Source organism: Columba livia, chromosome 18 (assembly GCF_036013475.1).
Source record: "Columba livia isolate bColLiv1 breed racing homer chromosome 18, bColLiv1.pat.W.v2, whole genome shotgun sequence".
Lineage (NCBI taxonomy): Eukaryota > Metazoa > Chordata > Aves > Columbiformes > Columbidae > Columba > Columba livia.
In genome coordinates, this window is record NC_088619.1 from 1,704,585 (window position 1) to 1,774,292 (window position 69,708).

The 69,708-nt window shown below is 55.8% G+C and overlaps 1 protein-coding gene and 1 long non-coding RNA gene across 3 annotated transcripts; one reads left to right on the forward strand and one right to left on the reverse strand.

Annotated features, from left to right (window-relative positions):
• Positions 1-7,199: 7,199 nt before the first annotated feature.
• On the reverse strand, positions 7,200-26,233 carry LOC135575719 (cilia- and flagella-associated protein 52-like). 2 transcript variants are annotated; one of them, XM_065034418.1, is made up of 14 exons: positions 25,982-26,195; positions 25,163-25,362; positions 23,495-23,631; positions 22,844-22,972; positions 21,843-21,942; positions 21,271-21,387; positions 14,405-14,505; positions 13,286-13,456; positions 11,578-11,726; positions 10,766-10,911; positions 9,436-9,587; positions 8,710-8,812; positions 8,436-8,547; positions 7,200-7,768 (listed from the first exon to the last, which is right to left on the reverse strand). In XM_065034418.1, exons 1-14 carry the CDS (start codon positions 26,046-26,048, stop codon positions 7,593-7,595), a joined length of 1,860 nt encoding a protein of 619 aa, XP_064890490.1. In that variant the 5' UTR covers positions 26,049-26,195; the 3' UTR covers positions 7,200-7,592. The 2 variants fall into 2 exon arrangements, with proteins under 2 accessions (XP_064890490.1, XP_064890489.1); XM_065034417.1 differs by lacking the exon at positions 9,436-9,587 and having other exon boundaries at positions 25,982-26,233.
• A 16,674-nt stretch (positions 26,234-42,907) lies between these two features.
• Positions 42,908-43,529, forward strand: LOC135575682 (uncharacterized). The gene is made up of 2 exons (XR_010466912.1): positions 42,908-43,042; positions 43,327-43,529. It is a non-coding gene; the product is annotated as an uncharacterized LOC135575682 (long non-coding RNA).
• Positions 43,530-69,708: the final 26,179 nt, after the last annotated feature.

The window sequence follows — 69,708 nt, forward strand, 5'->3', positions numbered from 1 at the left end:
CAGAGAGGCCGCGGGCAGAGGGCTGTGTGCTGCTGCTGGGGCCAGGCGTGATCTCAGACAAAACCCATCATGGCCTGGCCATGCCGAGCAGATGGAGGGGGCTCAGCTGCCCGCGGATCCTCCAGGGACGGCTCTGCCGCGGGTGCCCAGGGTGCCGGCAGCTCCAGAGCTGCTGAGCCAGGGAGGAGAGAGGCCTGAGCCCAGCTGCAGTTTTTCTCCCCACCGCAGCGAGCCCTGCTGGGTACGGGATGTCCCCTGAGAGCCTGGTGCTGGTGGGGGACACCCCTTGCCCCCCTGCCAGGCCTCCCGGGGGAGCAGCCCCCTTCTGGGAGCCATTCAGCCTGGGCTCTTGGACTTTTCTCTCCCTCCAGTGAGATGGAATGAAGGTGGGAAGCAGCCCTGCCTGCTGGGAGAGTCTTCGGACCTTGGGGAGCAGCTCCTGGGCTCAGCAGCACTCGGGCTGGGCAGGATGGTGGGATGTGACGCGGTGACTCTGTGCAGGATCTGGCCCCAGAGAACCCCCTGCACTGCGCCGGGCTGGCTGGACGCTGCCGGCACCGCGGGAGGGACTCGCTGGCTCGGGCAGTCGGGGAACAGCGTCAAAGCTGAGCTGAAACTCTGGCCACAAACCTCTCCAACTCAGAGGTTTCACTCTCAAACTGGCTCTGCACCCACAGTTAAAGCTCATTTCTCAGCAGCCTCCTGAGCGGACAGCTGGGAAGTCCATCCTTACAAAGCCAATACATAAAATGTTCCTCTTGGAAAAGTGTCTTTAACATTAGGTTCCCTTCTCCCGTGCTAATGTCACCATCCATAAATCAACGTGCCAAGATCTCCTGGCTCTGCCGGCAGCTCCAGGCTCTGCTGACAGCACCGTGCTGCTGCAGCCCCTGCAGCAGGGGATGGACACTGGCATCCCCCGCAGCATTTGCATCAGGATAGAGGCATTTTTTCTCTCTGAATTATTTGACAAAGGCAGGTTGTGCTTCACACACCGTGGGAAGAATGAGGTTTACCCAATCTAGAAAGCTCTGGCTCACTGAAAATAGCAGTGCCTGTTGTTTCTCTCCAGCTGGTTTTCGCTGGACACTGGAGCCCGGCAGCATCCCACCCGAGCCAAAACAGCGCTGGTGGGAGCGAGAGAGGGAACCTGAGCGGGGCTTAGTGCTGGATTGAGTGGAACCAGAAATCCAAAGCAGCTTGACAATGAAAGCAGGAAAAGCCTAAAGAAAAAGCAAGGGGAGCCGGACAGTGAAAGATGCAGGAGCCAGACTGAGAGATCAGAAACCAGCATTTGTTGGAAGGAGGTTGGTAGAAAGCAAGACCTGATGGACACATGAAAGGGAAATAGTCTAAAATGCGACAGTGAAACAGGCACGTCCCAAAACTCCAAACCTGCCTGAATTGGGAAGTGTTAGATAACGCCAGTGGCTCTGCCGGGTCCCCAGCAATGTGCCACAAAGTGCAGCAGGTAACAGCAGCGAGAGCCTCTGAACGCCCTGCCACGCTGATGCGGGGAAGAAAACCAGCTCCCATCAGCCAAGGACCTAAAACCCTGCTGGGGTTCTTCTTGAGCAGCATCTTTCCAAGCGCCGGGGCGCAGGCAGCGATTCCTTTCTGACAGGTACCGCCAGTCCATTCCAGTCCAAAGCGTTTGCAGGTTGGAGCGGGCGCCAGGAATGCTCGCTATGCTGATCTGCCTTTCAACAATATCGTGTGTGCGACCTTCCCCCTTCAAACCGTTCTGAACGCGATGCCTTCCTGTTCAGGCTGAATCCAACATCCATCGGCGCTGCAGCATGCTGCAGACTTGGGAGCAAATTTGGGGTGGGGAAAATGAAAACGTCCAATGCAAGCAGGGGGGGGAAATGCTTGCTCGCTATTCTGGAAAATTCCGTGTTGTTATGGCACAAACTGTCCCGGTGCCTCGGGCACCAGACAGCTGGGATGGATATTAAAGACACAGAGAGTTTTGGTTTGATCAGGGAGACACAGTGACAGGACAGTGTTGGAAACGTCTCCTCTGCCTGGGCAAGAGTCTCTGCCCCAGGGAGGCACTTGGGTGTCAGGATAAGCTCAAGAAAAAAGCCTGAGCAGGTCTGAGCTGAGCTGTTCCAGGCCCGGCAGAAATCCATCGTCATGCTGCCAATCACAATAACAATAAAAACAAAGGGAAAACGTGGTCCCCACTGTCTGGGCTTTGCCATCGGACAATGTTTTCTGTATTGGAGCCGCTCCCGTCCCTTGGCACAGGCTGGAACACCCGTGCGGCCGAGGGGAAATGCGCTTTCAGACACCCCGTCCCACTGCCGCGGGTTGTACCGGGGCTGAGCTGGGGAGAACCGGTGGGGCTGGGAGACTGGGCACAGTCCAGCTCTGCCTGTGCGCTGCCTGTGCTCTGCCTGTGCGCTGCCTGTGCTCTGCCTGTGCTCTGCCTGTGCGCTGCCTGTGCGCTGCCTGTGCTCTGCCTGTGCACTGCCCGTGCGCTGCCTGTGCGCTGCCTGTGCTCTGCCTGTGCTCTGCCTGTGCTCTGCCTGTGCGCTGCCTGTGCTCTGCCTGTGCACTGCCCGTGCGCTGCCCGTGCGCTGCCTGTGCTCTGCCTGTGCTCTGCCTGTGCTCTGCCTGTGCGCTGCCTGTGCTCTGCCTGTGCTCTGCCTGTGCACTGCCCGTGCTCTGCCTGTGCGCTGCCTGTGCTCTGCCTGTGCGCTGCCTGTGCGCTGCCTGTGCGCTGCCTGTGCTCTGCCTGTGCGCTGCCTGTGCGCTGCCTGTGCTCTGCCTGTGCTCTGCCTGTGTGCTGCCTCTGCTCTGCCTGTGCTCTGCCTGTGCGTTGCCCATGCTCTGCTTGTGCTCTGCCTGTGCTCTGCCTGTGCTCTGCCTGTGCGCTGCTTGTGCTCTGCCTGTGCGCTGCCTGTGCGCTGCCTGTGTGCTGTCTGCACCGCTGCCTGTGCGCTGCCTGTGTGCTGCCTACACCGCTGCCTGTGTGCTGCCTGTGCACTGCCTGCACTGCTGCCTGCACTGCTGCCTGCACCGCTGCCTGCACCAGCTGGATCGGGCAGCGATGTTGTCTCCAGGGCTCTCCAGACTCATGCAACAAGTGCTTTCTGGGTGCAAGTGAGATCGAAGCCTGTGGTGATTTTTAGGAGATTGGTCAATGCCCAAGGAAATCAGTAATGCTGGTCTGCTGGCAAAACGCGGCTGAGAATGTGACCGCATCGTTATTGGGGGTGATTATACAATCGCTAGCAACCCCCCACCCACCGGTGACCTCTGATTTTATGGCTCAAGGCAGAAGGAGAAAGCTTCCCCCTGCAGAAGACGCCTCCTTATTCACCCACTGCAACTTCAATTAAATTATAGATGGCAAGCTAAGTTATTCAGCACCCCCATTAAAGATGCATGGGCCTGCCTGCTCTTGGAGTGTGTTGGAGGAGGAACAGCATCGAGAAGGCAAACGCTGCTTTCCTGAGGATCCCGCATTGTGCTGATGAATAGCGGTGAACATGCTCCGTCAGTTCGGAACACGAGGGCCGTCAGAAAACCCTGAGCTGCGGGAACTACTGCACTTTGTTTGCAGCAATTTTGCTCTGGTTTTAATGCATATGTCTGGTCCCTGGCTGCCTCGCTGAGCAGGTATCTCTGGGCTATTTTTGCCCATTATCCCCTGTGAATGAAGCAGATGTGATCTCTGCAGCAGGCACTGAAACTGGGGGTGGGAAGGGAGAGCCCGATACAGCAGCAGTGAGCGGGGTTTGTGCTGTGCAAACCGCCCGGGGCTCCGCTGGGCGTCACGGCCGGACGGGGGGAGTGTGGTGGCAACAGCCCCACAGCTTGGGTGTCTCCAGGATCAACAACACCAGCTCGCGGAGCTACATGTGCTCCACTCCATGTTTGCTCAGGCAGGAACCTCGTTGTTTTGCTGGGGCACTGGGAAGGCAGCGGCTGAGCGCTGGGGCAGGACCCCTCTGCTCATCGTGTCCCTGCAGCTCACGGCCCCAGGGATGGGGCAGCCCAGCGTCATGCAACGGGGGGTTCTGTGAGGGAGGATGGGGAGCTGCTTTGGGTCTGGCTTTAAATGGGGCTTCTGGGGAAGGTACGTCCAGGTGGACGAGGAGGCTGTAGCTGCTTGAGGTTAGAATCACGGAATCGTTTTGGTTGGAAAAGACCCTCAAGATCATCGGAGGGCCCTTCCCAGCTCCCCCAGTGCCCCCCTGCCATGAGCAGGGACATCTTCACCAGCTCAGGTTGCTCAGAGCCCCGTCCAGCCTGGCCTGGGATGTCTCCAGGGATGGTTCATCCACCACCTCTCTGGCCAACCTGGGCCAGGCTCTCACCACCCTCAGGGCAACAATTCCTTCCTCATGTCCGGCCTGAATCTCCCTCCTTTAGTTTAAAACCATCACCCCTTGTCCTATCCCAACAGGCCCTGCTCAAAAGCCTGTCCCCATCTTTCTTATCAGCCCCTTTTAAGTCCAGAAAGGCCACAATAAGGTCTCCCTGGAGCTCCTCCAGCTGAACACCCCAGGTCTCTCAGCCTGAGTGCGGCTGATTCCCTGTACTGGTGCTGCAGATCTCCATTACTGACAGGGCTGTTCCTCATGACTAATGACAGCGTAATGAGTACATTCGCGCTGCAAAGTACAACGTGCCCACCATCAGGCAAATGCATAATGGAGACATTGGAGAGTGCAGCTTGTGTTATCCAAACACGAGCTGCCTTGTGGCAGAAGAGCAGCACAGGTTGCTCTGCTCGTCTGCCTCTCGGTGTTATTCATGTAGGTCACATCCATTTGTAAAGCTGCGGGGGCTCCCTGGCCCCGCTGTGCTGGTGAGGAGCGTGTGTGGCTCCCAGCGCTGGGCGGCTGTGCGGGAGGGGACGCTGTGCGGGGCAGAAGCTGCCCAGCTGCAATGGACCAGCCGCCCCGGGCAGGGACCTGCAGCAGCTGGCTGTGCTGGAGCAAGTGAGTTCACAGGGTCACACAATCATTTTGCTTGGAAAAGACACTCAGGATCATGTAGGCCAACCCTAACCCACCCCTGGCACTGCCTTGTGTCCTGAGAACCTCATGTCCGTCTGTCCAGCCCTCCAGGGATGGAGACTCCAGCACTGCCCTGGGCAGCCTGTTCCAATGCCCCACAGCCCTTTGGGGAACAAATTGTTCCCCAGATCCAACCTCAGCCTCCCCTGGCGCAACTTGAGGCCGTTTCCTCTGCTCCTGGCGCTTGTTCCTGGGGAGCAGAGCCCGACCCCCCTGGCTCCAAGCTCCTTTCAGGCAGTTCAGAGATCAGAAGGTCTCCCCTCAGCTCCTGTTCTCCAGCTGAACCCCCAGGTCCCTCAGCCGCTCCATCACACTTGTGCTCCAGCCCCTCACCAGCTCCGTTCCCTTCTCTCCACTCGCTCCAGCACCTCAAGGCCTTTCTTAGTGTGAGGGGCCCAAATTGCCCCCAGGATTCGCGGTTTGGCCTCCCCAGTGGGACGGTCGCTGCCCTGGGCCTGCTGGCCACACCAGTGCTGGTACCAGCCAGAATGCTGGTGGCCTCATGGCCACCTGGGCACACAGTTCAGCCTGTGCCCATGAAATTTGGGCTGGTTTTGATAAAGTGATGCCGCTTCCTACTGAAAAGAAAGCTGGGCAGGACGGGCCATCTCCGCAGGCTCTGCTCCCCATTTTCAGAGCTGCCAGGTGACAGAGCTGGGGCCCGAGCCCCTGCCTGGCTGTCACAAACCCTGGGGCTCAGCAGCCTTTGCTCTCACCGTGCCAGCTCCTCCGGGCTGTGAAGAACCAGCCGGTGCAGGAGGAGCACACGGGGCTTTGGTCCTTACAGCCCAGAACAGCCACACTGAAACACGACGTGCGATCCCCCATGGTACGTGGATTCTCCTTCTGCCTGTAATGACAGGTCTGGTGGGATCTGGTGGGGATGGAATGCTTTCCAAGACTCTGTCAAATGCCGAAGCACAAATTTTTATGCTAACGCAATAAACAAACTTATTTCTTGTTGGCAAAAATGTGTTGATTGTAATGGTTCCTATACTGATTAATAAAGACGTATTTGAGCCTAGTTAGAATGAAGTTCATGGTGCAAAACCGCCATTACTTTTGCAGCGAGCGAACGCTTTGCTGGCACGGGGGATCAGCATCTCCAGCCCGGAGCTGGTGCTGACACGGCTCTGCAGGGCTGCTCAGCTCTCACAGGCTCCTCTGCTGCTTTCCCCCCTGCACAAGCACAAACGTTGTGTCTGTCCCACATTCCAGGGTTTGCTCCTGCCTTCCAAACCACAGCCAGCGCTGCTGCAGAGCTTGTGAAACCTGCCCGAGCGCTCAGCGCCCACAGCATCGAGTCTGGACGGCAGAGACAGAGAACAGAATGACTTGATTCCTTTGCTCCAGACTCCGTTAATAACAGCAAAGATCTTTCAGTCAGAAGGAATGTGACTTGCTTAGTGCTTGGTGGACAGCGTATGTGCACAGATACTGTTCGAGCCGATCCAAAAGGATCCACCCCTACTGTGCTACGAGCAGTAAATATTTTTAGTGGCATATAAGGAATAAAATCCAATCACACCTTTAAATTGCCATCCCCTGTTGCCTACCAGAACAGCTGATACTATCAAGACAGTACGGCCCTGTCTAGCTGACGCTGCCTTTAAATCACCATCTTAGTTCACTAAAATGTCTATGAGCCCTCACACTAAGGAATGCCACATTTGCTACCATTTGAATTTGTGACCGAATTCCCACAGCCCTTCAATGCCCGCAAAAGCAATATTTACTGCACTCGCATCACTTCACAGGCCGGCTGCCTACACTGATCTTGGAACAAACAGTATCTGCAGAGCGGTTTGTTTGAACAGCAGATACAATACTGGGTGCTCATTCTCAGACAGAATATGTATTTCATGCCAATCTGGAGCCTGTTTGAAAAATGAGGCCAATGACCAGGAGTTCGAGTGTGTCTGGCTGGAAACATCCAGGCATGTTCAGAAACGAGTGGACTCTCACTCGTGAAAACCAAGCTCCCCAAGAGAGCTGTAAATTGGACACCGCAACTGAAGCAGCCCTGACGTCCCTGTATTCCTCTGAGAACACTGAGTTAAAAGTTGGACTCACAAGAGCTTCCCCATTAAACGCCTGAGTTGGAGCTGAGAGCTTTTTCCTTCATTAGGACCAGACAAATTAAAATGAACACAGCAGACTGAATTTAAACAACAAGTTACTCGTTAAATAAGAGACAGAAGAGTGCAGAGAAGAGAGAGACCATGTGAAAGCAAGAGAGAGCCCACAAATGAGTAGACGTACAAGGCAGATGATGCTGAGACGGGCAGGAAAGGCGGCAGTAACAACGCAAACTGTTACAACTGCCAAGGTGATTTTCGGAAGTGATGAATCCAAAACAAACAGCAAATTCTTAGCTCCCCTGAAAAAAATTGAGCTAGAAAGGGCATCTAAGGACCTGGTAAATGCATACCAGGGAGTAGAAATATACTGTTTACTCTAAGAGAACAAACGATTTACAACAAACTGAGCAGTAAGAAAAGAGCATTTCCAGGGCCGGCCGGGGAAGCAGCAGCCCAGCAGCTCTGGCACCGGCTGTCAGCCCGAGCTGGGGTATTTCCAGATGAGGACGGCACCGTCCGCGCTCACGCTCACGATGTACTTGTTCGCGGGGCAGATCTTGAGGCGGGTGATGTTGCCGCTGTGGCCCACTCCCATGTGAGTCACCGTGCCCTCCTTATAGTCCCACAGCTTCACCAGATGGTCGTCACCACCTGCGTCAGGCACAGAGGAAGAACAAACGATTACAATGACAGGACAAGGGGTAATGGGATCAAGCTGGAACACAAGAGGTTCCCCTTAAATTTGAGAAAAAACTTCTTCTCAGTAAGGGTGACAGAGCCTGGCCCAGGCTGCCCAGGGGGGTGTGGAGTCTCCTTCTCTGGAGACATTCAAAACCCGCCTGGACGTGTTCCTGTGCGACCTCACCTGGGCGTTCCTGATCCAGCAGGTGGATTGGACTGGATGATCTTTTGAGGTCCCTTCCAATCCCTAACATTGATACTGTGATACTGTGATACACCGAGTTCTGCTGCTATTTGTTCCCCGCTCCCAGGCAGGGGAACGCTTCGGTGTTCCTAGGAAGAGCAGGATATGTTTTCTTGGGCATTATGGCAAAAACTGCTTCTGTTCTGCTGGGGTCAGTGTCCAGTGAAGGGCTCCGGACCTTCACCAGCAGATCCCAGTGAGCTACAGCAGCGTCTTCCCAGTCTGAACTACAGCCTGAACCACAGTATTTTTCTTCGGTGATTCATGTTCTTTTCCCCTTTAGCTGACCCCTTTTTTCAGCTTTTTCGCACTGTACTGAGATCCTTGGTTCACTGCCTTGCTTTTCCTGGTCTTAATACGACCTCCTTTCTCCAGCTCCAACCACGCACTCACCTGTGACAAAGGACGCCCCGTCCGATGTGATGTCCATCCCGTTGATGGAGCTCGACAGAGAGCCTTGCACTTCTCTGATTGCGGAGCCATCGAGCACTTCCCAGTACACAATCTAGAGAGCAGAGCAGAGCGGGGCGCTCAGCTGGCCGTGAGCAGCACACGGGTTTCAGCACCGCCCTGGGACACAACCTGCTGTGCAGGGACAGGAGTTTCACCCCAGAACCAGCGCCAGACCGTGTGTTGTGCACTGCAGAGTTCCTGCAGCTTTGCTCACCTTTCTGTCTGTTCCACTGGTGATTATCTGGTACTCTCCGGGATGGTAACACACACATTTGAACAATGTGTTGTCTAGGATCATTTGTTTTCTCACGTAACGCCTGCAAAACACCCCAAAATGAGACAGAGCAACAGCGTCAAAACCCAAACTTTGCCTGCCTGGAATGTCTCTGCCTGTGCTGTACATCAGATCTCTCTCCTTGGATATTCTCAGGCACTGCTCTGAGTTCAGGGTTCCATGAAGCCCGTTAGGCTATCAGTTCTGTTTCCATCACAGCTGCCCTATAGGACTCTTGATCTGCTGTCGTACGAAATGAAATGTTTAAACCCAGAATGCTTTCCAGGTGCTGTTCCCTATGCCAAGGTGTCCTCGGCCTTACCCCAGTGCAGAAAGTCTGCAGATCCGCAAGAGCTCGACACGAGTCACAAAGTTCTGGAAAACAGAGCTAGTGGGAAACTTGGGAACTCACCTGCTCCACCGTGGCCAAGCAGGATCCCGCACAGGAAAACAACCGCAGACAAAGGTTTGTCTGAGCTTTTCTGAAAAGTTTCTCGAATTGGAGGTTCTACATTCCCTGACCTCATTGTTCTTTCTAGAAGTTTTTATCTCTTAATGCTCTTTTTCCCCTCCTCCTCGCTATGTGGTGTCCCAAACCGGGCACAGTGACCCTACAGATATTACCAGCACTCCAAGTGCCTTGGCAATACTAATCTGTCGCCTTACACAAGATCCCAGATGACGCACGTTCCATCCAGGCTGGCTGTGACACCCTCTTTGTCGTTCTTATTAATCTTGATGCAGGACACGGCACCTCTGTGCTCCTTCAGAACTTCCCTCAGCTTCTGGGTTTTCTCACCAATATTCCAGATCCTCACCTGAAAATCAGCAACACACATCTGCTCTGGTACCAGCTGGTCCTGCCGGAGCTCAGGAGGAGCTTTCCTGAACTTTGCCTTTCTCTGCCAACACGTACAGCAGCTCAGTCCCAACCATCTCCGTTGGCCTGTGGGTTATTGGTGCAGCTGACCTGTGAAGCTCAACTGAGTTCTCCACAGTGTAATCCACTTGCTTCAGGAATTCGTGGCCATCAACCCCAGGCCTTGGTTTTGCCAAGTGCCCGCTCTCCCATGCTTCATTTTACACAGCTCTTGATCAGGAAAAACCACCCAGGCCACGATCTATTGCCAGTGGTGCTTTCAAGATCAAAGCACAAAGCTGCTGCAATGGAATAGAAAGGAGCTACCCGCTATTTGTCCTACAGAGAACGCCAGGAAGGAAATACAAACCAGCTCTTTAAAGCTTTGATGTGAAACACGTGCCTGAAAGCACCTCTTTTCCCTGTGCTGGTAACAGCAAAAATCTTTCTGCTTTGAGGCCTTGATCCTTCACACCTTGCACGTCCTGTCCCACTAGTGCCAAACATTGCAATGTCTGTTCACCTCGACATTCCACTAAGGCCAAATCCCAGTGAAAATTTAGACATTTAGACACGGGCATCAAAGGCAGAGAAGAGCTGACCTTCCACGCTTTCGAGGCTGATGCCGAGTTCCCGAAGGGATCTGGATGTCCAGTTGCCACTTGCTCAAAGCTCAGAGCATCCCGATCCCTTCAGCAACCCTGAAGTCACAGCTTCCTGAGGACTGATTCTGACAGAACCATTAGCATCGCAGAGCAGCTTTTTTGTGTTCCGAACGAGTACTGCAAGTGCGCCCCTGTGGTTCTCCTTTCTGCTTAACCAACCTTTAGTTGTAATTCTGTCTCAGCTGCACATATCAGCCAAATAGAGGGGAGAGACAAATGAACAAAAAGGATTAAGAGCATATTCTGCATTAGAAGGATTTCCAAAACTGCCATGCCAGAAGAAATCGGGGCATTGTTTTACATGATGCCCTCTGAGAACAACAGCACATCTCAAAAGCTGATATCTTTGAACTCAGTCCTTGGCTCAAGCGGCAGCTCAGAACAGCTCCCGTTCTGACTGAGCACTTCCAGGCAATTCGCAGGCCCTGTGATGAGCGCACGAAGCTGCTCCAGGTTTTTAAGCACAAATTACCTGCCCGTCACCTCCTCCGCTAATGATCTGTTTGCAGTCGCTGGTCGCAGCAATTGCCGTCACTCCCAGGTTATGGGCGTTGTTGATCTCGTACATGGGCTCTCCCGTAGCGGGCACGAAGGCGCGGATTTTCCCGTCATTCCAAGCTGATGAACAGAAAGAAACAGACTGCCCGGGCGCACAGACTTTCCTCACACTGTTGTCGCTCTTTCCTTTCCAAACCAACCCCTTTTTATAAATAAGCTCCCACATAAGGCCCACGCTGTTAGATCACCAGCATACCCGTGAAAACCACTGTACTGCAGATGAGCCCACAGAGCTACGGTCCCAAACACACTGTTGAAATGTAATTGCTTTTGGATTCTGGCTGTGGACAAAGTGGTTTGGTAACCATGGGGAGGCTGCACGGCTGCTCTAGGACTGCAGGAGTCCCTGTGTCAGCAACTTGCACATGGCGATGGACGGCGGCTTTATGCAAATGTGCTCTACATACATCACAGGTGAAGCTGCTGCACACAACAAGGTTGATATTTTAGAATTAGGTAATTTAAATAAGACTGAACCGCATTCTGGATTGCCGGAATTCACTGATCCAAAGCAAGGTCTCCAGCCCTTGCCTTCTACCCTCACCGCAACTGCAGCACCAGGACAGCGGGGCTGCCAGCAAAGTCCATCGGACCAGCTGCATGCAAAGAGGCCTTTGGGTGTCGCCATGAACTCCATTTAAACGCTTTCCCAATTTAATCTTCTCTTCATTTTAACATACTGATGTTTATTAAGTTGAGCAACCACGGCTCTGGGCTGACCATTACCTGAAATGATGACCATGCCGTCCCTCGTCACCTCGACCGCGTGGCAGGTGACGTTGGGGACGGTGATTCGCAGCCGCTCCAGACGTTCCGGCGTGTACCACACTCGAATGTCGTTTGTGGAGCAGGTAACGAACAAGTCCGAATGTCCCCTGGAGAGTTCAGAGAGGAGAGGTAACGAGGAGGGGCACACAGAAACGCTCCTTGCTCTGTCACAGCTCAAATCGTCCTCCAAAGCTCGGCTTTGCTAACCTGCAGCTGGGATCTGCCCCACAGGGATCCCCACGGCTAAGACAAAGGCCTTTTTTGGAGGATCACCTTTCTCACATGAAATTCCCCTGGTTTGGGTTCTCTTCAAAGATTCATTTTAAGGAACAGTTAAAGGGAAACTAAAATAATTCTTTCTGCTGAAGTTGAGACATTTATTTCCCATATTCAGTCTCTAATTCATGCGTTATATAGAATAGACACAAAAGTGGGTGTAAAAGTGCTGACTGCCCAGGTTTAACATCAGCCACTAACAGCAGCCTCACATTGTAAAGATGTCATTTTTTATCTTGCTTACTGGATGATTCCCATTCAACAGCGCTGAAGGCAATAGAAATGATGGCAAAGTCTGTTCCTAATATACTTGTTATAAATGTTGGAATGAAACAAGACCTGCAGCATTTCAAAAGCCATGGGACACAGTGCTTTGAAATAAGCTCTAAGCCACTCGTCCTAGGGATGCAACAGAAAGTGACATCTAGAAAGGTACCGCGAGCTTTTGTTCAACAGCACCATCAGTGCCCAGAAAGATGAACCAGGACAGAGAAAACCGGCACAACAAAAGTGTGGCCTCTTTCAAGCCCAGCTTGCACGGGTGCTTTATCAACCAGGATAACATCAGCAAGTGAAGGATTCTGAAATAAGCCAGAACAGGGAAATTAAGCCCGTATTTCCCCATCAGCAATAGGCTTTGTTCAAGAGCAGGCAACAGATAAGAAGTTCAAACATCTACGCAAGGATGTAGTCCTGTAGTCCTTACAGTCAGCACTAATGGCTGTGACACAGGCGTGTCAATCAGCGGTATCAGCAGCACATCACCCTAAAGCTCCACCTGATTTTCTCATTAAATGAGAAGATGTGGGTTTGAGGCTGGCGGCAGGCGGGGAGGAGCGCTTCCTGCTCCCTGCACTCACTGCACCTCGGTGACATCTGACCCTTTGTGCTGGGCCGAGAAGCGAAGCAATAAAAATACGCCAAAAATGTTCATTTGGATCAAAATCCCATTTTCCATCTGGAGAGACGATCCATTGTGGGTTTAAAAAAACAAAATAAAGAGTCACGATGCTACTACCCAGGAAGGGAACATTTGCTGTGCGTTCACAAGACAAATGCAGAGCGACCCTGGGACAAAAGGGGGAGGCTGCCATCCCTGCCGGTGCCCAAACATCAATAATTCAGGTCTTTTTACTTATCATCCTTTCCGCAGATCAGTGATTTTTCCAGTGCTCCAACTGAACTGCTGCCTTCTGCTTTGAGGCAGCTGCTCACCGTCACCCCGGCGTTTTTTGGGCAGGTGACAGCATCGCCCGTATCAATCATCCCAACAGATGGTACCAGGCTCTGGGTTCCTGTGGTAAAAGCTGCGCACACAGGCACCCTGACCTCAGCAGCAGCTCCTCAAGCTTCTGCACCAGCCAAATACAGCCCAGCCCGTTATACTCACTCAGGAAAAACAACGTCGTTGACGGCTTCGGTGTGACAGACGGCGACCAGCTCCTCTTTAAATGTAGCGTAGGCACTGCGGTACATCTGGCATTTATTTGTCCCTATAAAGAACTGGTCGTCCCGACCTCTACACGTCAGGGAAGTGACAGCACCTTCAACTCGCATTCTCCTGTGCAAAGAAAGCAAAGGTTTGGCCCGACATTGACCTCGAGGAACTTTCATTTTCCAGCTTCTCGAGAATTCGACTTTTGCTGTTTCCCCAAAAAGCTCCGCACTAGGCTGTGATATCAAGATGCAAGAGCATGGGCAGGACTAACATTCCATTCCCAGCCACGTTTACTACTTCCCATGATCTTGCCCGTCCCACCTGCTGCTCTGCCAGGGCTGGCACAGGCAGCACTTTGGAGACTTGATTTCCTGCACCAGGGCCTAAGGTAACAACAGCTTTGTTGATATTCTTGCTCAAGTGCACTTCAATATCCCACTTTCAAGGATGTTTCCAGACAGTTTAGACCTTCTGGGAATAGTTTCAGTCGTACAAAGCTAAGCTTGCAGAACTGTACACTTGAAGGGGATATTCAAGCAATGCCAAATGAGTAGGTGTGAGCCCAATTTTCAAATCACGTATGGGGAAATGACGCCTGCAGCTTTCTATCTGGTATGCAGAAAAAAGCCTTGCAAAACTCCAGCACTTCCAGACACGTGCCTATAAAATTAGCAGAGCCCCGCTTTACAATCCCATGACCCCCAACAAACCCTTTTGGAGATGGCAACTACTACTCTTTCTCACCCGGCGTAAATAAGCATCATTCTATTGACTTCAACAAATCTGTCTGGCTTTGCATCAGTTTAGGATCTGACTCCTACTGCTCCAAAGGAAACAACAGTCATTTACAAGGAAGGATCAGAGGGCACTTCCCTGCAAACGCACGCAGTAATTTTCAGTTTGCTCCAACCTCGTGACGCTGGAACCAGACCGTGTATTGTGTCTGCAGGACTGAAAAACTGAGACTGACTTGGATTATGCCTTTCCATAGAAATGATTGGTTCTTATACCGTGACCCTTTTGGAGGAATTGTCACCTCTCCCCTCCTGATTCTTCCATCTACAAACTCACTTCTTTACTTGGAAGTCTGAGCCTGCACAGAGAGCTACAGTCCCTTCTCCGGTGCCGACTATTAAACCTCCTGTCTTCGGCAAAAGCAAAGCTGTGACTCCCTAGGAGAAAACAGGATGAAAACGCAATCGGATGGGAGCAGAGGCTCCTTGCTGCTGCAGCCACGCTGAACAGCACAACGGAGTCTCTACCGGGCTCCCGACGGCGGGGCTTATCTCACTCCAATATGGCTTTGTCAGCATTTTGTCACTGACCTGGGCTAAAGAGTGGCTCTCTAGAGGGAGAAGGGAGAAAAGAGTTATTAATTGCAGGTCTATATGAACTAATACAGTACGAGGAGCGAGCAAACAGCATTATCTTGGATTCTTCAGAGCAGCTGGGACCACGTACAGAGCCTGACCTCATCGCAGCAAGCGATACCCACATCGTGGAGCGGCACTCGCGCTTTTCCCTCCGCGTGTCCTTCATCCAACAGCCACGAAAACAACAGAGGACACAACTCAGCTTAAATGGTCTTTCCTACAGCTCTTTTTAGGATGATCCTCTGCGTCTCAGGCCTCTCTCTCTGTCTGAAAGATGCAATCCCATCTCCCACCTATTAGTAATCAAATACGTTTGTCACAGGAAAGCTTTGGAAATGAGTCAGCCCATGGTCATCCCGGGTTTCTGCTGTTACTGAGCAGAGCAGATCAACGGGAGGCCAGCCACTGGAAAAGGAGAAATGCTGTTCGGTGGATAAAGTACCAGGCTACAGGAAAAAAATGCATGACAACAAAATCAACAAAAAACACCCAAACAAATGAAAACAGTCCTCAGCCTTCCACAAAATACAAGTGTAAGAAGAGTCAGATCTGCTTCAGGTCTGTCACCTGTGAAGTAATATTACTGTTCCATGTACAACAGATTAATTCTTGAAAATCACCAAGAGACTCCAAGATAGGCTGCCAGAGGAGTGAAATGACTTCTGTGGGGTTAAATCACAGTATCACAGTATCACAGTATGTTTGGGATTGGAAGGGACCTCAGAAGATCATCCAGTCCAATCCCCCTGCTGGAGCAGGAATGCCCAGGTGAGGTCGCACAGGAACACGTCCAGGCGGGTTTTGAATGTCTGCAGAGAAGGAGACTCCACAACCTCCCTGGGCAGCCTGTTCAGTGCTCTGGCACCCTCACTGAGAAGAAGTTTCTTCTCAAATTTAAGTGGAACCTCTTGTGTTCCAGCTTGGTCCCATTACCCCTTGTCCTGTCATTGTTTGCCACTGAGAAGAGCCTGGCTCTATCCTCACGGTACTCACCTTTTATATATTTATAGAGATTAATAAGGTCCCCCCTTAGCCTCCTCTTCTCCAAACTAGAGAGACCCAGCTCCCTCAGCCTTTCTTCATAAGGGAGATGTTCCACTCCCTTCATCATCTTTGTTGCCCTACGCTGGACTCTCCTGATATTCTAACTTGGGAAAATATCCCTACGAGCTTGGGGGAACTTCTGCATGAGTGAAATGGAAAGGACAAAACCATGAGATAAAGGAGCTTTGTGCCACCAAACTGGAACTGAAAACGAAGTTCCCGTCCCAGAGGCGCCTGCAGAACCTGTGGCCGGCGGCTGTTCCGCCCAGACAGACCCGCAGGGACGGGCAGGAGCTGTTGGACTGACACCGTAAGTCACAGTCCAGACTCCAGCAGCATTTGCCGCTCCCAGGTTCATAAGCACCATTGCCAGCCCTTGGGATCCCACCAGCAGGTTCGCAACGTTCAGATTGTTTCTCCTTTAAGCCCGAGCCATTATGGGAAAACAACAATTTCTGTTTGGTGGTGGCTCTTCGGGGAAAAACAATGCCCAGCTCCAGCATTTAGTGTTGTGAAAGCACCAAGAAGTCAATTCTCAAAGAGCGACCAAGAGGCGACTCAGAGTAATTCTGTATTTATTCCCCAGGAAGAAACCCCTGTCGTGGGCTTGACTTGTGACTGGGGAACACACACAGATGTCGCTGCTTTAGGATTCAAAGTCTGACATCTAAGCAGCACCCCCAGCCTTCCTGTGCTTCTCAAGCATTAATCCGGCCTAAGCCCGGGAAATGTTCAGCATTTAACACCTTCAGAGGGTTTAGAAAAACCAAAGCCACAAAGTGTTGGTTTTGTTCGCGGAAAGGACTGAAGGTCTAAGGAAGGAGAGAGAAGAAGTGAAGAAAGAAGAGAAAAGAAAATGGACATCTGAGCTGTTTAGACCCAGAAAGGACACGGAAAAAGCCACAGGCGAGGTCTGATGAATCTGGGAAAATTACTTTGCTTCCATTATCCACGCAAATAGAAGCAATCGGTTGTTTTTAAAGGCTTGCTTATACGTTTTAAAGGAAAAAACCCCAAATCACCAGAAGCGTTACTGTGCATTCCAGCGCTGGCAATGCAGGCAGCCTCACACCTACCTACGCATCGGCTTAAAGACGATTTAACTTGAGGATCAAATAACCATGGGCTGCAGAAAAGAACCTGACACATGCTCTCCCGCTCTGTGATTCACCAGCACTGAGCTCCCCGTTCGCCGGCTCCAGCAGCAGCACGTCCGCAGTCTCCTGATGGGTGACAAACACGACCTGCGGAGAGGATCTTCTGCCACATTCTCACAGCGGCAGCGGCGCCGGGTTTCGTGCAAATGTTCTCAGCAAACGCACAAGAACAAAGGGATTCTTTTGCATTAGAAAGACGATCCACAAGCAGAGCGGTTTCTGAGCAATGCTTCTGGAAACTTCCTCCGAGGCGCTGGCAGCGTTTGGCGAGTCCCCTGTTATCACGGGCCCATCACCTGGCTGCTGAGCTCCTGGTCTGCGGTTTTGCCCCTAAAATCTTCCACCTCAGACGCCCTTTGGGTTCAGCGTTATGGCAGGTGGCAGCATTACAAATGCAACCTATGACTACGGAGTTTATCTGATTACAGCTCCTTGCTAATGAATTAAAGCTTTGGCGGCGCTGCCAACACTGCTCTGATTGTTCCAAGCTGTTCTCTGCAGTTCTTCCATTGGAGAGGGAAGCAGGTGTTATTAAGACAGAAAGAACCCCAAACACCCAAAACCTTAGAACGGCCAGGATTCATTGCCAGGCTCTCAAAATCATGGGAGTTCCACTTCAACCTTAATTTGACAACTGTGCTTTTGTCCAGCCTGTTCTTTGCATTACCATCAGTAAACAGCTTTATAAGCTTTAAAAGCTGCACTTGTTATTCATAGAGTCAAGTAGTCCACGTTAATGCTGCGATGAATGCTCTATTTCATACCCTGCCAGTGCTCTTGTAGGTGAAATGCAGAGTCTAACGTAGGAGGTTAAAAACATCACCATTCATTATTGACTGCTCACCCAAAGAAACCAGCGCTTTCAAGTACATAAAAGTAAATAAAAGCACCATCAGAACTGCAGCCTGCCCGGTCCCTTCCTGCAGGGATTCCTGCTCTTTGTCCCACTCAGATCTCTTGCAAAGTTCCTGAGCGCTCTGTGAACTCTTCCAGCGCATCTCCTGTCAATATTTATTTCTTTTTACAATGCAAATCACTCCAACTACTTCTGAAAATGCGTTTGCAATTGTACATCCCTCTTCACATTCCAACGGGTGCCTTACAGCTCCTCAGGCCCGCGGCAGGGAGCAAAATGAATGCTGCTGTTTATTCCAGTCTTTATACACCTTAGAGACAGGCACTTAAACTTCATACCAGATAGATGGAAAACAAGTTGCTTCATCATAACAAACTATTTTGCCACTCCTCTTCAAAACAGAAACCAAGAAATCTTCAGATCCTGTCTATACAATAAACACGTTCTTATGTATCTAAAGGCAAAGTTCCTTTAAGGGTGCCCCACCTTGTTTTCAATAGAATCGCCTCCTCACCCCGCAGTATCTAAACCCTTTACAGATGTGCTCGGCGTGGGGTGGCTGTGGACTCCAGGTTTGCAGTTTCACGCTTTGCCACCGGATCGTAATTCCCCGATGCAACTGGTGAACATGGTTTGCAGAGGTTTGTTCTCAAACACAGACAGCATTGCAATGCGTGGCTCCAGAGGGGAGAAGTTTTGGTACAAGTGCTAATGCAAGGTACATTTTCAAGAAAGACACACAAGATGTCTTGGTTAGCAACGGGATGGACTAAATTGTGTGGAAACAAGGATGCAAATAGTTTTGTTTTGATAAACGCTGTGGTTTTGACTTGAAAAAACATCTGCAAAATACCTCTTTCGGCACTGGAGGTGAGGCTACAACTGGAAATTGCTGCCATAAAACACGAGATCCTACGTGTGTCCAGCGAGCACTTGTTGACAGTCTAGTGACAAGGCATGATTTGTGTGCAGAGATGTGCAGGGGGTGGGCGGAAAGGGAATCACAGCACGGAGCTGGGAAAGAGAGCTGGAAAGTATGAGAGGGGATCTGTGGCCGAGGCACTGACAGTAACTGCAGAGAAAAACGTCCCAGCGCCTTCCCAGTGACGGCAGCAACACGGGTTTGCCCTGGTGAATTCCCCTCCTCGGGCACAAGGGAAGCGCATTGGGAAGAGCGAGGGAGAGAGCAAGAGGAGAAGGGGTGACGGGGCTGAGCGCGTCTGACCGAAAAGCCTGTGAACAGGAACGCCTGTTTGAAGCGGGAGGGGAAAGGAGGCGACTGGGAGGACTCCTCGCTATTTCCATCCAATGTGAATGTCTCCTTTTCTCTCCCGGCTCCCCCAACGACCAGTGCCACATACTAAGAAGCTGCCACCACATTACACTAATAAACCCAAGCTGAAGCCAGATTAGCGCCTACCAGCTCAGGGCTCGTCCACAAGGCTGGCAGGCGGCTGTGACGAGACCCACTTCTGGATCTTCCCTTCTCCTCAACACCTTGTCAGCCTCTTGCACAGTCAAGGGGCCTGTTTTCCCCCAGCTTTTCACTCTCAGAAGCCATGCCAGCTGAAGCTCATGATGCTCCAAAGGTCTCTGCCACAAAATGCTGTTCCTATGGATCTGCCTTACGATAAAACCCCTCACAGTACGGACTGGACTGTGCTCTGGCTTTGAGCCTCGGCTTTTTCTTTTGGACCCCCAAACGGCACAGCATCCTGCTCGTGACCCTGCCTGACGGCTTCTTTAGCAGTGCTCTCAGAAGTGTATTTTTGGTGAAGTTTTGTTTCAAGTGCATTTGGCACCTTTCCCTCAGCCCTGAGGACACGGGAGTTCAGGCCCTCGGGCGGCTTCAACCAGGGGCTCTGGGCGAGGTGCACGTGCTGCGAGATGGAGAAGGACTCAAAGCACGCAGGCATTGGAAGGGGAGGTGACAGTCACCAAGACCTTGGCCTAAGAGACAGCACAGAGCAGCCACGGGTCCTGCGTGGACGCAAAGCCCTGCAGGGGGGCAGCCGGACAAGGGGCTCAACCGCGGCCAGTGCGGGTGTCCCCACATGGGGACACACCTGCAGCGAACTTACCATTGCCAGCAGGAAAACAAAACACATCCATTCCTGTCCTTTAAGAGGGACACAGAAAAAAACTATTTGCATTCCTACAATGTAAGTGGGAAAAACAAGTAATAACTTCTCCACCCTTCTGGAACAGATAAACATTGAACTGTATTTCAAAGGATTCAGTGGGTCCAAGTTATCCCGGAGACATGGGCCTGCATTTGTAACGCAATAAATATTTCATCTGGAACGGGCACGTACATGGTTTGGATGCACCTGTCCAAGCAAAGTTCAGGAGGTTGAGGGAAACAAGCCCAGAGGAGAGTTTTCTTTGGGGCTGACTGCTGAACTGCTCTTACAGCCCCTGTGGGCTTGTGCTGCTCTCAGAGCAGATCTGCTGCCCCGCAGGACAGCGGCCCCGCGGCATCCCCACCAGCACAGCCGGCCCTCCCGCGGCAGCGCTGCCCCTGCTGCTCGCTGCTGGGCGTGCTGCTGACGCAGTCGCAAAACACATCCCAGCTTAGGCAAGGGACAGACCGAGACGCTACAAGAAGCCTTTTATAGCACCAAATAAGGAGAAATCAACAACAAGTGTTCTAGCTGGTGCCGATTGTTTTATCATTACAGCTGCCTGCATGCAGAATTCTTGTACGACCACCGGTCAGAAGCTCCTTATTCAGGAGATAACTCCTGTTTGAGGATGCTCAGACCCACGAGTCCCAATCAGAGACAAAAAAAAGCTAAGTTAAAAAACCCTTGGGGTTATGAACTCAAGAACTCAGAAGTTAAAAAGCAATAGAATCAATGTACCCTGTGCAACCTTGTTTTGTCCAAATTGTGCATACGCGTTACAATAAACTCTTGAATTACATTATTTATACTGCCTTTTTCAGTAAGATCTCTGCCTCATCAGTGGCAGAATCAGAACAGCAAAAAGACGAAGGGAAGTGGGGGAATGGGATGGGGAACAAACACAAAAAGAAAAGTTCAGTCCAGACAATTTAACACATTTGTGAGATCTGACTATGGGACCTTACAGCAGTAAGTGCGGGAAAGCCTCTCAAACAAGCGCTTCCACCAGCCTTCCCAGGAACGTCCTCTGTCTCACTCCAGCTCGTATCTTCTTAAAAGAAGCAAAAAAGTCAGGAACTACTCCATTTTTATTACTACTTTTCACTTTCTATGACGTTTACCAGATTAATTGTACAGAGTTTGTGGGATGACACACGAGATTCAAGTAAAACCCAAATTCTGAGCCAAATGAAGCTCAACGAAGGCGGGACAATGGGCTCAGCCTTCAGCATCAAGACCGAGACACAAGGAACTGACAGCGCAGGAAAAGCGTTAGTCTGAGAATCCGCTTTGTGATGGTTCTCCCGCAGGTTGCTCTACCTTCAGTCACTAACAAAGAGCAGGACAAGGACAGAATTGGAGTCACAGAGCTGCTACTCACCATGCTAAACTTCTTCTTCTGGGGCCCACAGGCAGTCAGCACCTTGCTGCTTGTGTTCACTTTCAGGACATCTCCACTCGTCGTGCCAAGATAAAAATCACCATCATCATCTGTCATCTATAAGAAAGCATAAAGAAAAAGAGATCACGGTCTGGATACTGAGACCCGTGTCCCACGCCTGACACTGGGCTGCACCAACAGCTTTAGTTCAGTGGATTGCCAAGAGTTCACCTGGGGGAACCCAGCCAATGTTTCTGTTCCATCACACGCACAGATCCAGAACACTGCTGAACGCCAGACACTTTCTAACCAAATCTAGATCATATTTTGAAGCATAAAAATCCGGGTGCCGGAGCCCGTGACCGTAACACGTGCTGCTTCTCTTGAGGAGCATCCAGAACACTCTTTCCCAGAGGCCGTGGGAGATCAACTGCCATGGCCAATGCTGAGGAACTTCACTGCCGTCACGCGCTTGGGACCAACATTTCCAGCATTATTAGAGAAACTCGTGGTTTTTCTCTAGTCTGTACAGAGTTTCTTAGTTTAGCAAAGTCATCTTGGCTGAAACGTACCTGAACACACACGGTGATTCTTCTCAGTTGCCCCGCGTAGCATTCAGATGGATGGATTTTTTTAGTTGCTGTGTCGAGTTCCCACACTCGAATGGTGAAACTATAAGAACAAATAGAGTGGGATCAAATCCACAGATGCAGAAACCTCCAAGTTTTTTCAGTACTACAAGAAGTAAAAAACCTTCACAAGGCTCCATTATTCTGATCTTTTAATACGGAGAAAAAGAACAATATCAGAGAAGTCTCTTATGGAAACTTTTTCCGGGTAAATCAAAAATCTTCAGCAAATACATATGTGAGGACACTCTCAACTCTTTTCTAGTGCAATTTAATTGACGATGTCAGAGACGATGTAATGTCTTTAAGCAGAGTCACCCTTACATTTAACAAAGTGCTAAAATTGCAAAGACGAGCGCTCATAAGTGCGAGTGCAGCCAAGAGCATCCAAAGCCGTCCCTGATGCACAGGGAGGTGCAGGCCCTCAACGCGTTTAAACGTCAGCCTGGATATATGGGCGCTGCCGCACATCCTTGCAAAACGCGACATTTTGTACAACTTTTGTTACAAGCCAGTGACCAACTGTACATCACATCTGGTGAGGACAGGAGATCATCCAACGATCGGCAAGACATCATTGTTTCGACATTAATTAGCCATTGTTCAGGGGCACTCATTGACTGCTTTTCTTGTGTAAACACTGGCAACTAAATATTTTAAACACTGCACGGGTAACGCTGAGTACAAAATCCTGCTATCAGGAGCAGAAGTGACACACGTGGGCCCCTGTGTGCTGCTCTGAAAACATATTGTTACATGGAGAACAAGCAGAAATGCCTTAAAGCTACAACCTGACGGATATTCATGAGTCCATTCAGAGTGAAAAGAAACAACACAAGCACACAGTTGCTTAAGTTTCCTTGTAGTTAAATAAAGACTCTTTGTCAAAGGAAATAGGGCCAGGGGTTCTCTCGCTCTGCTCGTTCCTCTCAACAAACCCTTACTTTCCAGCAGTGACAAACATCTCGTCCCTGCAGCTGGAGCACATGACGACGTTGGCATTGCCGGCGCTGCGCGGCGAGGCCGGGCTCCCGCACACAGCCTCTCTCTTACTGACGTCCCACACCATCACCCTGCAGGAGAAGAAAGCCTTGAAACAGCTTCGCTTTTTGACACTGCTTGGAAGTCAATTACTAAAAAACAAAAGCAAGACAAAGCCTATTGTCCTGCAGCCTGTTCCTACCAGGACACACAACAGAAGTAACTTTGTAGAGATTCTACCCAAGAAAAAACTTGTCACCAAAGTGTGGAATTGCAGTTTACATCCCCTGCTCCTGAAGCAAGGCTACGTGGATTTATCAGATCCCTTCTGCGGAGCACGACTCAAATCATACAGAATCACAGAACAGCTTGGGTTGGAGGGACCTTCCCAGCTCCCCAGTGCCCCCCTGCCATGAGCAGGGACATCTTCACCAGCTCAGGGTGCTCAGAGCCCCGTCCAGCCTGGCCTGGGATGTCTCCAGGGATGCTTCAGCCACCACCTCTCTGGCCAACCCGGGACAGGCTCTCACCACCCTCCCTGGAAAAACGTCTCAGGCCGCCCATAGAATCTGATTCTTGTCAAAAATCTTGTGCCAAGAAGCAGAAATCCTTACCTGCCGTCGTCCTGGCCTCCCAGGGACACAAGATAAATGCCTCTGGGCGAGAACGAGAGTCCCTCGACTTTGCCCTCGTGCAGCGAGAGCCGAGCAAGTAACTCCTGCTTTGGGAAATCCCAGAGGATGACGTCTGCCTGCGGGGCAAAGCAGAAGGGGGGGAGGGCAGAGCATGAGATGTAACTCGCAGGATCAGGGAGAACAACGTTCTCTGGCAGGAAAGTTGTTCGAAGGAGCCCAGCCCAAGCTTCTCTGCAGCCCTGGGCACCCCTGACACAAAGAGGCTTCAGACTGGGTGCTGTAAGAAGCATTATTCCAGCTGAGCACTTGAGTGGCTCTGCTTCATTTCAGCACCTAAATTTACCCTGAGACACTGAGTATTTGACTTGGATTTTAAAATACTGAAAGCACTAAAACCTGATCCCTTCCAAGTGTCTTGGGGTCTTTCAAATAGGCAAAAATAAAACGAACTTCAGAGGTCTAAAAATGCAGGTAGGTACCTGTCAAGGGCTTTTGACAGTCCTAAGCAGCTCTGGAACTCAGGTCTCACTTGAAATAGAACAGCATTTATTAATTAATTAATGCCTAATGAGATTTTGGCTGCCACACGCCCACAACACTTTGGATAAAAAGGACTGGAACTAAAAATCCCTCAGTCCTAGGGAGACTGCTTAATGTTTTACAAAAACATAAAGGCACATCCAGCAATGGAGTAACTACAATTTCCCATTCCCTTCAACATCTTCCCATTGCAGATATTTGTTTTCCAACAAAAGAAAAAATAAATGAAGGGTGTTCCCACCACTGGCAAGCCAACTCCAATTTCTCCGGTCAATACTAAGCGGTTAAAATCTGACATAAATAACTTACGTTTTTTCTATGGATAAGCAACATTTAATCCAATTCCTTGTATTCCTTAAACACGTGTTCATTAGAGCAAAAGCAAAACAGCGCTGGGCGCGCGGGGGATTCGCTCCGCCCAACACGCACACCTTTAAACAATAAGAAGTGTGCTGAAATACAGTAAGGTGTTACATATTCATAATGAGCCCAGGAACGCCTGTACATATTCATAACCTTTCCCCGCTTCTGATTAAAATGAGTCTCAGAGAACCATTTCCATAGACGCTCCCCTGTTGCGCCTGTGCAGTGCCACTTGGTGAATTTGAGGAGGGGTCTTTGGGGGTCTTTGGATGAAGCTCCTTCAGCTTCATCACAGTGAACTTTTTACCTCTGGCTCATTATGTTGAATTGACTGGACCCAAGCTGCCAAGTTGAACGAAACCAGACTGGCGCCCCCTTTTGCTGTAAATCTTCGTTATCTTGTCTCCTCAAGTTTACAGCTAAGTGCAGTAAAACTTCTCATCTTGGCATTCGATGGGGTTCTGTTCTTCTTAACATAAAGCTCTAAACTAAGCATTTATTGTGTGACTAAGCCTTAAAGTGTTAGTTCGTTAGTAGGCACCCATTATAAGTTTAGTTAACCCTTAAAATGTTAGTTCCCTCTGTCAATATAACATCATAAGCAAGTTTCATAACTTTTTACATAGAACTTAACCGCCTTTTTCCAGGTTCACAGCCTGTGCCTCATTTAGTTATATCTGTAAACATTAAACATCTTAGCACGAATCGCAACTGCATTTTTCACAAAATCAGAGCATTACCCACCTTGAATCCAATGCAGGTGACTTGTCCTGAAGCGACGTACATCCCATCCCTGGACACGGCAACGCAGGACACGTTATCGGTGTGGCCATGCAAGAAACTCTGTTTCTTAGTGTCCAGGTGCTGAATCACCACCGTACAGCCCAGGGGGTACAGGATGTGCTCCCTGTCGGGGTGGCAGATGAGGCCACAGGGAACATGTCCTGCAAGAGAAACGGGTGAAAGATCCGCTGGCTGCCAACAGTTCAGGGGCTGCAGAAACCACTGGCTCCCCACGGTTTACCTCACAAGGCGAGGGGGGGGAAGGAAAAGAACCTTCCAGTTCTCCCCAGAGCTGTTCAGCAGAACAACCCCGTGTCGAGCAGCACGGTCACCCTGACAAGGTTTGGACCACGCTGTGGTCCTGCAGCTCTGTGGATTCACAGGGCGCAGAGGCCCCAGCGCTCCAGCACAGAGGGCTCTGAGGACACGGCATCCAGCCCTGGTTGCCATGACCTCCTCAACAGAGCGGCAAGGCCGCACATTCCCCTTGGCGCCCAGCCCCATCCCCGGTGCTCACAACAGTGTCTGTGCAACCTGAGCTGGTTTCATGTGCAAATTATTCTCGTTCTGGGAAGCTGCGGAATTGGAAAACAAACAGAAAACCCCGCAATTCAGTCAAACTTTTCCTGTTCTTCACTTGGCACCGGTCCCTGGCAGCGCTGCCCCTGCGGCGCCGGGCACGGGGAGGGGGCGAGGGCGGCGGGAGCGCCCAGGACCCCCCTGCTCACCCCACGGTGCCCCACGCCGGCCCCACGGTGCCCCCCGCCCGGCCCGCGGTACCGTTGAAGCCGATGGCCGCCTGCAGCTCCAGCTCCCCCACCGCCCCGTCCCCCTTGGCCGCCGCCATCGCCACCGGGCCCGGACGCGCCTCCAGCGCAACGGCGCCTGCGCCCCGGCCCTGCGCGCCCCGGCCGCCAGGGGGCGCTGTTGGGCGGCGGGCGCCCCCCGGCGCCAGGCGGCCGGTCCCCGCGCGTGTCCGCGCGGCCGAGGCGGGAACGCGCGTAGCGGCCGCGCGCGTGGGTCCCGCTGCAGCCCGGGGCGGGCGGGACACGGGTGAGCGATCTCTGCACGTCCCCTCACGCGTCCCCTCCGCTTCCCCTGCGCGGTCTCAGGATTGTGTTTCATTCTCCACGAGTTCCGCACTGGATGCGAAGCGGGGGGGTGGTAGCTGGGCTGGCACCTGTGGGGCTGCACCCCAGAGTTGATGAAGACCGGGAGGCCGCCCGTCCCCCTGGGTGAAATCGGTGTGCGCAGCTCGCTCTCTGAAGTGCCTGCACACCAAGGCACAGCGTGGGGAGCAAGCAGGAGGAGGCAGAAACGTGTGTTCGGGCAGGAGATCATGACCTGGCGGCAGTTACAGAGACACGGTGGGACAGCTCACACGACGGGACGGTGCTCATGGACGGCTGTGTCCTCCTCAGGAAAGACAGCCCAGCCAGGCGTGCTGGTGGAGTTGCTCTTCATGTGAGAGAGCAGCTACAGCGTATTGAGTATTGTCCAGGCACGGATGGGGAGCGAGCTGAGCGTCTATGGGCGAAAGTTAAGGGGCAGGCTGGCAAGGGGGACACTGGTGTGGGTGACTCTTACAGGCCACCAGATCAGGGTGAGGAAGTCGATGAGGCCTCTGCAGACAGCTGAGAGCAGCCTCACAGTCACAGGCCCTGGTTGTGCTGGGGATTTTAACTTCCCCGATGTCTGCTGGAAGGACGACTGGGCCGGCAGCCACAGTCCAGGAGGTTCCTCCGGTGCCTCGACGAGAACTTTGTGATGCAAAGGGTGCAGGAGCCGACTAGAAGAGGAGCACTGCTGGACCTCATCCTCGCTGACAAGAAGGGTCTGGTTGAAGCGGTAAAGGTTGAGGGCTGCCTTGGCTGCAGCGACCATGAGATGGTGGAGTTCAGGATCTCATGTGGCAGGAACAGAATAACAAGCAGAATTGCAACCCTGGACGGGGAGAGCTGGACGGGGAAAAATTTAATGAAATATAACAAGGGAAGTGTAGAGTCTTACACCTGGGCAGGAACAACCCCAGGTTCCAGTGTAAGTTGGGAAACGAACTGTTGGAGAGCAGTGTAGGGGAAAGGGAGCTGGGGGTCCTGGGGACAGCAGGGTGACCATGAGCCAGCACTGGGCCCTTGTGGCCAGGAAGCCAATGGTACCTGGGGTGGGTTAGAAGGGGGTGGTCAGTAGGTCAGAGAGGTTCTCCTGCCCCTCTGCTCTGCCCTGGGGAGACCACACCTGGAATATTGTGTCCAGTTGTGGCTTCTCAGTTCCTGCAGGACAGGGAACTGCTGGAGAGAGTCCAGCGCAGCCACCAAGATGCTGGAGGGAGTGGAGCATCTCCCGTGTGAGGAAAGGCTGAGGGAGCTGGGGCTCTGGAGCTGGACAAGAGGACACTGAGGGGGGACTCATTCCTGGGGATCAATATGGAAAGGGGGAGTGTCAGGAGGATGGAGCCAGGCTCTTCTCGGTGACAACCAGTGATAGGACAAGGGATAATGGGTGCAAACTGGAACACAGGAGGTTCCACTTAAATCTGAGAAGAAACTTGTTTGGGGTGAGGGTGGCAGATCCTGGCCCAGGCTGCCCAGGGGGGTTGTGGAGTCTCCTTCTCTGCAGACATTCCAACCCGCCTGGACACCTTCCTGTGTAACCTCATCTGGGTGTTCCTGCTCCATGGGGGGATTGCACTGGATGAGCTTTCCAGGTCCCTTCCAACCCCTGACATTCTGTGAGTCTGTGATTCAGCAATGGAATGAAGTGTGAAAATAAAGGACAGCAGCGTCCCTTCCAGCAACAGCAAAGGCTCCTCAGATCACGGGCAGCAGATGCACCGATGTCCAGTGCAACATGCAGCTCTGACGGCCAGTAACGCAGGACCACGTGTGCACAGAACCACACAGGATCATTTTGGTTGGAAAAGACCCTCAAGACCATCGAGTCCAACCATAACCCACCCCGGCACTGCCCCATGTCCTGAGAACCTCATCTCTCTCTGTCCAACCCTCCAGGGATGGTGACTCCAGCACTGCCCTGGGCAGCCTGTTCCAATGCCCCACAGCCCTTTGGGGAACAAATTGTTCCCAAGATCCAATCTAAACTTCCCCTGGTGCAACTTGAGGCCGTTTCCTCTCATCCTGTCACTTGCTGCTCTGGAGAAGAGACCAACACCCTCCACCCTCCTTTCAGGCACCTGTACAGCTGCAAAGGGACTCGCAGGCTCTGCCACCACATCACAGACATGCACAGCCTGCGCGGTACAGCCCCGGCCTCTGGTATTTTAACATGTTAGGCTGGGCCAGCTTGGCATTTCCAAGGAAATCCTCTGCAGGCTGCTGACAGGAGGTCAGGCTGGGTTGCTAACGAAGGGCTTTGTGTTTCCAGGCATCTGGTGCATCCTGCACATCTCGGGGTGCTGAGAAACAGCCTCTTGGGAAGGGAGAGGGACCCCTGCGGGAAACCTGCAGCTGGACTGAAAGTCCAGGACATGAACACGGGCCCAGAGAGGTGGAAGATGGAGACATCCCAGGCCAGGCTGGACGGGGCTCTGAGCAGTCGCCCCGTGTGGCGTTCAGACGGATGGATTTTCTTAGTTCTTGTGTTCAGTTCCCACACTCGAATGGTGAAACTATAAGAATGAATATAGTGGGATCAAATCCATTTATGCAGAAACCTCCATGAGGGGCTCTGAGCAATGTGAGCTGGGTGAAGATGTCCCTGCTCATGGCAGGGGCTGGACTGGATGAGCTGGGAAGGTCCCTTCAAGCCAAACCCTTCTGTGATTCTGTGATCACGGTAAGAAAGAAATACAGCGGACACCCTAGCAGAGCTTTTCCGTTGAAGGGAAAGAGTAATTCGATGGTGTTCTTTCATTTGAGCTCTGTGGGTGAAGGCCGGGCATGGGGGGACAGAGGGCTGTGCCTCACCTCCTTGTCGTACCTGGCTAACCTTTGCAGGTCTTCCTGCCATCGCCTGCTCCTGCCCTCGTCCTGGCAGCTGGCACTGAGGCAGCGACAGCTCCTGCTCGGAATAGCTCAAGCAGCGGAATATATGAAAGAGAAAACCACAAGTGGACAGTCTATTTGGACATGGGAGACATTTTCCTCCCGCAGCCAGAATGATGTCTGTACATCAGTGACCGTCCTGCGAGGGTTGCCTTGGCTGGCCGAGCTGCACCTGCACCTTCCTGTTTGGGTTTTCAACCGGCACGTCTCCCGTTGGGCTGGCCCAGGCACTCGGGGCGTTGGTCAAAGCTCGTGTGTATTCACTGCTCACAGTCTCACATCAGCCCTTTGTGGCAAATTGTCGAGGGTTAAGATTGCGGGGTGACAATAAAACCCTGGCAGATGTATTGTTAACCCCCTCTTCCCCCCGACTTCCTTTGAAAAGTTCATTAAGTTCATTTTGTCATGACAGTCTCCCAGGGCAGGAAAAATGGTACAAGTGCATCTCATGACCACTGTTTGTGGCTTAAAGACATCAACTTCGAAGAAGTTGTCAGGCGCCACTCGAAGAAGCTAGCTCTGGTTTCATCATCACTGTCTTGATCTGGAAGACACTTATTAAATACTGTTAGTATGGCAATTCACATCCTGCAGTTCAGTATTGAATATTTTCACCTAAACTCAAATCCCCTTGGGGTACACACCGAACTTCTCCATCCTTAAGCATCACCCACCAGGTGCTGCCAGGTCCCTGGGCAAAAACAATCCCGCAAATGGGCTTGCATTTGCCTGAGCCAGGATTAACCCAGACTGCCTCTCCTAACATGTTTTTCATGTGTACTACAGGGACTTTATCTCCTTCTACAGTCCGTAGAATTTCTGATTGGGCAGGCCCGGCTCGATTGGTTGATCCCCTGGTGTTGACCAACCAAGTGGCTTTTGCTAAATGTGAATCCCAGTTTTTAAAGGTTCCACCACCAAGTGCCTTTAGTGTAGTTTTTAGCAAACCATTGTACCTTTCCATTTTCCCAGAGGCTGGTGCATGATATGGAATATGATATACCCACTCAATACCATGTTCTTTGGCCAAATTGTCTATAAGACTGTTTTTGAAATGAGTACCATTGTCTGATTCAATTCTTTCTGGCGTACCATGTCGCCAAAGGACTTGCTTTTCAAGGCCCAAGATAGTATCTCGGGCTGTAGCATGAGGTACGGCATATGTTTCCAACCATCCAGTGGTTGCTTCCACCATTGTAAGTACATAACGCTTACCTTGATGTGTTTGTGGAAGTGTAATATAATCAATCTGCCAAGCTTCTCCATACTTATACTTTAACATCGCCCCCCATACCATACAGGCTTTAACCGTTTCGCTTGTTTGATTTCGGCGCAAGTCTCACATTCATGAATAACCTGTGAAATAGTGTCCATAGTTAAATCCACCCCTCGATCGCAAGCCCATTTATATGTTGCATCTCTACCTTGATGCCCTGAAGCATCATGGGCCCACCGGACTAGGAAAAGGTCACCTTTATGTTGCCAGTCCAAGTCCACCTCAGCTACTTTAATCTTAGCAGCTTGATCCGCTTGTTGGTGGTTTAGATGTTCCTCGGTGGCTCGACTTTTAGGCACATGAGCATCTACATGCCGAACTTTCACAGGCAGGCTCTCTAGCCGAGCAGCAATGTCTTGCCACAGTGTGGCAGCCCAAATGGGTTTACCTCTGCGCTGCCAGTTGCTTTTCTTCCATTGCTGTAGCCACCCCCACAAGGCATTTGCCACCATCCATGAGTCAGTATAGAGATAAAGTATTGGCCACTTCTCTCTTTCAGCAATGTCCAAAGCCAGCTGGATGGCTTTCACTTCTGCAAATTGACTAGATTCACCTTGTCCTTCAGTGGCTTCTGTAACTTGTCGTGTGGGACTCCACACAGCAGCTTTCCACCTTCGATGTTTTCCTACAAGACGACAGGATCCATCTGTGAACAGTGCAGACTGCTTATCAGTCTCTGAAAGAGTATTATACGGTGGTGCTTCTTCAGCACATTTAACTTCCTCCTCATCTGGAGACATCCCAAAGTCTTTACTTTCTGGCCGGTCTGTAATCACTTCTAAAATCCCTGGGTGACTGGGATTTCCAATTCGAGCTCGTTGCGTGATCAATGCAATCCATTTACTCCACGTATCTTCGGTTGCATGATGTGGAGAGGGAACCGTCCCTTTGAACATGCAGCTCAGCACCGGCAGTCGAGGTGCCAGGAGGAGCTGTGCTTCAGTACCGATCACTTCTGAAGCAGCTCGAACTCCTTCATATGCTGCTAGTATCTCTTTTTCAGTTGGAGTATAGTTGGCCTCAGATCCTTTGTATCCTCGACTCCAAAAACCTAAGGGTCGACCTCGGGTTTCTCCTGGTGCTTTCTGCCAGAGGCTCCAGGTAAGTCCATTATCTCCGGCTGCGGTGTAGAGCACATTTTTAACATCTAGTCCAGTCCGAACTGGTCCAAGGGCCACCACATGAGTTATCTCACGCTTAATTTGTTCAAAGGCTTGTCGCTGTTCATGGCCCCACTCAAACTGGTTCTTTTTACGAGTCACTCGATAGAGAGGGCTCACAATCTGGCTGTAGTCAGGAATATGCATTCTCCAAAAACCTACAAGGCCCAAGAAAGTCTGTGTCTCCTTTTTATTAGTAGGTGGAGACATTGCTGCAATTTTGTTGATCACATCCATTGGGATCTGACGACGGCCATCTTGCCATTTTATTCCTAAAAACTGGATCTCTCGTGCAGGTCCCTTGACCTTGCTTCGTTTTATGGCAAAACCAGCATCCAAAAGAATCTGAATTATTCTCTCACCTTTCTCGAAGACTTCTTTCGCCGTGTCACCCCATACGGTGATGTCATCAATATATTGCAAGTGTTCTGGAGCTTTACCTTGCTCCAGGGTGGTCTGGATCAGCCCATGGCAGATGGTAGGACTGCATTTCCACCCCTGGGGCAAGCGATTCCACGTGTACTGGATGCCCCCCCAGGTGAAAGCGAACTGCGGCCTGCACTCTGCTGCTACAGGAACAGAGAAAAATGCATTAGCAATGCACTGCGAGATGTCCATCCGTGCTTATCAATAAGCATTCCATTGCTAGTTTTACCAAAACATGTGTCTGGTTCTCCAGGAAAATGCAGTTAATATGAAGCTTTAGCTGACAGGCAAAATTCACTAAAAGAGAAACTGGTTTTTAACAAAACCAGGACAGAAGGGCTTCGGCCTTTCATCGCAGGCTTAAGTGCTGCAGCCAAGGCCGCAGCGTGGGCTTGAGCATGTAGTTTTGCCTTTTCTACCTCCTGTTGCGTGATCGGTACCCGTGTGCAAGCTTCCACCATCTCTGCTAGAGAAGCAGTTTTTCCCAAAGCGGCTAATATCTGTTGGCATTGGGTGTTTGCGTTCATCATGGCCAAATCTTTCCCCACAGCAGCTTTTGCCTCTGGAATCAGGTTAGGAGAAGCATCTATAGCTTCTTTTAAACGGTCCACAAACTTCATATATGGTTCCCCAGGATCCTGCTTTATTGTAGAATAGGGTGGCACAGGGTTACCTATATTGGGTAACTCACTGCTGCCAGAGCAAGCCCTTGCGTTTGCTGCAAAACCCTTGGATTATCATTACTATCACTGCTATACAATTCCCTTGTGCTTCCCTGTGGATCAGTAAGTCGACGCATATTTGCAAACCCATCTAACCCAGTCTCCAGCCCTTTTCCATACCACGATCTCAAATATTCATCTGCTCCTCTTACGGACCACATCCCACCTTCAACACATTGTCTAGCCCATTTTTGTGTTCGCTCCCTTTTAATACGGAGCTCCTCAGGAGTGAGGTCTAATTCCGCCCCCTCCCTTTCCTGTTTTCCCCGTTTTTCACATCCCCTGCCAGTTGCCTCCAGCCCGTCCTTCATCGCATCTGACGCCTTTTGATATGCTCTTAACCACGAAGTTTTACTGTTACCGCCATCTAGTCGCCTCACGGCGTCTAGAACTTCTTGCATCTGGCTCTCCTGCCGTCTCAGTAAGTCCTTCGGGCTCTGCACGTGGCTCTCCTGTCGCGGTTGAGACGGACAAGCGACATGGACCAAGTTCTTTCAAGATGAAAGGAATGGATGCTATTGATTGCTATAAGTGCATTTTTATACAATTCTACCAGTTCATGTGTCTTTTCACTATTGGTTACAAGTTACAGCACTAACATCTCACTGGTTAATTTTGCTATCATCCATGTTATTCTTCTATCCCCTTCTCTCTCACGGGTACATCTCTCCTTTCTCACGGGTACAACTCCATATCTCCGGATACTCCTTTACTCCCATCCTTCTCAAGGGTAAATCTTAATATCTTCAAGGCTTATCTCTACTCCCATATTTTCTGACAAGGATTCCACAAACCCGCTGTAGTTTCCCACACTCTCCTCCTGGAAGCCAGGGTGATTCTGCGGTGCTGCATTCTCGTGCTCCACCGGGTCCTCCGGCAACGGCACTTCAGCTGGATTAACCTGTCCAGGCTCGTTGAACCTTGCTGGTTGCTGCCGATGCTCGTCGGAGGCAGGCGATGGCTCAAAGGGCGCAGAGGGTATAATTTGCTCTCCACCCCAGAAATCCAAATCTGACACGGGACATACCAGCGGTATCGATTGTTCAGAGTCCTTGGAGGGGGGGCAGCACGCGGCGGGCGGCTCCGGGGGGACGGCGCACAGCTCCGGCTCCGCTGAGACCTCCTGCATCAGCCGCCTAACCTCCCGCCACGGCCCGGCGAGGTCGCAAGCCTCACGGCTGCCCCTTGTGACCGCGTCCCACAGTTCGGTCCCTGCGTCCTCCCGTGTACCGGGAGAAAAAAATCCGTCGTCGAAGGGGACACACGCCTTCCGCTGGGCGAATCGCAGCAGGCGCTTTAACGCGTCTGTTTCAAAATACCTTCCTGTTCGTGCATTCAGCTGCAGAACACTTTGCATTATGATTTTTTCTTCCGCGGATGCCGTGTTTCCCACGCCACCTGCTTCTCCGCAGGCCTGCTTTCCGCTATTCTTCAAGCGCAGGGCTAACTTCGCCCTCCAGGTGCCTTTCCTGGCGTCTTCACGTCCCAACGATCTTGCTTCGATACGAAGTATCACGTCGGGGTCACCAAAATGTTGCTCTTTCCACGCGAGACACGGAACCTGACACAGCAATGTGATGTTCACAGAGTTCGCTTTATTGCCGGAGCGGGCTGGCTTTATAGCAAAGCTGCCCTGTCCACGCGCCTTACAACAACGCTCCTTTAGTTTCTTCTGTCTCTGGCTTCACCTCTCAGCCAGGCTGGCGACAGCCCCATCCCCCCGGGGCGGGGGGGCTCTGCCACTACAGAAAAGCAAAGATTGGTAAGAAGAAATAAGGCAAAAAGACAAGGGATTACAATTACCCACAGTAGGGAAAAACCTGTTTATAGATCTTATGGAAAATAGCCCAGGAATTAAATGTCACCTCATGCTGGATATGTGGGGGGTCTCAAATGACTGATACATTGGACGAACCTCTTGTAAGCTAGTGTCGCGGGTAAATTCATCAAATACCTCTATTGCTCCCACTTGGTACCCAGGCCCACCTAATGGATATTGGTCTCGAAATGGTAGCCTGGTGGAAGAAAACAGGGTTCGTGATAGCATGTGCATTTCTGGGTTTACTGTTTGTGCCGTGTATGATCCTGTGCTTTATTCGGTTAATACATCCAGTAGTCCAAGGCATGCAAATCTCAGGCATGCCTATAGATCCTAAAAAGGCAACTTAGCAAGATTTGTCAGGAAGCAAAAATTCAATGGGCTCAGGCCTTGCCAATAGTGGTGTTGTGTATTAGAATTAAACCTAGGAGCGGAATGTCAGTAAGTCCATACGAAATTCTGTATGGCAAGCCATATGAAGCACCGGATCCAGATCCAAGTGTACATGTAAAAGGTAATCAGGACTTCTACAATTATGTGTTGCCTCTCGGCAGGACACTGAATCAACTCAGATCCGCACTAGTGTGGAATCGCCCACTAGCACTTGAGAATCCAGTACATGATACAGAGCATGGAGACACGGTGCATATAAGAACTTGGAATAAAGAAACTTTAAAAGAACGTTGGGACGGACCCTATCAAGTACTCTTAACCACATTAACCGCAATTAAGGTTGCTGGAATAGACTCCTGGATACACTACACCATTCAACACAAGATCGAGAGGTTTTTGACACCTGCTTTCTTGTCGGTGTCCTACTGAGCACTAGCACAAAGCCAAGAGTGTTGCTCAGCAGCACCAACCACGTCTGCCAGGAATTAGTCTTCAACATGAACCAGGGGCAGCAGAAGGCAATCACCAGCACCACAGACAGCAAAGGAGAAGTCTGCAAGATCCCGTAAGGCTGGAATAGACTGTTGGCATCTGCTCTCCACGGCAAAACCGGAGGAGAGCGTAGAGGGAAAAGACATGAAACTCATTGACCGTGAAAAATGCGTGGCGAAACACAGGAGGTTCTGACACAAAAAGACCCTCCCGGGAGCAAGCCATGACTTCTGGATCCAGCATCTCTGGCCCGGATGAAGGCTTGCCCATTGCCGTGCGGCCACTTGGGGTGCAAAACTGGGGTTTGAGGGGGGCTGTTGCCCCCCAGTGTCTTGCTCTGCCTGGAGATGTCTCTGCAGAGGTCCCTGGACAGGACGCCTCTTCCTCAGTCAGCGCTGGCAAAAGCCATCTGGGGACACGCTCCGTCCTCTGGAACTCTTCCTTGTGTGACTCGCAGCTCACGTGTGACAGCGCTGCTCCAAACTTGGCCATCTCCAAGGACTGGCTTTCTTTGGGATGTGGGGTTCACTCTCAGAGGAATCATGGCAGCCCTGCTTTCTGTGTTGGGGTCTCCCTTTCAGCTATGGAGCAGCTTCAGTTCCCAGTGCAAAAGGATCTTGCAATGGCTGTGTAGATAGCAGCACCGTTTCTGAAGCATCAGAGGAGATGTCAGAGCCATCAGGCTGAGGGACGGGAATGCCAGCAAAAGATGGCCCGTGTTTCAAAAGGGAGGCAGCCGTGCCAGCTGGAGAACCTCTCTCACAGCTCCATCCCCAGCAAAGAGCTGTCTCTAGAGCAGTTCGTGCTGCTTACAGGCAAGATCAGCCTTTGCATTTGAACCACCTTCTTGCACAGGTGACAGGAAACATACTCTGGTTTATGTCGTTCTAGCTGCAAAGGCCAGGACAGTGTTCATGAGGGAGCAAGCGATGAGCACATTTCCTGGTCAGCAGCCGCTGGCTCGTGCCAACGGTCAAGAGAGGCAGAAGAAATCCCTTCAGAACAGCTCCCTCTCAAAAGACATCCTTCTGCTTGATGAACCGCAGGGAAAGGCGTCCTAAACCAGGCACTTTGACCTTGTTTTCAGCCCAGGTTCCCAGTGCTGGTGCACTCGTGAGCCAGTCGCTGCACATCTGCCACCAAGGGGAATCGCCTCCGAGGCCAACTGTGCCATGGGGAAAGGAAAGGGTGAAACGTCGGGAGAGTTTGATTTAGTGCACAACACGGATAAAGCCATTCTCTCTGCCATTAAAACTGAGGGTATTTAATTCAGTGAAAGGAGATTTCATTCCCCATGACCTGTGCGATTGTCTTTTGAATCTGGGCACGGGCTGCAGTGACCTGCCACAACATTGGAGGTGTCACCAGCTGCATTGTGGGTGGTAAAGTGGGAAAGGCAGGAGGGAGCCTCAGCATCTCCCATCCCGTGGGTGACTTCATCACAAAGGACCAGGGCGGCGCCCGCTGGCTCCTGGGGCGGCTGTTGCCGGGCAACAGAGACACTATATTGTCCCCTGTCACCTGTGCCCCTCGCCCATTTGGTCACTGGCCGTGGTGGGATCACTTGCCGTGGTGGGATCACTGTGGTGGTGGACTCATTTTGGCAGTTGGATTGCTTTTGGTGGTGGGATCACTACTGGTGGTTGCATCACTTTTGGTGGTTTGATCGCTTTTGGTGGTTGCATCACTTCTGGTGGTGGGATCACTTTTGGTGGTTTGATCGCTTTTGGTGGTTGAACCGCTTTTGGTGGTTTGATCACTTTTGGCACTTGGATCGCTTTGGTGACTGGATCGCTTTCATCACTTGGATTGCTTTCGGCACTTGGATCTGTTTTGGTGACTGATCGCTTTCTGTGGCAAGAAGGAGCAGGAGAAAGGCTGCTGGCTGCCCATCCCTCCAAGATCACCTCTGGACAGAAAAGCTCCCGTCTTCCCACATCAGGCTCCGTGTTTTCCGGCAGAGCAGCAGCGATGGCCACACTCGGTCTGCTGGAGATGCTGAAGGCCGCCATCGGGACACCCAATTTGGGGGTTGTTGACTTCGTGGCGCTTCAGAAGTTGCTCGAGGCCATCATCGGGCAGCTGGGCCAGCTGCAGCTGTCTGTCCTGGAGCCAGGGCAGAGCCCGGCCCCCGGCCTGGCAAAGGACCAGGACAGCAAGGACCAGCCTGGCCAGGAGAAGGAGGAGGACGGAGCCCTGGGCACAGGGCAGCAGCTCTGGAAACCAGAGGAGCAGCTGGAGGGGACCGGGAGCAACTCCGAGGTCTCCTCCATGGCCAAGGAGCTGATGCCAACAACAACCAAGGAGGAGGAGAGAGCCGTCTCCAAGGTAGATGCTCTTGCTGGTCCCTGGGTGCTCCCCCACGAGACGCCCCCTCCTCTGGGCTCCGCGCTGCCGTCGTGCCGCCCTCAGCCCAAGGGCTGGGTTAAGCCCGAGCTCCCGCAGCAGAGCACAGCGGGGCCCAGGTCCCCAGGGACCCTCCCCTGGGCTCACCCCCCACCCGCTCTCCCAGAAAAGGGCTTCGCTCCAGCACCTGTGGGAGGAGATCAACAAGTTTAAGGAGGCGCAGTGCGGCCTGGCAGAGGACATGCGGGCCATGCAGAAGGCGCACTCTGGCATGGCAGAGGACATGCGCGAGATGAAGGAGGCGATGCAGGAGGCGCATTCTGGAATGGAACAGGACATGCGGGCCATGCAACAAGCGATGCAGGAGGGTCATTCTGTCATGGAAAAGGACATGAGGGAGATGCAGGAGGCCATGCAGAAGGTGCATTCTGCCCTGACAGAGGACATCCAGGAGATGAAGCAGGCACATGTCGGCCTGGCAGAGGACATGCATGCCCTGCAGGAGGCGCATTCTGGCCTGGCAGAAGACATCCAGGAGATTCAGGAGACACTTGGCCTGGTGAGCATCCCCTGATGCCCCCGGAGGGAGCTGGGCCCTCGTCCCTCCCCGCTCCTGCTGCCCTGTCACACTGTGCCCGTGCCCCACGGCCATCGGTGTCACCAGCGTGAAGGGCAGCAGGAGGGAAGAGTGGGAAGGGTGTCCCAGGAGTTGCTAAGGCGCTTTTGAACTAGAGAGCCCTCAAAATAGAACCATGGGAGGGGAAGGTGGGGAGACAAAGCTCTACCTGTGCAATTCAGCCGCGGCCCCCAGGCACAGCCCTGCCCAGCGTCCCTCTGTCTCCTGCCCCAGTTCATTTGGGGATACTCTTTAAATCCCGCTCCCACATCTGAACGGGTGTCCCTCTCCTCACCCAGCTCCAGGGGAAGCCCCAGGACGCTGCTGGGCTGCGCAGGGACAGGAGGCGGCTGCGTCCGCCGCTCCCTCGGGGACACCAGCCCTCCTGCCTCGGGGCACAGCCTGTGGGGTGGGGTGCTGGGCAGTGATGCTGGGGGTCCCATCCCTGGATGTCCCATCCCCCCAGCTCCATGGCCGGGCTGACTCCATGATCCCTTTGCATTTGTGCTCTCATGTTCAACACGAGTTTGGCCCCGCGAGATGGTGGTTTGGGGACAGGGACTGGGGACATGGCGGGGGGTTCTGGGGTCTGTCCTCATGGCTGCCCAGCTGCCAGTAAACCTGCTGCCCTTTGCCTCTTCTTCCCAGGAGGGCGGTGGGGGCCAGTCTGCCCCCTCCGAGCCCACCCAGGTGGCCGTGGACAGCCAGTCCAGGAGGAGCTCAGCACTGGGGCCGAAGGGACGTGGGACACGGCCTGGGATGGAGACCGGCAAGGGGACTGCAGGGTCTGGCTCCCTGGGGATGCAAGCAGGGACACAGGGGGAACCAGCGACCCCTGTGAAGTTGTCAGGCGCTCCCTCTGATCACACGAGGTCTATTGGTGCCGGCGCCACCACCGCGGGGATGCAGGCAGGATCACGGGGTACCCAGGCCAGCACCTCAGGGATGCAGCCAGGATCCCCTGGGACCCACACCACCACCCCTGGGGTGCAGCCTGGGTCCTCCAGCTCCCAAGCCACCATTCCAGGGGATGCCCAAGAGCCGGCCAAGCCCTGGGGCTCCACCAGCACCTCCAGCTACGAGTCGGAGATGCGGGAGGTTCTCTCCCAGGTTGGGCAGCTCGGCCACCTCTGCACTGGTCTGAAGGAGCAGGTGGAGCAGCTTAAATCTACCAAAGCAGAACATGCGGATCTTGAGAACTTGCGCCGGCTCTTCCCGAAGGGAGGTGAGAGCACGGGAGGACTGGCGGGGGTTTTTTGGCGTGGGGTCACCCTGGGTCAGGGGCTCGTCATGCTCAGAGACCCCCTCACCAACAGCACATCCCCTTGCACCATGTCCCTCTAGGCCGGGAGAGCATCACCAGCATCCTGGCCGACCTCAGGTGCCAGGTGTCCTTCCTACAAGACATGGCCAGGGCCCTCCGCGGGGAGGAGGAGAAGGTGAGCCGGCAGCAGTCCCCGAGGGGCTGCGGGGATGCCAGTTTGGGCAGGGAGGGGGCAGCCGAAGGGTCCCCGTGCCGGAATGACACAGGGGGCTGTGCCCTCACCGCCCCCACTGCCGTTCCCAGATCAGCAAGGTGGAGGATGCTCCCAGAAAGACGAGGGGGTCTGGAGCCGGCAGAAAAGCAGACGGCAGCGGCCAGATGACCCGACAGCCACGGTAAAAGGATGGGAGAGGGTTTCCTACCCCGCAGGGCTGCGAGGGAGCCTGGGGTCTGGGAGCATCCCAGTTTGGGGGCCGAGGGACACCCCCACGAAGGCTAAGCCTGCCCCTGCCCCCGTCTCGCTGGCCAGGCCCAAGGGACAGAAGGTCAAGGCAGAGCGCAAGGAGCTGGGGAAGCAGCAGGAGCCGACCCAGGCCGAGCTGGAGCAGTTTGCGGCCAAGTACGTGAATAACTTGGTGATGGAGGCAGCGCAGCAGCTGCAGGCAGAGGTGAGGCCCGGGGGCAGCGCTCCCAGCCCCCGCTGGCTCGGGGGGAGTCCTGGCGGGGTCCCGGCCACGTCCCCTGGCTGGATGGGGCCATGGAGCCTCCACGGCACCTGGGCTTGTGGGCGGCATCCAGCCCGGCTCAGAGCTGATTCCTCCTCCCCTGCCAGCAGCAGGACGAGCCGAGGGCGACGGTGCAGAGCGGGGGACACGAGCACGCAGGGTGCCACTTCTGCAGCCCGGACACCAGGGTGCTGCTGGGGAAGCTCCTCCAGCGCTGCGAGAAGCTCGAGGAGCAGGTGGAGTCCCTGGCCCAGAAGGCGGGCGGCAAGGTGGACAATTATCCGAAGTGGAGGAGACAGGTAAGGAGATGCGGTGTAGGGGGCTTGAGCTGCCAGGACCCCCCAGGCATTTCTGCTTTGCTCTAACGTGGGGGAGCCCCTCGCTGCCCCCCTAATTGGCTTGTCGGAGTCAGCAGCACGGAAGGGAATTAAAGCCTTGGAGCAAATGTCCTGCTTGCACTGAGGGCCCGTGGCCATCAGCCAAAATACCCTGGGTCTGCCCCCGTGGGGCAGCCACCCCCTTGCTCAGCACCGCCTTGTCCTCTTAGTCCCTGCAGCAGGACGAGCAGCTCAAGTGCCTCCAGACCAGCATCGTGCAGCTCCAAAAAGGCTATGAGAAGTTCAGCTCGGACCTTGCAAACCTCCAGCAGGATCGCCAGCAGGAGCAGAATGACGTCAAGGTGGGTGGCTGTGACCCGCGTGCAGAGCCCAGGCTGGGACCCCAAGGGGTCTGTCCCCCTGCCACCCTGCTCGCAGCCCTGCACAGCTTCCCCATGCCTTTCCTGGAGGTTTCTGATGGGGTGGGGAGGCAGGGGGTGCTCGGCTGGCCGGGGGCAGCTCCGACCCTGCCGTGGCATCACGGGCTGCTGTCTGCCTTGGAAGGCTCTGTCCCAGGCCCTGGGGAGGCTGGAGAAGAAGCAAGCAGACAAGGAGGAGCTGCTGGTTTTGGGAATCGATGAGGTACGGGCTCAAGGGGCCCCGGTGCCAGTCAAGGGTGTCCCTGGCAGGGTGACAAACACCCCTTGTCCCTTGGGTGCCGGCTGGCAGAACCAGCCAGGGGGAGGGAGGATTTCCAGCCCGGCTGCAGGTCCCTTGCCAGGTCCCTCTGTGACCCCGAGTCCCTTCGGCTGGTGGGACCAACGCCACGGGGGTGATGGGGTGAACAGGACCACGTAGCCACTTCCCCTCTCCTGTTGTCTCTGCATCCTGTCCCCACCGCTCTCCTGCCTTTCCCCGTTGCTAGAAAGCAGACAAAGGCGCCCTGGCTGACAAAGTCAGTCGCAGCCAGCTTGAGGCGTGCGAGGACCGGCTGACCAAGATGATGGAGGAGGTGACGAGCCGGGTGACGGGCCAGGAGAACGGCTGGCTCCAGTTCCAGAAAGAGCTGCAGAGGCAGATGGACTGCAAGGTGAGGGCTCGTCCTCTCCACGCAGAACTGGCACCTTGGGGCCTGGCAGCCTAAGGCAGCATCCTTGCGAGGCTCCCCCCTCCCGGCTGTGCCCCCAGGGACCGCCATGTCCCATCCTGGGGTAGCTGGCTGAGGGTGTCACCCGTCCACAGCTGGACCGCCGGGAGCTGGGGGCGTTCCGGAAGCAGCAGGAGGAGCGGTGGAAGAGCCTCAGCGGGCAGCTCCAGGAGAAGGCGCTGCAGGCAGAGCGTGACAATGCCGCTGGGATTAGGAAGTGAGTGCGATGGGGACAGTGGTGGCTTTGGCAGTGCTGGCCCTGTTCCTGCTGGCTGTCCCGGCTCGTGCCGGTGTGGTACCTGGCGTGGGAGCCATGTGGGCAGCGCCCCTGGGGATGCTGAGCAAGTGGCTGTGCCTTGTGCTCCTGCCAGCTGCAGCTTCGCAGCGATAGAGGCGGCACAATGAGGGGGCACGTGTGGGAGGAGCCCTCCTGAACCAGTCTTGGGGGGTGGGTGCAGAGGCTTTTTGTGGCTGGTGTGCAGGTGGGGCTGTGCCCCCCAGGAGCTCCCCAGCCCTTTTCTCCCCCCTCCAGGCAGCTGCTGCCCGGTTTCCATTGCCTGTCCTGTGACCGGCCCCTCAACATGCTGGCGCCTGGACCGTGAGTAACTGCCCCCCGAACAGGGAGCAGCCCCCGACCCCTCCCTGGCGTCGCGTGACACATGGGGTGCCACCTGCCGGGCACTGAGCACCCCCATGTCCTGTCCCACAGGGAGCGGACGGGCGAGTGCAGATACCCCACTGTTCCGCGGAGCTGTGGGGGCCCACACACCGTCACGCCCCCGCGCTTCCAGCCCCAACCGCCCAGCACCCCACGGCCGTCCCAACCCAGTGCCCGCCGCCCCAACAAGGTAGGGATGACAGAGGTGGGGAGGGGGATGCTGAGCCTGCGGGGGGATCTGTGCCTCAGTTTCCCCGGGGAGAGCTGGCTGGGGGAGGGATGCTGGGGGACGTGGAATGGGGCCCCGTGTTTGGGTCACACGCTGTCGCCTTCCCAGAAGGACGCGATGCAGCTGTCGGGCCAGGATGGCACTGATGGGAAGCGGCAGGACGAGCAGCTCTCCATGATGGGGGGCTCTCAGCTGCCCACAACACCAACGGCCACCCCAGAGACCTCGACCTCGAGGAGCCAGAAAAGTATGGCCCTGTCAGGGCACCGGGGGGCAGAGGACACCCCGCTGTCTGGGGGGACGGGTCTGTGCCCACAGCTGGGCAGGGTTGGACGGGGGTCTGGGGTCTGGGCTGGGCTGTGGGGGCAGCACTGGCTGCTGGGGCAGCCAGTCCCTGTGGTGGAGCTGGAGGGAGCTGGGGCGACATGTGGGGTGGTGCTGGGCAGTGGGGGACAACAGCCTGTGTGCTTCAGGGTGGGGGCAGGACCCTGTTGGTGGGTGTCTGTGGCTGACCCTGCCCCTCGCCCCCAGGCACCGCCTCCCCGCTGCTGTTAGCCGTGCTGAAGCGCCAACCAGCCTCAGCTCCCGGACGCCTCACCCAGGCACCGAAGCTGCTGCCACACCGCATTAAATCAGCGCCCTGACAGCCGGGCAGGACGGGGGTCCCGGCCCCGGTCCCACCGCCCCGGGCGCTGAGCCGGCAGCGGCTGCAATAAATGGCGATGGGCAACCAAGCGCCGGTGTGGTCTGAGTGGGGGTCCCTGGGGCAGGATGGCAGAAAGCCCCCTGTGTTTGCTTTTTCAGGAGAAAAATAAGTGCTAAAAAGGCGCTTTGGGGGTGCCCAGGTGGATCCAGTGGTATCCAGGGTCCCCAGAGGGATCACGGGGAGCAAACCAGTGGGCACCAGGGCAGAGCCAGCAGAGGCCCATCCTGCACCCCGGCTGGGGCTGAGGTGTCCATGGGCTTCAGAAGCACCCCCTGGCACTAACTGGGGGGACGGGGTGAGGGGGGAGCCAGGGGGCTGTGCAAGAAGCCGGGCTGGCTGTCGGCAGCCGGAGGAGGGGAGCGCTTTGCTCTGGGTCGGGGGATCCAGAACTGGGGGGACGCAGCAGCTTCGTGCCCCGCCCCGGGGTGCCCGCAGCCGCCGTGTCGCAGCGCTTTGCAGTCGCAGGAAAGCACCGGGCAGCTCGAGTTGATGGGCGCTCAGATTCCCCAGCCAGGCGATGCCGGCGGTGCCAGCCCAGCCACCCAAGGCCCGACAAGAGACAAGGGCTGTTCATACAGCCAAGCAAAAGTGTGGCCCGTGGGCAGGCGAGCTGCCAGCCCTGCCTGCCCTGCCTGCACAGGCAGGAGGAAAGCCCCTGAGCAAACCTCCTGCATCCCAAAACCGGGGATGCTCAGCCCAGCAGAGCTGGCACTCTGCACTCTCCAACTGAAGCGGAGCAGCTGAGACCGGGGAGTGGACCAGACATGTCCCCGATGGAGCCACGTGCCAGGGGGTTCCCACCAGCCCCCCAAGGGCGGTGTGTCACGAAGAGTCCTCGCAGGTTCATTTAAGGGACAACAGAGTCCAAAACAACTTTCATTAAACTGGCGAGGAACAGGGTTTTAGCACTCCAAAGTGACTTAAATAAAGGTTTGGATATCAGCTGAGGAAAATTATTTGAGGGGCAGCAACTGATACAACCAATCAGGCGGTTCACAGCGTGCATACATGGGGCTTCACTCAAAAAAATGCCGGAGCTGGCCCTGAGTCCTGGAGAAGTACACACTTGCCTAACACGGTGCGGGATTATTTTAAAGAGATAAAGTACGCGTGCAAATGCACACGCAAAGTTACTCGTGCATATGTGCACGGTAGGAAAATACACCCGTGATTCGGCGAGGGTAAATTTATACGCGCTCAAATGGAGTGCGGAAAGTTATACGTGCATATGTGCACGGAAAGTATACTACTCGCAGTCTTGCGAGAAGTTTTACTTACATCCGTGGCGGCGAGGCAAGCGGAGTCTCCATCCCAGGGAGGGGGCTCTCCTGGCGGCAGTGGCTAAGCTCGTACTCCGAGAGACCCCCACACAAAATGGGGCCGGGTCTCAACGAGCGTCCCGTTTTTATCTGATCAGATCTGACTGTAGGCACTCTAGAAGCTTCTCTGCACCCCCCACACTGGCTGCGGGTGCCCCTGAAGCCTTACCCTGGCCGCTGGCGCCCAGCGGCTCGGCACTCCCCTCTCCCAATGTCCCAGGAGCCAGGGTGCTCCGGGCCAAACAAAAGAAGCTGTTAGCCTCAAGTAGCAGAGAAAAGGGGGAGATGTGCCATCCTGAAGGAGGGAGGGGGGTTTGCATTCTGCCACACAGTGCTGGGGTGCTGCCTGCCCGGCCAAGCTCTGCCCCTCCACCCAAAGCCCTGCCAGCTCCCCCTCCCCGAGGCTGCCCCCTCCTTGTCCCCTCTCCTCCTTCCCCCCAGCCCCTCAGGGCGTCCCCAGCTGCTGACAGGGTTCCCCAGAGCATTCTGCCCCTATCTCCCCCATGGAGCTCCCCAAAAGGCAGAGCTTGGGCTCCCCAAGGACCTGTCTCCAAGCCTGGGCTGGCAGCAGCTGCTCAGAGCCAACAGAGAAAGCACAAACCAGCACGTCAGGGCAGGGCTCAGAGCTCCAGCACCCCCGGGACCCCCCAGAGCCAAGACCCCTCTCGCCTGTCCCACCACCTCGCCTGTCCCAGCCCCGCTCTCCTGGCAGCAGAGGGAGCAAGGCCACCCCCGATGGCCTTCAAACAACATGAGCCACGGACTCGCTTCTGATTTTTAACATCTTGTTTAGACAGATTAAATAAAACTAAAATCAGGTGGCAGTTCATGGCAGATGCAGAAAACCACCTGAAGGGAGGAAATTCAAAGCAAAGGCTGCAAGTTTGGGGTGTTTTTTTCTGTTTGGTCGGGTTTGTTTGTCTCTCTGTGCCCAAGGAACCTGCGTGTTTGGGAGCAGAGGGCATGGAAATCCTGTGCGCAGTGCTGCAAGAGCTGGTGACTTTGCTACAGGGAAATTAAAGGCAATGAGCTCCCCCAGCAGCGCCAGAAACCCTGACCAGGGCAGGTCCAGCCCCTCAGCAGCTCCTCTGAGCGCTTTGCAAAGTTTCATGGCAGCAGCAGTTTAATTGCAGCAGCAAGTCCCTGGGGAAATGTCACCCCACAGGCGTGTGTCCCTGAGCATAGGGGGCTGCCACGCCAGGATCAAAGTGCTGTCCTGTCCTTGTCCCTAAAATGGATGCAGGTCCGCAGCACACTGGCCTGTGCCCTGCAGGGATGTGACATGCACTCAGCCACAGGGCCTGAGGCCACTGGGTTGGGCTCCCATGGCACCATCCCCTGGTGGCACCATCCCCTGGTGGCACCATCCCCTGGTGGCACCATCCCCTGGTGGCACCACCAAGACCAGCACGGCGCTCACCCTTGGGCTCCGTGAGGGTGGCCGGGACAGTGAGTTCGCCCACCCAAGGGAGGTCAGAGCTCAGCTGAAGGCAGGAGGTGGGTGACGGCAGTGGGGCTGGAGGGACAGCGGGGCTGGGGGCATTTGGCAGGGCAGAGCAAGGCCCATGGGGAGGACGTGGCACAGGAGAGGGTGCTGGGAGCTGGGGGTGCTGGGAGCAGCAGGGGGTCCCAGTGAGTGTGGGGGGCACGGGGTGCAGCTGGGATGTGTGGGGCAGGGGGTGCGGTGGGTGCGGGAGGTGCCGGTGGGTGCGGGAGGTGCCGGCGGGTGCTGGAGGTGCCGGTGGGTGCTGGAGGTGCCGGCGGGTGCTGGAGATGCCGGTGGGTGCGGGAGGTGCCGGCGGGTGCTGGAGGTGCCGGCGGGTGCTGGAGATGCCGGTGGGTGCGGGAGGTGCCGGTGGGTGCGCGAGGTGCCGGGGGGTGCTGGAGGTGCCGGTGGGTGCGGGAGGAGCCGGTGGGTGCGGGAGGTGCCGCTGAGCCACTGCACCACCACGGTCATGCAGCAGGTGTTCCCGTGGTTCCGCAGCCCCTGCGCGCTCATGGCCCCGGGCGGGCGCTGGGCACCCCCCGCCGCCGGTGCCGGTGCCGCTGCGGGGCCGGAGGGGCCGGCCGGGCGGTTTTGTGCGCGGCCGGCTCCTCCCCCGGCCGGGCTGGGGCTGCGAGCGGGGAGAGGGACGGGAGGAGGAGGAAAAGGACGAGGAGGACGAGGGAGCGGGAGCGGGAGCTGCTGCTGCCGCTGGCGGCGGGCGGCACCGGCTGCCCCGGTGTCCCCAGCATCACCGCGGGTACCCCAGCCTGATGTCCCCAGCATCACCCCAGGGTGTCACAGCATCGCTGTGGGGTGCCCTGATCCTGCCGCCTCGGGGTGCTCTTAGCTGGGACAGTGGCACAGTGGCCACCTCTGCACCCACCACACTGAGGTTTTGAGACCTAACGAAGCTCCCTCCACAAAGAGCCGCAGAACAAGGGTGGCCACCCCAGCGCTGGCACAGCCCGGAGGCTTTGGCTGCCTCCTGCCCACCCCACACCAGCTGGCGCCATGTGTGGGTGCTCGTTTGGGGTCCGGCAGAGCTTGGCTGGGGAGGGACAGTGTCACCTTCCGCCCGCCGCAGGGATCAGCCCCTGAGCCTTCCCTATGTGCCCAGGGGGACACGGGATGGCTGAGGCCACTGGGTCATCTCCTTTTCCCCACCTGCAGCGCCGCCAGCAGAGGAAACCCACTCTGGTTCTGACAAGCAGTTTTCAACCGGATCAGTCCCATGGTCCAGCTGGATCCGTCCCACAGCACCACGCATGTGGCACTGGCTGTTTCTGCAGCAACTCGCCCTGGATGGCAACCCGGTGGCAACGTGTGGTTCTTCACACAGCTCTGAGAGACTCGCAGCCCCAACCAAGTCCAGCCATGTGAGGCTGGGACCCGCCTGCCTGTGCCAACAACCTGGAGGTGAACCCTGGCCCGGGTTGCTTTGACAGCTGCCAGCACTGCTGAGATAACAGCCCCAGCGCTGCCCTGTGCCCGGGAGCCTGGGGATGCCAGGCTGGTGGCCGCCAGCGGTGAGCATGGAGGAGGGCAGAGAGGCCGCGGGCAGAGGGCTGTGTGCTGCTGCTGGGGCCAGGCGTGATCTCAGACAAAACCCATCATGGCCTGGCCATGCCGAGCAGATGGAGGGGGCTCAGCTGCCCGCGGATCCTCCAGGGACGGCTCTGCCGCGGGTGCCCAGGGTGCCGGCAGCTCCAGAGCTGCTGAGCCAGGGAGGAGAGAGGCCTGAGCCCAGCTGCAGTTTTTCTCCCCACCGCAGCGAGCCCTGCTGGGTACGGGATGTCCCCTGAGAGCCTGGTGCTGGTGGGGGACACCCCTTGCCCCCCTGCCAGGCCTCCCGGGGGAGCAGCCCCCTTCTGGGAGCCATTCAGCCTGGGCTCTTGGACTTTTCTCTCCCTCCAGTGAGATGGAATGAAGGTGGGAAGCAGCCCTGCCTGCTGGGAGAGAATTCGGACCTTGGGGAGCAGCTCCTGGGCTCAGCAGCACTCGGGCTGGGCAGGATGGTGGGATGTGACGCGGTGACTCTGTGCAGGATCTGGCCCCAGAGAACCCCCTGCACTGCGCCGGGCTGGCTGGACGCTGCCGGCACCGCGGGAGGGACTCGCTGGCTCAGGCAGTCGGACAACAGCATCAAAGCTGAGCTGAAACTCTGGCCACAAACCTCTCCAACTCAGAGGTTTCACTCTCAAACTGGCTCTGCACCCACAGTTAAAGCTCATTTCTCAGCAGCCTCCTGAGCGGACAGCTGGGAAGTCCATCCTTACAAAGCCAATACATAAAATGCTCCTCTTGGAAAAGTGTCTTTAACATTAGGTTCCCTTCTCCCGTGCTAATGTCACCATCCATAAAGCAACGTGCCAAGATCTCCTGGCTCTGCCGGCAGCTCCAGGCTCTGCTGACAGCACCGTGCTGCTGCAGCCCCTGCAGCAGGGGATGGACACTGGCATCCCCCGCAGCATTTGCATCAGGATAGAGGCATTTTTTCTCTCTGAATTATTTGACAAAGGCAGGTTGTGCTTCACACACCGTGGGAAGAATGAGGTTTACCCAATCTAGAAAGCTCTGGCTCACTGAAAATAGCAGTGCCTGTTGTTTCTCTCCAGCTGGTTTTCGCTGGACACTGGAGCCCGGCAGCATCCCACCCGAGCCAAAACAGCGCTGGTGGGAGCGAGAGAGGGAACCTGAGCGGGGCTTAGTGCTGGACTGAGTGGAACCAGAAATCCGAAGCAGCTTGACAATGAAAGCAGGAAAAGCCTAAAGAAAAAGCAAGGGGAGCCGGACAGTGAAAGATGCAGGAGCCAGACTGAGAGATCAGAAACCAGCATTTGTTGGAAGGAGGTTGGTAGAAAGCAAGACCTGATGGACACATGAAAGGGAAATAGTCTAAAATGCGACAGTGAATTCATGAATAACCTGTGAAATAGTGTCCATAGTTAAATCCACCCCTCGATCGCGAGCCCATTTATATGTTGCATCTCTACCTTGATGCCCTGAAGCATCATGAGCCCATTGGGCTAGGAAAAGTTCACCTTTATGTTGCCAGTCCAAGTCCACCTCAGCTACTTTAATCTTAGCAGCTTGATCTGCTTGTTGGTGGTTTAGATGTTCCTCGGTGGCTCGACTTTTAGGCACATGAGCATCTACGTGCCGAACTCTCACAGGCAGGCTCTCTAGCCGAGCAGCAATGTCTTGCCACAGTGTGGCAGCCCAAATGGGTTTACCTCTGCGCTGCCAGTTGCTTTTCTTCCATTGCTGTAGCCACCCCCACAAGGCATTTGCCACCATCCATGAGTCAGTATAGAGATAAAGTATTGGCCACTTCTTTCGATCAGCAATGTCCAAAGCCAGCTGGATGGCTTTCACTTCTGCAAATTAACTAGATTCACCTTGTCCTTCAGTGGCTTCTGTAACTTGTCGTGTGGGACTCCACACAGCAGCTTTCCACCTTCGATGTTTTCCTACAAGACGACAGGATCCATCTGTGAACAGTGCATACTGCTTATCAGTCTATTATACTCTTATCAGAGTATTATACGGTGGTGCTTCTTCAGCACGTGTTACCTCCTCCTCATCTGGAGACATCCCAAAGTCTTTGCTTTCTGGCCGGTCTGTAATCACTTCTAAGCTCCCTGGGCGATTGGGACTTCCAATTCGAGCTCGTTGCGTGATCAATGCAATCCATTTACTCCACGTAACTTCGGTTGCATGATGTGGAGAGGGAACCGTCCCTTTGAACATCCAACTCAGCACCGGCAGTCGAGGTGCCAGGAGGAGCTGTGCTTCAGTACCGATCACTTCTGAAGCAGCTCGAACTCCTTCGCATGCTGCTAGTATCTCTTTTTCAGTTGGAGTATAGTTGGCCTCAGATCCTTTGTATCCTCGACTCCAAAAACCTAAGGGTCGACCTCGGGTTTCTCCTGGTGCTTTCTGCCAGAGGCTCCAGGTAAGTCCATTATCTCCGGCTGCGGTGTAGAGCACATTTTTAACATCTAGTCCAGTCCGAACTGGTCCAAGGGCCACCACATGAGTTATCTCACGCTTAATTTGTTCAAAGGCTTGTCGCTGTTCATGGCCCCACTCAAATTGGTTCTTTTTACGAGTCACTCAATAGAGAGGGCTCACAATCTGGCTGTAGTCAGGAATATGCATTCTCCAAAAACCTACAACGCCCAAGAAAGTCTGTGTCTCCTTTTTATTAGTAGGTGGAGACATTGCTGCAATTTTGTTGATCACATCCATTGGGATCTGATGATGGCCGTCTTGCCATTTTATTCCTAAAACTGGATCTCTCGGGCAGGTCCCTTGACCTTGCTTCGTTTTATGGCAAAACCAGCATCCAAAAGAATCTGAATTATTCTCTCACCTTTCTCAAAGACTTCTTTCGCTGTGAATTATTCTCTCACCTTTCTCGAAGACTTCTTTCGCCGTGTCACCCCATACGGTGATGTCATCAATATATTGCAAGTGTTCTGGAGCTTTACCTTGCTCCAGGGTGGTCTGGATCAGCCCATGGCAGATGGTAGGACTGCGTTTCCACCCCTGGGGCAAGCGATTCCACATGTACTGGATGCCCCCCCAGGTGAAAGCGAACTGCGGCCTGCACTCTGCTGCTACAGGAACAGAGAAAAATGCATTAGCAATGCACTGCGAGATGTCCATCCGTGCTTATCAATAAGCATTCCATTGCTAGTTTTACCAAAACATGTGTCTGGTTCTCCAGGAAAATGCAGTTAATATGAAGCTTTAGCTGACAGGCAAAATCACTGAAAGAGAAACTGGTTTTTAACAAAACCAGGACAGAAGGGCTTCGGCCTTTCATCGCAGGCTTAAGTGCTGCAGCCAAGGCCGCAGCGTGGGCTTGAGCATGTAGTTTTGCCTTTTCTACCTCCTGTTGCGTGATCGGTACCCGTGTGCAAGCTTCCACCATCTCTGCTAGAGAAGCAGTTTTTCCCAAAGCGGCTAATATCTGTTGGCATTGGGTGTTTGCGTTCATCATGGCCAAATCTTTCCCCACAGCAGCTTTTGCCTCTGGAATCAGGTTAGGAGAAGCATCTATAGCTTCTTTTAAACGGTCCACAAACTTCATATATGGTTCCCCAGGATCCTGCTTTATTGTAGAATAGGGTGGCACAGGGTTACCTATATTGGGTAACTCACTGCTGCCAGAGCAAGCCCTTGCGTTTGCTGCAAAACCCTTGGATTATCATTACTATCACTGCTATACAATTCCCTTGTGCTTCCCTGTGGATCAGTAAGTCGACGCATATTTGCAAACCCATCTAACCCAGTCTCCAGCCCTTTTCCATACCACGATCTCAAATATTCATCTGCTCCTCTTACGGACCACATCCCACCTTCAACACATTGTCTAGCCCATTTTTGTGTTCGCTCCCTTTTAATACGGAGCTCCTCAGGAGTGAGGTCTAATTCCGCCCCCTCCCTTTCCTGTTTTCCCCGTTTTTCACATCCCCTGCCAGTTGCCTCCAGCCCGTCCTTCATCGCATCTGACGCCTTTTGATATGCTCTTAACCACGAAGTTTTACTGTTACCGCCATCTAGTCGCCTCACGGCGTCTAGAACTTCTTGCATCTGGCTCTCCTGCCGTCTCAGTAAGTCCTTCGGGCTCTGCACGTGGCTCTCCTGTCGCGGTTGAGACGGACAAGCGACATAGGCCAAGTTCTTTCAAGATGAAAGGAATGGATGCTATTGATTGCTATAAGTGCATTTTTATACAATTCTACCAGTTCATGTGTCTTTTCACTATTGGTTACAAGTTACAGCACTAACATCTCACTGGTTAATTTTGCTATCATCCATGTTATTCTTCTATCCCCTTCTCTCTCACGGGTACATCTCTCCTTTCTCACGGGTACAACTCCATATCTCCGGATACTCCTTTACTCCCATCCTTCTCAAGGGTAAATCTTAATATCTTCAAGGCTCATCTCTATTCCCATATTTTCTGACAAGGATTCCACAAACCCGCTGTAGTTTCCCACACTCTCCTCCTGGAAGCCAGGGCGATTCTGCGGTGCTGCGTTCTCGTGCTCCACCGGGTCCTCCGGCAACGGCACTTCAGCTGGATTAACCTGTCCGGGCTCGTTGAACCTTGCTGGTTGCTGCCGATGCTCGTCGGAGGCAGGCGATGGCTCAAAGGGCGCAGAGGGTATAATTTGCTCTCCGCCCCAGAAATCCAAATCTGACACGGGACATACCAGCGGTATCGATTCTTCAGAGTCCTCGGAGGGGGGGCAGCTCGCGGCGGGCGGCTCCGGGGGGACGGCACACAGCTCCGGCTCCGCTGAGACCTCCTGCATCAGCCGCCTGACCTCCCGCCACGGCCCGGCGAGGTCGCAAGCCTCGCGGCTGCCCCTTGTGACCGCATCCCACAGTTCGGTCCCTGTGTCCTCCCGTGTACCGGGAGAAAAAAATCCGTCCGTCGAAGGGGACACACGCCTTCCGCTGGGCGAATCGCAGCAGGCGCTTTAACGCGTCTGTTTCAAAATACCTTCCTGTTCGTGCATTCAGCTGCAGAACACTTTGCATTATGATTTTTTCTTCCGCGGATGCCGTGTTTCCCACGCCACCTGCTTCTCCGCAGGCCTGCTTTCCGCTATTCTTCAAGCGCAGGGCTAACTTCGCCCTCCAGGTGCCTTTCCTGGCGTCTTCACGTCCCAACGATCTTGCTTCGATACGAAGTATCACGTCGGGGTCACCAAAATGTTGCTCTTTCCACGCGAGACACGGAACCTGACACAGCAATGTGATGTTCACAGAGTTCGCTTTATTGCCGGAGTGGGCTGGCTTTATAGCAAAGCTGCCCTGTCCACGCGCCTTACAACAACGCTCCTTTAGTTTCTTCTGTCTCTGGCTTCACCTCTCAGCCAGGCTGGCGACAGCCCCATCCCCCCGGGGCGGGGGGGCTCTGCCACTACAGAAAAGCAAAGATTGGTAAGAAGAAATAAGGCAAAAAGACAAGGGATTACAATTACCCACAGTAGGGAAAAACCTGTTTATAGATCTTATGGAAAATAGCCCAGGAATTAAATGTCACCTCATGCTGGATATGTGGGGGGGTCTCAAATGACTGATACATTGGACGAACCTCTTGTAAGCTAGTGTCGCGGGTAAATTCATCAAATACCTCTATTGCTCCCACTTGGTACCCAGGCCCACCTGATGGATATTGGTCTCGAAATGGTAGCCTGGTGGAAGAAAACAGGGTTCGTGATAGCATGTGCATTTCTGGGTTTACTGTTTGTGCCGTGTATGATCCTGTGCTTTATTCGGTTAATACATCCAGTAGTCCAAGGCATGCAAATCTCAGGCATGCCTATAGATCCTAAAAAGGCAACTTAGCAAGATTTGTCAGGAAGCAAAAATTCAATGGGCTCAGGCCTTGCCAATAGTGGTGTTGTGTATTAGAATTAAACCTAGGAGTGGAATGTCAGTAAGTCCATACGAAATTCTGTATGGCAAGCCATATGAAGCACCGGATCCAGATCCAAGTGTACATGTAAAAGGTAATCAGGACTTCTACAATTATGTGTTGCCTCTCGGCAGGACACTGAATCAACTCAGATCCGCACTAGTGTGGAATCGCCCACTAGCACTTGAGAATCCAGTACAGGATACAGAGCATGGAGACACGGTGCATATAAGAACTTGGAATAAAGAAACTTTAAAAGAACGTTGGGACAGACCCTATCAAGTACTCTTAACCACATTAACCGCAATTAAGGTTGCTGGAATAGACTCCTGGATACACTACACCATTCAACACAAGAACCGAGAGGTTTTTGACACCTGCTTTCTTGTCGGTGTCCTACTGAGCACTAGCACAAAGCCAAGAGTGTTGCTCAGCAGCACCAACCACGTCTGCCAGGAATTAGTCTTCAACATGAACCAGGGGCAGCAGAAGGCAATCACCAGCACCACAGACAGCAAAGGAGAAGTCTGCAAGATCCCGTAAGGCTGGAACAGACTGTTGGCATCTGCTCTCCATGGCAAAACCGGAGGAGAGCGTAGAGGGAAAAGAAATGAAAGTCATTGACCGTGAAAAATGCGTGGCGAAACACAGGAGGTTCTGACACAAAAAGACCCTCCCGGGAGCAAGCCATGACTTCTGGAGCCAGCATCTCTGGCCCGGGATGAAGGCTTGCCCATTGCCGTGCGGCCACTTGGGGTGCAAAACTGGGGTTTGAGGGGGGCTGTTGCCCCCCAGTGTCTTGCTCTGCCTGGAGATGTCTCTGCAGAGGTCCCTGGACAGGACGCCTCTTCCTCAGTCAGCGCTGGCAAAAGCCATCTGGGGACACGCTCCGTCCTCTGGAACTCTTCCTTGTGTGACTCGCAGCTCACGTGTGACAGCGCTGCTCCAAACTTGGCCATCTCCAAGGACCGGCTTTCTTTGGGATGTGGGGTTCACTCTCAGAGGAATCATGGCAGCCCTGCTTTCTGTGTTGGGGTCTCCCTTTCAGCTATGGAGCAGCTTCAGTTCCCAGTGCAAAAGGATCTTGCAATGGCTGTGCAGATAGCAGCACCGTTTCTGAAGCATCAGAGGAGGTGTCAGAGCCATCAGGCTGAGGGACGGCAATGCCAGCAAAAGATGGCCCGTGTTTCAAAAGGGAGGCAGCCGTGCCAGCTGGAGAACCTCTCTCACAGCTCCATCCCCAGCAAAGAGCTGTCTCTAGAGCAGTTCGTGCTGCTTACAGGCAAGCATTGAACCACCATTGCATTTGAACCACCTTCTTGCACAGGTGACAGGAAACATCCTCTGGTTTATGTCGTTCTAGCTGCAAAGGCCAGGACAGTGTTCATGAGGGAGCAAGCGATGAGCACATTTCCTGGTCAGCAGCCGCTGGCTCGTGCCAACGGTCAAGAGAGGCAGAAGAAATCCCTTCAGAACAGCTCCCTCTCAAAAGACATCCTTCTGCTTGATGAACCGCAGGGAAAGGCGTCCTAAACCAGGCACTTTGACCTTGTTTTCAGCCCAGGTTCCCAGTGCTGGTGCACTCGTGAGCCAGTCGCTGCACATCTGCCACCAAGGGGAATCGCCTCCGAGGCCAACTGTGCCATGGGGAAAGGAAAGGGTGAAACGTCGGGAGAGTTTGATTTAGAGCACAACACGGATAAAGCCATTCTCTCTGCCATTAAAACTGAGGGTATTTAGTTCAGTGAAATGAGATTTCATTCCCCATGACCTGTGCGATTGTCTTTTGAATCTGGGCACGGGCTGCAGTGACCTGCCACAACATTTGAGGTGTCACCAGCTGCATTGTGGGTGGTAAAGTGGGAAAGGCAGGAGGGAGCCTCAGCATCTCCCATCCCGTGGGTGACTTCATCACAAAGGACCAGGGCGGCGCCCGCTGGCTCCTGGGGCGGCTGTTGCCGGGCAACAGAGACACTATATTGTCCCCTGTCACCTGTGCCCCTCGCCCATTTGGTCACTGGCCGTGGTGGGATCACTTGCCGTGGTGGGATCACTGTGGTGGTGGACTCATTTTGGCAGTTGGATTGCTTTTGGTGGTGGGATCACTACTGGTGGTTGCATCACTTTTGGTGGTTTGATCGCTTTTGGTGGTTGCATCACTTCTGGTGGTGGGATCACTTTTGGTGGTTTGATCGCTTTTGGTGGTTGAACCGCTTTTGGTGGTTTGATCACTTTTGGCACTTGGATCGCTTTGGTGACTGGATCGCTTTCATCACTTGGATTGCTTTCGGCACTTGGATCTGTTTTGGTGACTGATCGCTTTCTGTGGCAAGAAGGAGCAGGAGAAAGGCTGCTGGCTGCCCATCCCTCCAAGATCACCTCTGGACAGAAAAGCTCCCGTCTTCCCACATCAGGCTCCGTGTTTTCCGGCAGAGCAGCAGCGATGGCCACACTCGGTCTGCTGGAGATGCTGAAGGCCGCCATCGGGACACCCAATTTGGGGGTTGTTGACTTCGTGGCGCTTCACAAGTTGCTCGAGGCCATCATCGGGCAGCTGGGCCAGCTGCAGCTGTCTGTCCTGGAGCCAGGGCAGAGCCCGGTCCCCGGCCTGGCAAAGGACCAGGACAGCAAGGACCAGCCTGGCCAGGAGAAGGAGGAGGACGGAGCCCTGGGCACAGGGCAGCAGCTCTGGAAACCAGAGGAGCAGCTGGAGGGGACCGGGAGCAACTCCGAGGTCTCCTCCATGGCCAAGGAGCTGATGCCAACAACAACCAAGGAGGAGGAGAGAGCCGTCTCCAAGGTAGATGCTCTTGCTGGTCCCTGGGTGCTCCCCCACGAGACGCCCCCTCCTCTGGGCTCCGCGCTGCCGTCGTGCCGCCCTCAGCCCAAGGGCTGGGTTAAGCCCGAGCTCCCGCAGCAGAGCACAGCGGGGCCCAGGTCCCCAGGGACCCTCCCCTGGGCTCACCCCCCACCCGCTCTCCCAGAAAAGGGCTTCGCTCCAGCACCTGTGGGAGGAGATCAACAAGTTTAAGGAGGCGCAGTGCGGCCTGGCAGAGGACATGCGGGCCATGCAGAAGGCGCACTCTGGCATGGCAGAGGACATGCGCGAGATGAAGGAGGCGATGCAGGAGGCGCATTCTGGAATGGAACAGGACATGCGGGCCATGCAACAAGCGATGCAGGAGGGTCATTCTGTCATGGAAAAGGACATGAGGGAGATGCAGGAGGCCATGCAGAAGGTGCATTCTGCCCTGACAGAGGACATCCAGGAGATGAAGCAGGCACATGTCGGCCTGGCAGAGGACATGCATGCCCTGCAGGAGGCGCATTCTGGCCTGGCAGAAGACATCCAGGAGATTCAGGAGACACTTGGCCTGGTGAGCATCCCCTGATGCCCCGGGAGGGAGCTGGGCCCTCGTCCCTCCCCGCTCCTGCTGCCCTGTCACACTGTGCCCGTGCCCCACGGCCATCGGTGTCACCAGCGTGAAGGGCAGCAGGAGGGAAGAGTGGGAAGGGTGTCCCAGGAGTTGCTAAGGCGCTTTTGAACTAGAGAGCCCTCAAAATAGAACCATGGGAGGGGAAGGTGGGGAGACAAAGCTCTACCTGTGCAATTCAGCCGCGGCCCCCAGGCACAGCCCTGCCCAGCGTCCCTCTGTCTCCTGCCCCAGTTCATTTGGGGATACTCTTTAAATCCCGCTCCCACATCTGAACGGGTGTCCCTCTCCTCACCCAGCTCCAGGGGAAGCCCCAGGACGCTGCTGGGCTGCGCAGGGACAGGAGGCGGCTGCGTCCGCCGCTCCCTCGGGGACACCAGCCCTCCTGCCTCGGGGCACAGCCTGTGGGGTGGGGTGCTGGGCAGTGATGCTGGGGGTCCCATCCCTGGATGTCCCATCCCCCCAGCTCCATGGCCGGGCTGACTCCATGATCCCTTTGCATTTGTGCTCTCATGTTCAACACGAGTTTGGCCCCGCGAGATGGTGGTTTGGGGACAGGGACTGGGGACATGGCGGGGGGTTCTGGGGTCTGTCCTCATGGCTGCCCAGCTGCCAGTAAACCTGCTGCCCTTTGCCTCTTCTTCCCAGGAGGGCGGTGGGGGCCAGTCTGCCCCCTCCGAGCCCACCCAGGTGGCCGTGGACAGCCAGTCCAGGAGGAGCTCAGCACTGGGGCCGAAGGGACGTGGGACACGGCCTGGGATGGAGACCGGCAAGGGGACTGCAGGGTCTGGCTCCCTGGGGATGCAAGCAGGGACACAGGGGGAACCAGCGACCCCTGTGAAGTTGTCAGGCGCTCCCTCTGATCACACGAGGTCTATTGGTGCCGGCGCCACCACCGCGGGGATGCAGGCAGGATCACGGGGTACCCAGGCCAGCACCTCAGGGATGCAGCCAGGATCCCCTGGGACCCACACCACCACCCCTGGGGTGCAGCCTGGGTCCTCCAGCTCCCAAGCCACCATTCCAGGGGATGCCCAAGAGCCGGCCAAGCCCTGGGGCTCCACCAGCACCTCCAGCTACGAGTCGGAGATGCGGGAGGTTCTCTCCCAGGTTGGGCAGCTCGGCCACCTCTGCACTGGTCTGAAGGAGCAGGTGGAGCAGCTTAAATCTACCAAAGCAGAACATGCGGATCTTGAGAACTTGCGCCGGCTCTTCCCGAAGGGAGGTGAGAGCACGGGAGGACTGGCGGGGGTTTTTTGGCGTGGGGTCACCCTGGGTCAGGGGCTCGTCATGCTCAGAGACCCCCTCACCAACAGCACATCCCCTTGCACCATGTCCCTCTAGGCCGGGAGAGCATCACCAGCATCCTGGCCGACCTCAGGTGCCAGGTGTCCTTCCTACAAGACATGGCCAGGGCCCTCCGCGGGGAGGAGGAGAAGGTGAGCCGGCAGCAGTCCCCGAGGGGCTGCGGGGATGCCAGTTTGGGCAGGGAGGGGGCAGCCGAAGGGTCCCCGTGCCGGAATGACACAGGGGGCTGTGCCCTCACCGCCCCCACTGCCGTTCCCAGATCAGCAAGGTGGAGGATGCTCCCAGAAAGACGAGGGGGTCTGGAGCCGGCAGAAAAGCAGACGGCAGCGGCCAGATGACCCGACAGCCACGGTAAAAGGATGGGAGAGGGTTTCCTACCCCGCAGGGCTGCGAGGGAGCCTGGGGTCTGGGAGCATCCCAGTTTGGGGGCCGAGGGACACCCCCACGAAGGCTAAGCCTGCCCCTGCCCCCGTCTCGCTGGCCAGGCCCAAGGGACAGAAGGTCAAGGCAGAGCGCAAGGAGCTGGGGAAGCAGCAGGAGCCGACCCAGGCCGAGCTGGAGCAGTTTGCGGCCAAGTACGTGAATAACTTGGTGATGGAGGCAGCGCAGCAGCTGCAGGCAGAGGTGAGGCCCGGGGGCAGCGCTCCCAGCCCCCGCTGGCTCGGGGGGAGTCCTGGCGGGGTCCCGGCCACGTCCCCTGGCTGGATGGGGCCATGGAGCCTCCACGGCACCTGGGCTTGTGGGCGGCATCCAGCCCGGCTCAGAGCTGATTCCTCCTCCCCTGCCAGCAGCAGGACGAGCCGAGGGCGACGGTGCAGAGCGGGGGACACGAGCACGCAGGGTGCCACTTCTGCAGCCCGGACACCAGGGTGCTGCTGGGGAAGCTCCTCCAGCGCTGCGAGAAGCTCGAGGAGCAGGTGGAGTCCCTGGCCCAGAAGGCGGGCGGCAAGGTGGACAATTATCCGAAGTGGAGGAGACAGGTAAGGAGATGCGGTGTAGGGGGCTTGAGCTGCCAGGACCCCCCAGGCATTTCTGCTTTGCTCTAACGTGGGGGAGCCCCTCGCTGCCCCCCTAATTGGCTTGTCGGAGTCAGCAGCACGGAAGGGAATTAAAGCCTTGGAGCAAATGTCCTGCTTGCACTGAGGGCCCGTGGCCATCAGCCAAAATACCCTGGGTCTGCCCCCGTGGGGCAGCCACCCCCTTGCTCAGCACCGCCTTGTCCTCTTAGTCCCTGCAGCAGGACGAGCAGCTCAAGTGCCTCCAGACCAGCATCGTGCAGCTCCAAAAAGGCTATGAGAAGTTCAGCTCGGACCTTGCAAACCTCCAGCAGGATCGCCAGCAGGAGCAGAATGACGTCAAGGTGGGTGGCTGTGACCCGCGTGCAGAGCCCAGGCTGGGACCCCAAGGGGTCTGTCCCCCTGCCACCCTGCTCGCAGCCCTGCACAGCTTCCCCATGCCTTTCCTGGAGGTTTCTGATGGGGTGGGGAGGCAGGGGGTGCTCGGCTGGCCGGGGGCAGCTCCGACCCTGCCGTGGCATCACGGGCTGCTGTCTGCCTTGGAAGGCTCTGTCCCAGGCCCTGGGGAGGCTGGAGAAGAAGCAAGCAGACAAGGAGGAGCTGCTGGTTTTGGGAATCGATGAGGTACGGGCTCAAGGGGCCCCGGTGCCAGTCAAGGGTGTCCCTGGCAGGGTGACAAACACCCCTTGTCCCTTGGGTGCCGGCTGGCAGAACCAGCCAGGGGGAGGGAGGATTTCCAGCCCGGCTGCAGGTCCCTTGCCAGGTCCCTCTGTGACCCCGAGTCCCTTCGGCTGGTGGGACCAACGCCACGGGGGTGATGGGGTGAACAGGACCACGTAGCCACTTCCCCTCTCCTGTTGTCTCTGCATCCTGTCCCCACCGCTCTCCTGCCTTTCCCCGTTGCTAGAAAGCAGACAAAGGCGCCCTGGCTGACAAAGTCAGTCGCAGCCAGCTTGAGGCGTGCGAGGACCGGCTGACCAAGATGATGGAGGAGGTGACGAGCCGGGTGACGGGCCAGGAGAACGGCTGGCTCCAGTTCCAGAAAGAGCTGCAGAGGCAGATGGACTGCAAGGTGAGGGCTCGTCCCCTCCACGCAGAACTGGCACCTTGGGGCCTGGCAGCCTAAGGCAGCATCCTTGCGAGGGTCCCCCCTCCCGGCTGTGCCCCCGGGGACCGCCATGTCCCATCCTGGGGTAGCTGGCTGAGGGTGTCACCCGTCCACAGCTGGACCGCCGGGAGCTGGGGGCGTTCCGGAAGCAGCAGGAGGAGCGGTGGAAGAGCCTCAGCGGGCAGCTCCAGGAGAAGGCGCTGCAGGCAGAGCGTGACAATGCCGCTGGGATTAGGAAGTGAGTGCGATGGGGACAGTGGTGGCTTTGGCAGTGCTGGCCCTGTTCCTGCTGGCTGTCCCGGCTCGTGCCGGTGTGGTACCTGGCGTGGGAGCCACGTGGGCAGCACCCCTGGGGATGCTGAGCAAGTGGCTGTGCCTTGTGCTCCTGCCAGCTGCAGCTTCGCAGCGATAGAGGCGGCACAATGAGGGGGCACGTGTGGGAGGAGCCCTCCTGAACCAGTCTTGGGGGGTGGGTGCAGAGGCTTTTTGTGGCTGGTGTGCAGGTGGGGCTGTGCCCCCCAGGAGCTCCCCAGCCCTTTTCTCCCCCCTCCAGGCAGCTGCTGCCCGGTTTCCATTGCCTGTCCTGTGACCGGCCCCTCAACATGCTGGCACCTGGACCGTGAGTAACTGCCCCCTGAACAGGGAGCAGCCCCCGACCCCTCCCTGGCGTCGAGTGACACATGGAGTGCCACCTGCCAGGCACTGAGCACCCCCATGTCCTGTCCCACAGGGAGCGGACGGGCGAGTGCAGATACCCCACTGTTCCGCGGAGCTGTGGGGGCCCACACACCGTCACGCCCCCGCGCTTCCAGCCCCAACCGCCCAGCACCCCACGGCCGTCCCAACCCAGTGCCCGCCGCCCCAACAAGGTAGGGATGACAGAGGTGGGGAGGGGGATGCTGAGCCTGCGGGGGGATCTGTGCCTCAGTTTCCCCGGGGAGAGCTGGCTGGGGGAGGGATGCTGGGGGATGCGGAACGGGGCCCCGTGTTTGGGTCACACGCTGTCGCCTTCCCAGAAGGACGCGATGCAGCTGTCGGGCCAGGACGGCACTGATGGGAAGCGGCAGGACGAGCAGCTCTCCATGATGGGGGGCTCTCAGCTGCCCACAACACCAACGGCCACCCCAGAGACCTCGACCTCGAGGAGCCAGAAAAGTATGGCCCTGTCAGGGCACCGGGGGGCAGAGGACACCCCGCTGTCTGGGGGGACGGGTCTGTGCCCACAGCTGGGCAGGGTTGGACGGGGGTCTGGGGTCTGGGCTGGGCTGTGGGGGGAGCACTGGCTGCTGGGGCAGCCGGTCCCTGTGGTGGAGCTGGAGGGAGCTGGGGGCACATGTGGGGTGGTGCTGGGCAGTGTGGGACAACAGCCTGTGTGCTTCAGGGTGGGGGCAGGACCCTGTTGGTGGGTGTCTGTGGCTGACCCTGCCCCTCGCCCCCAGGCACCGCCTCCCCGCTGCTGTTAGCCGTGCTGAAGCGCCAACCAGCCTCAGCTCCCGGACGCCTCACCCAGGCACCGAAGCTGCTGCCACACCGCATTAAATCAGCGCCCTGACAGCCGGGCAGGACGGGGGTCCCGGCCCCGGTCCCACCGCCCCGGGCGCTGAGCCGGCAGCGGCTGCAATAAATGGCGATGGGCAACCAAGCGCTGGTGTGGTCTGAGTGGGGGTCCCTGGGGCAGGATGGCAGAAAGCCCCCTGTGTTTGCTTTTTCAGGAGAAAAATAAGTGCTAAAAAGGCGCTTTGGGGGTGCCCAGGTGGATCCAGTGGTATCCAGGGTCCCCAGAGGGATCACGGGGAGCAAACCAGTGGGCACCAGGGCAGAGCCAGCAGAGGCCCATCCTGCACCCCGGCTGGGGCTGAGGTGTCCATGGGCTTCAGAAGCACCCCCTGGCACTAACTGGGGGGACGGGGTGAGGGGGGAGCCAGGGGGCTGTGCAAGAAGCCGGGCTGGCTGTCGGCAGCCGGAGGAGGGGAGCGCTTTGCTCTGGGTCGGGGGATCCAGAACTGGGGGGACGCAGCAGCTTCGTGCCCCGCCCCGGGGTGCCCGCAGCCGCCGTGTCGCAGCGCTTTGCAGTCGCAGGAAAGCACCGGGCAGCTCGAGTTGATGGGTGCTCAGTTTCCCCAGCCAGGCGATGCCGGCGGTGCCAGCCCAGCCACCCAAGGCCCGACAAGAGACAAGGGCTGTTCATACAGCCAAGCAAAAGTGTGGCCCATGGGCAGGGGAGCTGCCAGCCCTGCCTGCCCTGCCTGCACAGGCAGGAGGAAAGCCCCTGAGCAAACCTCCTGCATCCCAAAACCGGGGATGCTCAGCCCAGCAGAGCTGGCACTCTGCACTCTCCAACTGAAGCGGAGCAGCTGAGACCGGGGAGTGGACCAGACATGTCCCCGATGGAGCCACGTGCCAGGGGGTTCCCACCAGCCCCCCAAGGGCGGTGTGTCACGGAGAGTCCTCGCAGGTTCATTTAAGGGACAACAGAGTCCAAAACAACTTTCATTAAACTGGCGAGGAACAGGGTTTTAGCACTCCAAAGTGACTTAAATAAAGGTTCGGATATCAGCTGAGGAAAATTATTTGAGGGGCAGCAACTGATACAACCAATCAGGCAGTTCACAGCATGCATACATGGGGCTTCACTCAAAAAAATGCCGGAGCTGGCCCTGAGTCCTGGAGAAGTACACACTTGCCTAACACGGTGCGGGATTATTTTAAAGAGATAAAGTACGCGTGCAAATGCACACGCAAAGTTACTCGTGCATATGTGCACGGTAGGAAAATACACCCGCGATTCGGCGAGGGTAAATTTATACGCGCTCAAATGGAGTGCGCAAAGTTATACGTGCATATGTGCACGGAAAGTATAAGTATACTACTCGCAGTCTTGCGAGAAGTTTTACTTACATCCGTGGCGGCGAGGCAAGCGGAGTCTCCATCCCAGGGAGGGGGCTCTCCTGGCGGCAGTGGCTAAGCTCGTACTCCGAGAGACCCCCACACAAAATGGGGCCGGGTCTCAACGAGCGTCCCGTTTTTATCTGATCAGATCTGACTGTAGGCACTCTAGAAGCTTCTCTGCACCCCCCACACTGGCTGCGGGTGCCCCTGAAGCCTTACCCTGGCCGCTGGCGCCCAGCGGCTCGGCACTCCCCTCTCCCAGTGTCCCAGGAGCCAGGGTGCTCCGGGCCAAACAAAAGAAGCTGTTAGCCTCAAGTAGCAGAGAAAAGGGGGAGATGTGCCATCCTGAAGGAGGGAGGGGGGTTTGCATTCTGCCACACAGTGCTGGGGTGCTGCCTGCCCGGCCAAGCTCTGCCCCTCCACCCAAAGCCCTGCCAGCTCCCCCTCCCCAAGGCTGCCCCCTCCTTGTCCCCTCTCCTCCTTCCCCCCAGCCCCTCAGGGCGTCCCCAGCTGCTGACAGGGTTCCCCAGAGCATTCTGCCCCCATCTCCCCCATGGAGCTCCCCAAAAGGCAGAGCTTGGGCTCCCCAAGGACCTGTCTCCAAGCCTGGGCTGGCAGCAGCTGCTCAGAGCCAACAGAGAAAGCACAAACCAGCACGTCAGGGCAGGGCTCAGAGCTCCAGCACCCCCGGGAGCCCCCAGAGCCAAGACCCCTCTGGCCACCACCTCGCCTGTCCCAGCCCCGCTCTCCTGGCAGCAGAGGGAGCAAGGCCACCCCCGATGGCCTTCAAACAACATGAGCCACGGACTCGCTTCTGATTTTTAACATCTTGTTTAGACAGATTAAATAAAACTAAAATCAGGTGGCAGTTCATGGCAGATGCAGAAAACCACCTGAAGGGAGGAAATTCAAAGCAAAGGCTGCAAGTTTGGGGTGTTTTTTTCTGTTTGGTCGGGTTTGTTTGTCTCTCTGTGCCCAAGGAACCTGCGTGTTTGGGAGCAGAGGGCATGGAAATCCTGTGCGCAGTGCTGCAAGAGCTGGTGACTTTGCTACAGGGAAATTAAAGGCAATGAGCTCCCCCAGCAGCGCCAGAAACCCTGACCAGGGCAGGTCCAGCCCCTCAGCAGCTCCTCTGAGCGCTTTGCAAAGTTTCATGGCAGCAGCAGTTTAATTGCAGCAGCAAGTCCCTGGGGAAATGTCACCCCACAGGCGTGTGTCCCTGAGCATAGGGGGCTGCCACGCCAGGATCAAAGTGCTGTCCTGTCCTTGTCCCTAAAATGGATGCAGGTCCGCAGCACACTGGCCTGTGCCCTGCAGGGATGTGACATGCACTCAGCCACAGGGCCTGAGGCCACTGGGTTGGGCTCCCATGGCACCATCCCTCTGGTGGCACCATCCCCTGGTGGCACCATCCCCTGGTGGCACCACCAAGACCAGCACGGCGCTCACTCTTGGGCTCCGTGAGGGCGGCCGGGACAGTGAGTTCGCCCACCCAAGGGAGGTCAGAGCTCAGCTGAAGGCAGGAGGTGGGTGACGGCAGTGGGGCTGGAGGGACAGCGGGGCTGGGGGCATTTGGCAGGGCAGAGCAAGGCCCATGGGGAGGACGTGGCACAGGAGAGGGTGCTGGGAGCTGGGGGTGCTGGGAGCAGCAGGGGGTCCCAGTGAGTGTGGGGGGCACGGGGTGCAGCTGGGATGTGTGGGGCAGGGGGTGCGGTGGGTGCGGGAGGTGCCGGTGGGTGCTGGAGGTGCCGGTGGGTGCGGGAGGTGCCGGCGGGTGCTGGAGGTGCCGGCGGGTGCTGGAGGTGCCGGCGGCTGCTGGAGATGCCGGTGGGTGCGGGAGATGCCGGTGGGTGCGGGAGGTGCCGGGGGGTGCTGGAGGTGCCGGTGGGTGCGGGAGGAGCCGGTGGGTGCGGGAGGTGCCGCTGAGGCACTGCACCACCGCGGTCATGCAGCAGGTGTTCCCGTGGTTCCGCAGCCCCTGCGCGCTCATGGCCCCGGGCGGGCGCTGGGCACCCCCCGCCGCCGGTGCCGGTGCCGCTGCGGGGCCGGAGGGGCCGGCCGGGCGGTTTTGTGCGCGGCCGGCTCCTCCCCCGGCCGGGCTGGGGCTGCGAGCGGGGAGAGGGACGGGAGGAGGAGGAAAAGGACGAGGAGGACGAGGGAGCGGGAGCGGGAGCTGCTGCTGCCGCTGGCGGCGGGCGGCACCGGCTGCCCCGGTGTCCCCAGCATCACCGCGGGTACCCCAGCCTGATGTCCCCAGCATCACCCCAGGGTGTCACAGCATCGCTGTGGGGTGCCCTGATCCTGCCGCCTCGGGGTGCTCTTAGCTGGGACAGTGGCACAGTGGCCACCTCTGCACCCACCACACTGAGGTTTTGAGACCTAACGAAGCTCCCTCCACAAAGAGCCACAGAACAAGGGTGGCCACCCCAGCGCTGGCACAGCCCGGAGGCTTTGGCTGCCTCCTGCCCACCCCACACCAGCTGGTGCCATGTGTGGGTGCTCGTTTGGGGTCCGGCAGAGCTTGGCTGGGGAGGGACAGTGTCACCTTCCGCCCGCCGCAGGGATCAGCCCCTGAGCCTTCCCTATGTGCCCGGGGGGACACGGGATGGCTGAGGCCACTGGGTCATCTCCTTTTCCCCACCTGCAGCGCCGCCAGCAGAGGAAACCCACTCTGGTTCTGACAAGCAGTTTTCAACCGGATCAGTCCCATGGTCCAGCTGGATCCGTCCCACAGCACCACGCATGTGGCACTGGCTGTTTCTGCAGCAACTCGCCCTGGATGGCAACCCGGTGGCAACGTGTGGTTCTTCACACAGCTCTGAGAGACTCGCAGCCCCAACCAAGTCCAGCCGTGTGAGGCTGGGACCCGCCTGCCTGTGCCAACAACCTGGAGGTGAACCCTGGCCCGGGTTGCTTTGACAGCTGCCAGCACTGCTGAGATAACAGCCCCAGCGCTGCCCTGTGCCCGGGAGCCTGGGGATGCCAGGCTGGTGGCCGCCAGCGGTGAGCATGGAGGAGGGCAGAGAGGCCGCGGGCAGAGGGCTGTGTGCTGCTGCTGGGGCCAGGCGTGATCTCAGACAAAACCCATCATGGCCTGGCCATGCCGAGCAGATGGAGGGGGCTCAGCTGCCCGCGGATCCTCCAGGGACGGCTCTGCCGCGGGTGCCCAGGGTGCCGGCAGCTCCAGAGCTGCTGAGCCAGGGAGGAGAGAGGCCTGAGCCCAGCTGCAGTTTTTCTCCCCACCGCAGCGAGCCCTGCTGGGTACGGGATGTCCCCTGAGAGCCTGGTGCTGGTGGGGGACACCCCTTGCCCCCCTGCCAGGCCTCCCGGGGGAGCAGCCCCCTTCTGGGAGCCATTCAGCCTGGGCTCTTGGACTTTTCTCTCCCTCCAGTGAGATGGAATGAAGGTGGGAAGCAGCCCTGCCTGCTGGGAGAGTCTTCGGACCTTGGGGAGCAGCTCCTGGGCTCAGCAGCACTCGGGCTGGGCAGGATGGTGGGATGTGACGCGGTGACTCTGTGCAGGATCTGGCCCCAGAGAACCCCCTGCACTGCGCCGGGCTGGCTGGACGCTGCCGGCACCGCGGGAGGGACTCGCTGGCTCGGGCAGTCGGGGAACAGCGTCAAAGCTGAGCTGAAACTCTGGCCACAAACCTCTCCAACTCAGAGGTTTCACTCTCAAACTGGCTCTGCACCCACAGTTAAAGCTCATTTCTCAGCAGCCTCCTGAGCGGACAGCTGGGAAGTCCATCCTTACAAAGCCAATACATAAAATGTTCCTCTTGGAAAAGTGTCTTTAACATTAGGTTCCCTTCTCCCGTGCTAATGTCACCATCCATAAATCAACGTGCCAAGATCTCCTGGCTCTGCCGGCAGCTCCAGGCTCTGCTGACAGCACCGTGCTGCTGCAGCCCCTGCAGCAGGGGATGGACACTGGCATCCCCCGCAGCATTTGCATCAGGATAGAGGCATTTTTTCTCTCTGAATTATTTGACAAAGGCAGGTTGTGCTTCACACACCGTGGGAAGAATGAGGTTTACCCAATCTAGAAAGCTCTGGCTCACTGAAAATAGCAGTGCCTGTTGTTTCTCTCCAGCTGGTTTTCGCTGGACACTGGAGCCCGGCAGCATCCCACCCGAGCCAAAACAGCGCTGGTGGGAGCGAGAGAGGGAACCTGAGCGGGGCTTAGTGCTGGATTGAGTGGAACCAGAAATCCAAAGCAGCTTGACAATGAAAGCAGGAAAAGCCTAAAGAAAAAGCAAGGGGAGCCGGACAGTGAAAGATGCAGGAGCCAGACTGAGAGATCAGAAACCAGCATTTGTTGGAAGGAGGTTGGTAGAAAGCAAGACCTGATGGACACATGAAAGGGAAATAGTCTAAAATGCGACAGTGAAACAGGCACGTCCCAAAACTCCAAACCTGCCTGAATTGGGAAGTGTTAGATAACGCCAGTGGCTCTGCCGGGTCCCCAGCAATGTGCCACAAAGTGCAGCAGGTAACAGCAGCGAGAGCCTCTGAACGCCCTGCCACGCTGATGCGGGGAAGAAAACCAGCTCCCATCAGCCAAGGACCTAAAACCCTGCTGGGGTTCTTCTTGAGCAGCATCTTTCCAAGCGCCGGGGCGCAGGCAGCGATTCCTTTCTGACAGGTACCGCCAGTCCATTCCAGTCCAAAGCGTTTGCAGGTTGGAGCGGGCGCCAGGAATGCTCGCTATGCTGATCTGCCTTTCAACAATATCGTGTGTGCGACCTTCCCCCTTCAAACCGTTCTGAACGCGATGCCTTCCTGTTCAGGCTGAATCCAACATCCATCGGCGCTGCAGCATGCTGCAGACTTGGGAGCAAATTTGGGGTGGGGAAAATGAAAACGTCCAATGCAAGCAGGGGGGGGAAATGCTTGCTCGCTATTCTGGAAAATTCCGTGTTGTTATGGCACAAACTGTCCCGGTGCCTCGGGCACCAGACAGCTGGGATGGATATTAAAGACACAGAGAGTTTTGGTTTGATCAGGGAGACACAGTGACAGGACAGTGTTGGAAACGTCTCCTCTGCCTGGGCAAGAGTCTCTGCCCCAGGGAGGCACTTGGGTGTCAGGATAAGCTCAAGAAAAAAGCCTGAGCAGGTCTGAGCTGAGCTGTTCCAGGCCCGGCAGAAATCCATCGTCATGCTGCCAATCACAATAACAATAAAAACAAAGGGAAAACGTGGTCCCCACTGTCTGGGCTTTGCCATCGGACAATGTTTTCTGTATTGGAGCCGCTCCCGTCCCTTGGCACAGGCTGGAACACCCGTGCGGCCGAGGGGAAATGCGCTTTCAGACACCCCGTCCCACTGCCGCGGGTTGTACCGGGGCTGAGCTGGGGAGAACCGGTGGGGCTGGGAGACTGGGCACAGTCCAGCTCTGCCTGTGCGCTGCCTGTGCTCTGCCTGTGCGCTGCCTGTGCTCTGCCTGTGCTCTGCCTGTGCGCTGCCTGTGCGCTGCCTGTGCTCTGCCTGTGCACTGCCCGTGCGCTGCCTGTGCGCTGCCTGTGCTCTGCCTGTGCTCTGCCTGTGCTCTGCCTGTGCGCTGCCTGTGCTCTGCCTGTGCACTGCCCGTGCGCTGCCCGTGCGCTGCCTGTGCTCTGCCTGTGCTCTGCCTGTGCTCTGCCTGTGCGCTGCCTGTGCTCTGCCTGTGCTCTGCCTGTGCACTGCCCGTGCTCTGCCTGTGCGCTGCCTGTGCTCTGCCTGTGCGCTGCCTGTGCGCTGCCTGTGCGCTGCCTGTGCTCTGCCTGTGCGCTGCCTGTGCGCTGCCTGTGCTCTGCCTGTGCTCTGCCTGTGTGCTGCCTCTGCTCTGCCTGTGCTCTGCCTGTGCGTTGCCCATGCTCTGCTTGTGCTCTGCCTGTGCTCTGCCTGTGCTCTGCCTGTGCGCTGCTTGTGCTCTGCCTGTGCGCTGCCTGTGCGCTGCCTGTGTGCTGTCTGCACCGCTGCCTGTGCGCTGCCTGTGTGCTGCCTACACCGCTGCCTGTGTGCTGCCTGTGCACTGCCTGCACTGCTGCCTGCACTGCTGCCTGCACCGCTGCCTGCACCAGCTGGATCGGGCAGCGATGTTGTCTCCAGGGCTCTCCAGACTCATGCAACAAGTGCTTTCTGGGTGCAAGTGAGATCGAAGCCTGTGGTGATTTTTAGGAGATTGGTCAATGCCCAAGGAAATCAGTAATGCTGGTCTGCTGGC

Bases quoted from the DNA above. Each gene is read 5' to 3' on its own strand.
- LOC135575719 (XM_065034418.1), bottom strand. From the start codon at position 26,048: ATGGCGGCGGCCAAGGGGGACGGGGCGGTGGGGGAGCTGGAGCTGCAG. The intron at 21,388-21,842 runs GTACGTTTCAGC...GCTTTCTTATAG, and splicing joins GAATCACCGTGTGTGTTCAG to ATGACAGATGATGATGGTGA. The intron at 14,506-21,270 runs GTGAGTAGCAGC...GTTTTCTCCTAG, and splicing joins AGAAGAAGAAGTTTAGCATG to GGAGTCACAGCTTTGCTTTT.